We start from the raw sequence: 70,132 nt of genomic DNA, 5'->3' as shown, positions 1-70,132 counted from the left end.
TCAGCGAAGGCTTCCCAGGGCGTGCGGCGGCCACAAGTCAGGGGCTCCATCAATAGCAGCAGGGCAGGACGGGCACCTCGGGAGCCTTGAGCGACAGCAGCTGGCTGGAAAAACTGATGCCGCGCACCGGGCTCGCCTGTAAACAGGCTGGGGTGGAAATACAGAGGCTGAGCTGGAAATAAAGAGGCTGAGGTGGAAATAAAGAGGCTGAGGAGCTGCATTTGGGGATGGAGTCACGCACCCATGCGCCACGAGGGGATTCGGGTGCCCAGGTCGCTGCCCCGGCTCGGTGCAGGATGCCCGGGGGGCTCGGCAGCCACAGCAGCTGCTGCCGGCCCCGCGGCCTCGCCGCATTACAGCGGAGGCCAAGCGTGGCGCTGCGCAGGTGACCGGAATGGTTAAACATCTTCCTGCCCAGCCCTCGGCGCCCGTCTCCGCTTCTTCTCCGCCTTCCTCCGCTGTTATTTATGCTCGCGGCGCCGAGCCTCGCCTGGGGAAGGGCTCTTGGCACTGAGGATGCTCGAATCCAACCCGAACCGGCCTTTCTGCGCCTGGCTCTCCTCTGCCCTTCCACACCAGAGCACGGCGAGAGGCTGGGACAGCACCGGGAGCTCATCCCCAAGCAGGATGGAGCCCCGGTTTTGCGCCCGACTGGGAGCAGAGGGGAGAGAACTGGACCAGATGGTTCAAGCTGAGCTGCCCCAGTAATCCGGGCAGCATCGGGTACATCTGCCTGCGTGGGTGTCACCGCGCTGGCATCGCCTCCAAAGGCCCACCGAGGCACCGAGGGCACGACTCAATCTGTGCCCTGCTGGGGGTGGGCACGGGGGAACCACAGCACTTCCCCAGGGGTGTCTGCATGAGCAGATCGGGCTCTACAGCAGCAAACACCAGGAGAAAAAGCCCGGTGGCACGCAAACGGAGCCCACCAAGCGCCAAGACCACCGCCACGCCACCTTGGGCACGCGCTCGGGTCCTGCAGCCCCCTCCTCGCTCAGGCTGCTGCTCCCCTGGCGAGTCCCCGAATGGCACCTTGGCTCGGGGTAAAACTAGGTTAAAACCGACCCAGTGAAAACAAACAAAAATGTTCGCTTTCCTGCAGATTCCTCCATCTGGCGGCGTGCCGGGCCGTGCCAGCTCTGGGGTGAGCACCCAGATGTAGCCGCCCCCGGTCCCTCCGGCAGCTCCGGGGAGGCACAGAAGCAGAGCAGGGGGAGGCCACACATGGGGGGGGTCCTCGACAAGCCCTCCATCCCCTTCCAAAGGGCTGCCTGGGTTTGGGATGGAGGCACGTCTTGCTTGGGCAGCAGCACCCTGGGGCTCTCAGGATGCTTCTCCAACCCTACACAAACGCCCCCCAGCTCCGTGCTGCTCTGTGCCAAACCCGAGGAATCATTGGGATCGCTTCCCACCCGCGCCAGCACGTCCCCTCGCTGTCTGGGTATGTCCAGGGCAGCTCTGCGGGACTTATCCCAGGCATTGTCTTCAAATCCAACCCGGGCTGAGCCAGCCGTGCCAGGGTGCTGAGCAGCGGCTTTTCCGCCCCAGCTGCCCTCCGCTCGGATGCTCCGTTTCGGCCGCTTTCACTGATCCCTGGCCACGGTGCCAAAGCTGCTCGCCTTCCCCCAGCAGGCAGCTGATGGGAGCCCCCCAAAAAGGGGCTGTAGGGGTACGGAGGGGTCACACTCGACCCCCTCATGCTGTGCCCACCGAGGCCTCGTGCTGGGAGCAGACCAGGAGCCCTGGTGGCACTGCACATGGGGTGGGTACGGGCACGGCCCCACGCAGCAAAAAAAGGGGATTACGTTATCCTCCAACAGCTCCTGGGGGATGCAGAGCTCTTGGCAGCTGCCTTGGGGACAGGAGCCAGCCCCCAGCCATCCCCTCGCCCCCCTGTGCCACCGGGGGTCCCACGCAGGGCCCCACTGCTGGAGGTGTCATTTGGGGTCCCACCTCCATGCCCAGCGTCCCCCTGACACCTCCAGGATCTCTCCTGTAAGCTGGGGAAGGGCGAGCAGTGTCTGTGTCCCCAAAAACTCCCCCGAGGTGACCCATGGCCACCCCCCAGCCACAAAATGCTGCTCCCAGATGGGCAGGAGGTGGCATCTTACACGCAGAGAGCTCCTCCAGCGAGCCCTGGCCAAGCAGACCTCTCCAGAAGGATGGTGCCACCCTTCCCCATGGGGACAGCACCCCAAAGCCCCCCAAACCCTAAATACCGAGGGGTTTCTAGTGGTAGGGAACGGGCTCAGGACAAGTGGAGCGGCTCTGGTAGGGGACGAGGGACGTGAGCCCTGCCCCGTGCTGCGCCCCACGGGCCGGCTGTCCTCGTGCCACCCACGGTTGGGTGCCAAGAGCGAGGGGGCGCCGAGAAAAACAGCCCCGGGGAGCCCGGTTTTGGCACGCTGAGGCTCCCCCCCCGGGGGAGCAGAGCAGGGCGCCGCTCAAACAAAAGGCTCCCACAGCTCTGGAGAGCGGAATAACATGGGGGGGGGACACACGAGGGGGGGGCAATCCTCACGGCGCAGCCGACCACGCAAGGCAGCCCAAACACTGAGCAATGTGCCGACGGCAGCACGGCTCCGGCCAAGCCCACGACCGCCGCCAAGCAGTGCCAGCTCCGCCACGGCCCCAAAAATCCCCCCTCCTGCCCCCCAAAAACGCACGGGGAGGTGCGAGGCTGCGGCGGCTCCTCCAGCGCCTTCCAGTTTGGCTCACTGGGGCGCACTGGGGTCCCCTGGGGCTTTCCACGGCGGCTGCTGGGGAGCCCGGGGACAAATCCTGCAGCATCACCGCGCCCTCAGATGAGCAGCTCAGGACCACAACCGCCAGCACTGCCCCCCCAGCGGGGCTTTTGCTTGGCCCCACAGCCACCCCCAGCCCCAAATCCCCCAAATCCTCACAGTTTGGGTTCCTACAGGAGCCTGGGGGCCACAACCTGCAGGAAAACAGAGCCACGAACCCCCCCCCGGAGTGATGCTGCGTGTGACAGCCACCTCCCCCAAGCCATAATGGGGGGGTCTGCTGCTTGCAGGGTGCAGGAACCCCCCCGGAGACCCCCTCCCCTAAAAACCACCTCCCCAAACATAGCACCGAGCATCTCCAGACACAACCAGTGGGCTGCTGGGGCATTCAGCTCTGCTGAGCGACGGGAAAAAAAAAAATAATCCCCCAAAAAAAAAAACCCAAAGCGCAGCCATTTACGAGCCGCCCCCCCCTTTTATTTCTCCCCCCCCCAACACACAAATGATATTTGCTTTGCGGCACTTCATTAAAGGGCGCCCGGCCACGCAGCGCGGCGCGGGTAAACACCCTTTGTCTGGAGGGCTCGGGGGAGCCGCGTGCCCCCGCAGAGCAAACACGCCGGGGATTTATGGGATGCTCGGGGATTTATGGGATGCTCGGATGCCATCAGACGCCCGCGCCAGGGCTGTGCCCAGCTGTGTCCCCCCCCCCTTGCATCACCCAGACCCCCCCCCCCCAATAGGGCGAGGCAGGGTGGTGCTGAGTCTCCGAACGGGCGCTCCTTTCCCCAAAATGGGGGATTTAGGTTTTTTTTTTTTCTTTTCTTTTTTTTTTTTTTCTGGGGGTCTTCAAATCTAAGGGGGCTGCCCCACCCTGTAAGGGTGTCACCGTCACCCCCCCCCCGCGGAGGATGTCACCGTGCCCATCTCATGGGGGTGTCACCATCACCTGCCCCCCCCCATAATAAATCCCTGGACGATGTCACCAACACTCCCCCCAAATCTCAGAGATTGTCACCATCCCCCTGTCCCCCCCCCCCCCCCCCCCCCAAGGACTGTCACCATCCCCCCCCCCCCCCGAGGATGTCACCAGCACCCTGCCCACCCCACAGGGCGGTCACCAGCGCCCTCCCCCCTCCAAAACCCCGCCGATGTCACCGCCGCCCTGCCCATCCCTGGGGGGACGCCACCATCGCGCCCCCCCCAATCCCAAAAAAACGTCACCACCCCCCCCCCCGCAGGGCTGTCACCCCACAGGGGTGCCACCACCGTGTCCCCCCCACCCCATGGGGGTCTGTCCCCAAACCCCATAGGGGTCTGTCCTCCATCCCCACGGGGGTGCCACCACCGTGCCCCCCCCACCCCATAGGGGTCCGTCCCCCATTGGGGGGGGGTCTGCCCCATATCCTCATGGGGCTGTCATCACCATCCACCCCCCCCAATCCACGGGGGGGGGGGCACCACCAGCCACATCCCCACCCCATGGGGGTGCCCCCACCGTGCCCCCCCACCCCATAGATGCCTGACCCCAAAACGTGGGGGCTGCCCCCCCCATGTGGGTCTACCTCCCCCCCATGGGGGGTCTGCCCCCCCCCCAATGCCAATCTACCCCCCCTCCCCCGCTGCTCAGCCCCCCGCCATCCCCCCACGGCTCAGTGGGGAGGGGTTGGGGTGGGGGGGGGGATGACAAATTTCGGTCGTGCCCCCCCCGGGGGTGTCGTGTCCCCCCCCCCCAAAAAAGCCGGGCTCCGCCGCCCGCCGGGGCCTGTCTGGAACCTTCCGCCGCCCCAGCCCCGCCCCGGGCGGCGACGGCGGAGACCGGGGGGGGGGGGGGCACACACCGGAGGGGGGGGGGGCGGTGGGGCTCAAGGTCACGGAGCCGCCGGTGCCCCCCCCTCCCTCCTCCTCCTCCTCCTCACCCCCCCCTCCCGGGGCCGCGGCTCCCGGTTCCGTTCGCCGGGGCGGACCCCGAGGGCAGGGACCGGGGCGGGGCGGGGCGGGCGGGGCGGGGGCGGGCCCGGGGTGGGGCGGCACCTGCCGGGCCCCGCTGTGCCTGACCCACATAACGGCGGCGAGCCCGGTCCCCCCCCCCCCCCGTTAAACCCCCGTTAAACCCGGCACCCCCCCCCGTTATCCCCATCACCCCCGTTATCCCCTTTAGGATGCGGAGCGGAAGGACGGGACCCCCTGTCACCCCCTTAATCCGTTACCCCCCCATCCGTTAACCCCCCATCCTCTGTGTGCCCCCCCCACTCTTTCCGTTAACCCCCCCCCTCCCCCGGTACCGGCGGCCGCTCACCGTCCCGGGAGAGGTTCCCGTTGGCGGCACCGAGGAGGAGCAGGAGGAGGCTGAGCACGGAGGGCGGCATGGTGCTGAGCACCGTGGGGGGGGGATCGGGGGGGGCTTTACCAAGCCTAACCGGGGGGGGGTGAAGGGGTTGGGGGGGGGGAAAGGGAGCGGCGGCGACGGTGGCTCCGTTCCCGTCGCCGCTCTCCCGGTCTGGAGCCGGCGGTGCGGCAGCGGCGGGGATTAAATAGAGCGCGAGGGAGAGACCATTCGCAACGCGCCGGCGGGGGGGGGTAAAAGGGGGGGGGGGGCAGCGGCGGTGCCGCCCCCGTCTGTGCCCGGGTAAACAGTGCCCGCGCCGCCTGCCCCCCCCCCAAAAAAAAAAAAAAGCTAACAGCCCCCCCCCCACCCCGCGCTTCAGGGTGTTGTGGTGTGGTCCGCGCCGGGGGGGGGGCACATACACACCGTGGGAGAGGGGGGGGGTTGGGGGGGGGCTTGCACTGATGGGGGGGGGGTTGGTTTTTTTTTTTTTTTTTGGGGTTGGGGGGCGCTGGCATCGGTCGCTGGTGTGGATGGGGGGGGGTTATGGTGTGGGGGAGGCTTTGATCTGAGGGGGTCCGGGGGCTGGGGGGGGGGTGATGGGGGGTTGAGGGGGTCCTGGGTTGAGGGGGTCTATGGGTGGGGGGGTCCTGGGCTGCTGGGGCTGGGGCGGGGGGGGTCCTGGGGCTGGGGGGTCTCGGGCTGAGGGGTCCTGAAGCTGGGGGGGTCCTGGGCTGCAGGGGCTGGGGCTGGAGTGGTCCTGGGGCTGGGGGTCCTGGGGCTGGGGGGTCCCAGGCTGAGGGGTCCAGGGGCTGGGAGGGTCCTGGGCTGCAGGGGCTGGGGTAGGGGGTTCCTGGGGCTGGGGGGGTTCAGGGCTGAGGCATCCGGGGCTGGGGGGGTCCCAGTCCCAGTTTGAGGGGGTCATGGGTCAATAGGGGGGATGTGGGTTCCTGCCTGGGGTGGGGGGATCTGATCTGAGGGGTCCCAGTCCCAGTCCTGGTCTGAGGGGGTCCTGGTCCCAGTCTGGGGGGGTCCCTGTTAGAGGGGATCCCGGCCCTCCCGGTGCAGTGGGGTCCCCCCAGAGCTCATGGGGCCGGTCACAGCCCACGGCTGCCCCCATGGGATCCACAGCACCCAGGGCTGAGGGGTCCCCAGGGCGATGGCTCTGGGGGGGTGGCTGTGGGGCTGGTGACCCCCAAGGGGGACGTGCAGCCGTCACTGAGCTTTCCTCTGGGAATCTTGTTAAACACGTCAGCTTTGGGGTGGAGAAAGCTCTTCTGCATCCTCTTGGGGCATTTGGGGGGGACGCGGTAGAGCCCCGAGGCCGAGCAAGGGGCCGGGAGGACGGCAGCCGGGGGTGAGCCGTGCCCCATGCCCACCTCAGGACCCCAGGGCTGGGGATTTCTGCTCTGCCTCTGTGGTACCCCACTGCCGGCCCAGTGTCGGACTCGTGGCTCATTCACATTTGGGGTGAAATCCGCGTTTGTGCCACTCCGTGGCTGCCAGGCCCTAAAAGCCAGCGCTTCGCCCTTGCCATCCCGTGGCATCTCCCAGGCAACTCCTTTTATCCACCGTTACCCATCCGTGGCATCACCCCTTAGGGGATAACACCCAGTGCCAGCCCGTTTCCAGCTCCGATTCCCTCCGGCAGTCCTGGAGGAGAAATTAACCCCTTTTTTCACAGCCAGTCCAAAGGGAACTGAGTAAAACCCATGCCACCCGTCAGCATAAACCCGTCGTCACGTGCCTGCGTGCCGAGCTTCTCCACACCCCGATGCTCTCCTGCACAAACGCTGTGCAGGAGGGATGGCTCTGTTAGTCATAATCTCCGTGGGAAGGGGCTGTGGGAGGAACAGCTTTCTGGTGGTCAGAGCATCAATTTTCACCCCGCGCCTGGATGCGGTCCTGGAGGCGATGCTGCCCGCGGTGCGGCGGTGTCCAGCTGGGATTTCGGTGCTCAGGGTGCAGGGCTGTGGCCCCCCGGGGCAGATTTTGGGGCAGCGTGGGCGAGCGAGGCTGTGGGAGCCTCTCTTCAGGTCGTTAGCTGGAGCGGGGCTGCCTTTGGAAAGCAGTTTTGGCGAGCTGGGGAGCTGTGAGAGCAGCTCGTGCGAGGTCCTCCCCCAGGAGCAGAGCGAACGCAAGCACTGCTCCTCTCGGAGGCACGAGGGTGGCGAGAGGGAGGCTCCGTGGGGAGGCCGAGATGGGGCAGGGAAGCTGGGGAGGGTCTCAGGGGACCACCCTGGGACGGGTGTGGGTGGCTCCTGGCCCCAGGGGCTGCGGTCGGGGAGGCAGTTCCCTCTGGGGAGGAGGGTCTCTGGTTCTGCTGGGTCCCCGCGATGAGCTGAGCCTCAGATGCTTGTCCTGCAGGACGTGGGAGGAATGTCGTGTCCCAAAATGTCGCGTCCCACCTCCCTCAGGCTGTGGCTTCATCACAGGAGACATCTCCGTGCCCCCTCCCCGAGCCCTGCTCCTCCAGCCTGCTGCCCCCTCTCCCTGCGTCCTGGGGGGGCTGCGTAGCTGCAGGTGGGATTTTTAACCCCTTCTCTTTTTCCTGCAAGGCGGGGGCTTTGCAGAGAGCCTGGCTGCCGGCCGACGGCCGTCCCCTGCCTCTGTGGGTGCAGCACCCACGCTCTGCGCAGCGCAGGCGGCTCCCGTGGGGCGATGGCCCGTGAAGGGCAGGGTGGCTGGAGGCAGGGGGAGGGAGGGGAGGCACTCAGCGTGCAGCAGGTGCCGAGGCGACGCTCGCTGCGCGACAAATCCCCGTGATTCAGCCCCAAAGCATCTGCCACCGCCGGGGACTCGACGCTAACGAGCGGCCGAGGGGGCTGCTGTCACGCAGCCGCCTCTGCCGAGGCGCCTCGGAGCCCCCAGGAACGGGAGCTCCCCTGCACGGATTCCCTCCGGCACGCTCGGGAAGGACGGCGCTCCCCAGCTCCGCTCTGCCTGCGAGACCTCCCCGAGTCCCTGCCGGCCTAAATCTTTCTGCTTCCCCGTTGCTGATGACAACGCAGGGCTGCGAAGGTGGGTGTAAAACGCCGAGCTCCGTTGGCCTCCGGGTCTCCTTGCTCGCTGGGAGCATGCAGCCCTTGAACCTCGAGCCCTCCTGGCGCTCCCACGTGTGCCAGCAGGGATCTGGCAGCATCCTGCAGCCCCTCGTTAGGGATCTGTGCAGGGTGTGGGTCTGCAAGGCTACAGGTGCAGGGCTGTTTTTTTTTTCAGCCACGCCACTTAGGTACAGCACCCTTGGGTAGAAGCAACCAGAGCTCGCTTACCTCCTATTGACATCACTTTAAGAGCTGCCAGCCCTGATCAGCTGTGAAAGCCTTCCAGCCCCATGTCCTGGCTGCAGCTAATCTGCTACACAGGAAGAACAAACCACCCTGGCACCAATTCCCCGGCTTTCCACCCAGAACTGGCTGGAACGCAGGGCTCAAAAACTTCCCCAAATACCCTAGCAGTGCCGGTTACAATTTCACCCCCTCCCGTTTGACCTCACAGCTCGGGAAAAGATCTTCCCCTTTCGTTATCTGAATTTGGCCTTTTTGGGTGTCTCTCCTGTCTCCTGGCTTTGAGGATCAGACCAGGAGCTCCCACCTTTCCCTTGTGGTGTCTCCAGCTCTCTCTGTGGAAAGTGGGGTTGGAGGATGGAGTAGGATGGAGCCTTTTAACCGACTGAATGGGCTTGGTAATGTATTTCCCTTCAACTGATCACGTTTCCTAGCCATGTCTGCTGTTGCCCCAGCCGTAGATAATAACCCCCTGGAGGCTACAGAAGGCACCGAAATCTCCAGGGAAGGTGTGGAAGATGGAAGCAGAAGAGCCCTTTAGCAGCTCAGCGCTATCCTCATCTCCCGTAATTGCTCTCTTTAACCCCTGACAGTCTCACGGCCCCGTGTTCTCCTCCTGGCTTTTCGACGTGCTCGGCCCCGTTGTTTGTTTTTATACTTTTACTTATTTGCTCTTCAGAACCCCTTTATGCTCCTGCAATTAACCTCACACTGGTTTTTTGCGTTTGCCTCCGCTTAGTGTCACACGCCGCTGCTTGGTCCTGACTTCCCCGCGCAAAGCTGAATTGAGCAGCGCCGGGGCTGCTGTTACTCAGCATCTCAGCGATTGCTTTGTGAATTCTCTCCCGCGTGCCACTTAAAACTAAGTCAAGAATGGCCTTCCCACTTCTTCCTGCTCCTCTCCTTGCTCCAGGCATGGAGCAGCATGCTGAGCGTGGAGGTACTTTGTCTCTAAGCTGTGTCCTGCTGCGCCGTGTATTTGTATGTGGGTGGCTCGAGTCCCTTATTATCATCCGCTGTTATCGCGCCCTTGCTGGAGCCTGGTGCCATTTTGATCTTCTTCATCAAAGACGCGAGCCTGCCACTTCTCTGCAGCCGCCTGGGCAGGGAGATAGAGCCTTGCAGGGACGCGATTGCATCTGGGCGTTTGACTGTTTCTCTTTGCAGCTTTCCCTGGCCGCTCTGCAGAGCTTGCAGCCAGGTGTTTTGGTATTTCTCCGACTTGCGTAACTCCTCTTACATCAGGATCAAGGGCCAGGCGGTTCACCTGTGTTTGCATGCTGCCCAGATGTTTGTAATGCCTGTTCCAGACCGCTGCGGGCTTTCATCGAACTCAACCTGCAACCAAACTGACTTGACAGAGATCCTCGGTACAGAAATATCTTGTCCTTGATTTGCTTCTGTTAAGGCTTTGGTAGTTACTCCTGAGTCACATTGCTGTGAGTCAGATCGCAGCTCTGCTGCGTGTCAGGATCCAGAACCTGATGGCCTTGCCTGGGGATTCCGCCCAGCACTCGGGTTTCGTATATTTAGGGGCTCCTTTGAGCTGATTTTCTTCAAGGCAGGGTTTGTTCTCAGCTGGCTGAAGCCAACCCAGAGCAGCAGAGCAGGCAGGAGTGGGGAGTGCCTACCAAAACCCGAATGCAGCAGGGCTGTATGGTGGGTCCAGCCTGATGCCCACCAGCTCCTGATTGCACCGTGCTGCAGCAAGCCCTCAGCATCCCCATATTGCAGGTAACTGCTGGATCTTCCCTGTACCCAGCACCGTCCTTTGTAGCTTCTAGACCACACGCTTTCTTCAAAGCACAAAGCCTAAAAACGGCCTTCGTAGAGCTATATTGGATGTTTGTACCAGAAACCTAGCAGAAAACCCAGAAATGTCTCTGTTGTGCTGTGCAGATGACAAAATGCTTGGAGGGCAGGGCTGCTGATTTGATAAGATGGAACGGAATAAAAGCTTTAAGAGGGCCAAATGGAGCATCAGCTTCGATGAACAAACGGCGGACGGGGCTGTTCTGGAGAAACAGTGACCAGACAAAGCAGGGAGGTCACTGGAGCACCAGATGACCTTTATCTGCTTCAACTATTGAATTTCTAAGAGCATTAAGGGCTTACTTAGTCATGGTACCTAAGTGTCTCAGCGAAAAACCTGCTTTGTTAACAGGCCTTCCAGTCTGGAGGACAAAAGTAACCGGAGCAGGAGCCAGTGGCGGGCAGCTGGCAGAGGACACCTGGGATTTGGAATAAGGTGCCGGCCGCTGGAGTGACTCCCCGAGGCAGATTAACCCGCTCAGGTGATTTTTAAATTACAAATGAACTTTTTTTTTTTTTTTCTTTTCCCCAATCCATTCTCATTCAAGCAGGAGCGCAGAGAGGTGTCGCAGCTGCGCTGCACAGCCTGATGGCCAAAATCCAAATGGCCGTTTCTAATCTACTCTGTGCGGGCTCGGTGACATTTATTAGCTCCTGGCTTGCAGCACAGCTCTGAGCTGACTCCAAATCTTGGCTGGCAATTTGCTCTTCGTGGGTTGCGGAGACTGCTTTTCGAAGCACTGGTGGTACAGGTAGAGCCGAGCTTTGGGGCCTCCCTGAGATCCTGCTGAAGTCTCCGTCGTGGTTTGAAGAGGGGGTTTCAGTGGGTTTGCTTAGCCGTGGTGTAGAAAACGTTGTAAATAGTGTAGGGACTTATTCCGGAGGATTTTATTCTTGCAAAGGAATGGAATTCGCCCCAATTAATGATGTATTGAGTATAAATGCACATGATGTCAAAACAACGCATTTAAATAGCTACAAACAAAACAATACGAAGTGCCAATCAAAAAGAAAATGTTCTTAGAAAAGCTGGCATAAAGAAAATAACAGAAAAAAGACAAATGTAACAGAACTTTCTCCTTGGCAACTCTCAAACTTCAGAGCAGATTTCAAAGGCTCTGTTTCAGGGAGGTGATACCAGCTCCAGAAACCCCTCTTTTACTAGAAACTAGTTAGTCACCTGAGGATGTAGTTAGTGCAATAAATTGTTGGTTAAAAGGGTTTAATCCCTGGAACGTTGCCATTTTATATATCCAGCTTTGCAGTCCTCAGCTCTTGAAAACGAGATTTTTGTTATTATGGGGAAATGACTTGAGCAACTGGACAAAATTTGAGTCTGGGAAAGCTGCTTCTGTTTGGAAGAGAAAATGAGTTTTAGACACCATAAATGACTAATCCATGAAGCAACTAGTGAACGACCTTACAAGGGGAGAAGTAACTTTTGATTTATTCTACAGTAATACACAGAACCTGGATCAATATATCACTATCAAAGATATGCTTTTTTTTTTTTTTTTCATGCCGGCTGTAATGTACTCAAATTCAACATCCTTGTGAGGAAAAAGAGCCAAAAATGTTGACTGCAGTGAGAGAAGAATTTTGAAAAAGTCTTTAAACGACATGAAAAGACGAAGCTAGTTAAAAGGAAATTAAAAGGAACGGCTAAATGAGTAAAATCCTTGGCTCTGCCATGGAGAGTATTTAAAGCCGTGGAGTGAAGGTCTTGAGCAAACAGTCCTTGTTCTCTGCTTTTGCAGATGTACTGCATGTTCTCCAGGGGGGGCGAGCAGCAGGCTGGCAGGCGACTGGGTTGGAGAGGACATCTGGAGCAGCTGGTGGAGAAGCTTCCCGGGGGCTGCAGGAGCGCAGGGACGACCGGAGAGGGCAGGGAACGTGCTCCGTGGCACCAGGAGATGCCGAGCAGACTGGGGAGCTGATGCACAGCCAGGCTTCGGCAGCCAAGGAAGGAGCCTTGCGCAGAGCTCCAGGAGGGACTCGAGTTTCTCTGAAAGCTGGAAGCCCCTCAAAGCTGCTGAAATTGAAGTCGAAGGACAAATTCACGCCGCAAGGACACAGTGGAAGGAGGTAAATTTGTTTCAGATCCTTCTGTTTTATTTTCTTTCCCCACCGGTCTGAGCTTCCCCTGTTTCAGGAGATATTTTGTTCTCATTTGTATGCTGGCACTATATATATATATATATTTGGAAGTTAAAAGTCCTTTTACCAGGCCAGTTGTAAGGAAACCATCCAGGCAACTCTGCCCTGATGCACACATCAGGAGCAGGGAGGACACAAAACAAACAAAGCTATCATGCAGAAGGGAATGAATTCCTGACATTACTGCTTGCTGCAGTGTCATCCCAAGAAGGTTTCTGTATTTGCAACCTGCTGTGCAGAGGAAGATGGGCTCGAGCGACTCTCTGAAAGTAAGTATTGGTAGAAGAGGTTTAGGAGCAAACCAGAACATTGCCAAGGCCGAATGCAGTCACCTAAGGGTGCCGAAGGAGCATAGTGGTGAAGGTGTTCAGCTGCTAAGGGGTTTGTGCTTTATTGCCTAACCCAGCCTTGGAGGGATGGAGGGTGACAAATAGGGTGTCGATGGCTACAAGGAGTCCTGGACTGATTTAAGAACCAGAGTTAGTGTTCAAACAGCCTCAAATGGTTGGAAACAATGATGTAGAATAATTTTATTAGCTGCTTGGATGAATACAGCATGCTGGGGAAGAGTTTGATTTGGTTCTTATAGAGGGAAATCAAAGCTTGGAGGTGTATCCAGGCTCTCTGAAGGTGTAAGTGAGCTGGTGGGCCAGGGTGATGCAGTTAATACACCTGTACGTGGAGGTTCATGTGTTTTGAGCAAGTTTCCACACCAGTGACCTACAAAGAAACTAACTTTTCTAGGGGTGAAGAGGCAGGCCCACAGATTAATAAGTGTTTACAAGAGTAAAGAGTCCATTTTCACAGTGGTGGCGGGTGCCAGTGGAAGCCTACAGAGGTCTGTGCTGGTATTCATGCTGATCAGCGCATTCAGAAAGGATCCAGAAAAGACTGTGAATAGTAAGCTGGCAAAATTGTAGGGAAAAATGATTCAGGAGAGCCAAATCTAGGGCTGAATGCAAGAAATTGAAGAGGGTCCCATGATACTCATGCACAAAATGGCAGATTACATTCAATTCAAATACATGCAAAGCAGAATTCAGAGGAAACAGAGCGGTGTGTACAGGGTGTTGATAGTATCTGTTGCAGCTGGCAATAGAGCTGACTGGAGGAGGTACAGAAATTCTGGCAAGGAGGCCGAAGCTGGCTTCTCTCTAAAGAACAGCTCATGGGGTAGAGCCCAGCTTGGGATGGGGTGAATTGAAGGGAGTGTGGCAGACAGCTGTGATAAAGGGGGAGAGAGGATTATTTATTTTTTTTTGCCATTTCCCACTGCCTGAGAAGTGGGTGCATCAATGGACGCGATCCATTCATATCGCTTTCCGAATCCATCTTCATGCAGAAGGCGGAACGTGTTCAGAATGGGATCAGATGGGTTCGTGGCAAAAATCAGGGTCAAGAAAGATTGATCCAGGATGCAGACTTTCACGTTTCCAGTGCTCAGTGAGTCAGAACAGCCAGGTGTGTCCTGTCCATGGACGAGGGACCTGCATGAATTCAGCTACGTGAAGTCAGTGGTGTGAATTCAGGCACAGACATCTTGATAACTAGGGAGAACGTGGGCAGATAGAGCTAAACTGGAGCACTCCACGGGTTTCCACTGGAGCCTTGGGTGACAGAAGAGAAAAGGAAGCTCCTGGAGACACCAAGGTACACTCGGGAGCGGAGGGATGCCTTCAGTGCAGCTAGCTGGGACTTCTGTGCCTGCAGCTCCTCGAGTGTGAGAGCACAAACCCCTTCAGCAGTGCCTGAGCTCATGCCCGTGGGCTAGTGACAAAGGGGTAGGTAACAGGAACATGACATGTTTTTCCTGAATGACTGAGTCCGTGACACAAGACAAACGTCAAGCCACTGAACAGGCAAATCTGTATCTCGGCTTTGCTTTCCTGTGAAATGAGATGGTTTCTTTACATGCCAGCTCTGCTTGTTGTAACATCTTCTGCATGGTTAAAGCTGCTACATCCCCAGCAGCGTGGTTGTGCCGGGCCCTCAGCAATTTTACCAGAAAATAAGACAACAGAGCTGTCTGGGGACAAATGTTGTCAGACTTCTCTACTTTTGCGGGTCTAAATGATGAACTGCCCCGGTCCTGGTGGTGCTGGTGGCCGGGCTGCTGTCTCGCCAGAGGACAGCATTGTCCCAGTTGAGCTGCAGAGATACGGCACGGTGCTGAAGCACGCTGTAGTGCTCTGCCCTGTGGCCAAGCTGTTGACCTAAGGCTGTTCCCTGCCCAAATCTTATGCTGGAGCTCTGGGAGGAGCAGATTGTAGCAGATTACAGATTGCTAGCTGCCACTTCTGCTCCGTGGAAAATAAGTTTTGCCCTGCAAACCCCGGTGGTATCTCTTGGTCAGATTACAGACTTAACAGTTGAAAATAAATGTATTAATGCTATGCTTTTAAAGCTTCTGTAGGGCTTTTGAGTTCCTTTGCTGTGCTGCCTGGTTACAGTGTTAGCCTCAGTCACGTAGCCCAGAAGAAAGCTATCCAGAGGATTAAAATTGAGGTATATTCTAGATCTCCAAGAGCCTTGGGAAGTGGCAGAATGGATTGGCACATCCTAAATGAAGACATGAACACAAACGGGCACACTGAAAACCTGGACAAAGCAGACAATCCCTGGGGCACTGTAGGGTGAGTAATGTTGTATGAAGGAGAGCTGAAACCCAAAGGAGGCGGGGAAACTAACCAGTAAAAACCAGAGAAACCTCGTGGAAAGGATGGCTGGACCCAGCTGGGGCTATGGTAGTGGTGGGTACCTGTTCTGGGTATCTGTCACTGAGCTCCTGGCCCAAATGGCGAGCTGAAAGAATCTGAGGAACAGCCAAAGAAGAAAAGAGTAGATTTTTCTCAAATATATCAGAAACAAAGAGTGTGCCAAGGAGTTGACGGAGCCAGAACATGATCAGAGTATAAAAGGAGCAATTAGAAGAGACGATCCCATTGCAGAGAAACTGAAGCAATTATTTGCATTATTGTTGATTGTAGAAGAAAACATGGAGATTCCCATGCTGTAATTAACCTTCGTGGAGGCTCATCAGAGAATACGTCCAAAACTGAAAAGCCTGGAGCAGAGATTATGGATCCAATTGACAAAATGGACAATGATAAACCATCCGGGCTGGGTTGTCTCGCTTCAGACTTCTTAAGAAAGCCAAGAATGGGACTGCTGAATTAGAAATGGCAGGCTGTAAGAGCTCTCTCAAACATGGCTTTGCATATAAAGGCCGAAATATTGCACATTTGCAAATGTGTTCCGGAAAAGATCTGGAGAAGTATTTGTTGGCATTAGTTTGCTCTGCACTACCAAAGAATGGCGTTTGCAGGCAAATGGGTGCACATGAATCACTGGGGAAGAGGCAGCAGAGTTCTCTGAAGGGCCAGACAAGAACAATTTCTTTAATAGACTCTATTGGGATTCCCAAAGTGCCTTAGATAATGTCCTTCACCAAAGGGCTGTAAGGAAAATAAACAGCCATAGACTAAGGAAAAAAAAAATGCAGGAAAGTAGAAGTGATTGGTGGAAAGGTCAGAACCGAGGTGGGAGCAAAGAGGCAGTTTCCCTGCGTGGCCAGTGCTGGAGTCCTGCAGAGACCTTGGGTGCCAGGAGAGGCTGAACAAGTTGATGCAGGAAAGGTGAATTAGGGGCTGCAAATATTAGCACGGCTGGCTCAGGGTGATGGAAAGGTATGGGTGCGTCCATTTTAATGTGGCTAATTGCAAAATGACATCCAGCAAACCAGCCTTCATATTTCCCTAACAGGGAGCCATTGTTTGGAAGAAGACACAAAAGAAAGATCCCGAAGGATAGACGACAAATATGAGTTTGAGATGTGAGCTGGTGTCTGAGGTGAGAAGGATGTTTCCGCAAAGAAATCTTGAATAAGAGCAGAAAGGGGAAGTGTCTTTTCATTCATCCCTGTCGTATGGATGCTGCTTCCAGCTACTGTGCTCCTACCTTTAAAAAGTCTGTTTGGAAAGGACAGAGAAAACAGCCACAAGTGAAATTCAGAGGCTAGGAAGTCTGCTTTTGAGAGCAAGCTCCACGAGCTCGACGTGCTTTAAAGAGGGACCAAAAAATGATCTGATTTTCATCTGCAGTTCACTGCAAGGGCAGAAGATTTCTGATGGTCGAAGGCTGAATAATCCCAGCTAGAGACTGAGGAAGGTCAAGTGGCTGAAGCGAAGCACAGATTCAAACAAGAAAGAGAGGGCAAGATTTGAGCAGTGCAGAGGATTAACCATTGGGATGCTGTGCAGGATCCTCAGCCGTTTGAGACTTGAGGCTTGGGCCTCCTGGGCTCTGGTATCGAGGAGCACATCAGTGACTCTTGCTGGTGGTCCCAGATTGTACCCTGCTGTCATCTCAGCCCTGGCCGTCAGGAATTGCTCCTGAAGAGGACGAATTGCCAAGCTGTCTGCAGAGAAGACATTTCTTGGAGCAGAGACTCTTCTCTCTTCCCTTCATCTCGCATTTTGCCAAAATTCTGCTCTGGCCACAGATAACGTGTGTGAAATTCAAGCGCAAAGATGTTTTTTTGAGAAATGTAGGCTGTGAAATCAGGCTTATAAGTGAGCGCAAACTACACCCTTAACTGTGGAGTCCTTAGCCTGGCTTAGAAGGCTGCTAATCCCCATCTGCCATAGAGGTAAATGACCTGGGGAGGTGTGGGGTGTTCCCATTACAGCCGGGTTTTGTGCCTCCGTGTGTGGCAGTGCTGAAGTAATTTGCTTCTCCTGTAATTAATTACTCGCTCTTGTGTCTACTCCGTATGTCCTTTGTGTGAAAAATCCCCCTCGTCCTAAGCACCCCGGGGCTTACTGGAAATATTTGGGATCACCTGGAACCCTCTGCTCTCTGCATCTCACGTTAAAGAGAGGTGGGGAGAAGCAGCTAAAATGAGCAAGGGGCTGAAGCAGCTGCCTTAGGAGACGGAAGAGGCCTGAACCCCAGTTTGCAGGGGAGAAGGTGATAAGAGGGGGGAACGTGGCTGAGGTTTACAACATCATGGAGGTGGTGAATACAACAAAGGCAGAGCTGTCATTCTCCAAATCCCACAGCACTGGAACTACGTGCACTTGATGAATCTGGGAGGAGAGCCGTTTGAGGCAGATAAAAGGAAGTTCAACTTTCCACAGCGGGAAGCGAAAGTGAGGAACTTGCTGCTGGAGGAGGCAAAGGAAACGCGGTCACAGCAGGGTCAAAAAGGGATCAGAAAACTTCAGAGGCAACAGGTCCGTCAGCAGAGACCGAAGGCAGCAGGCGGGGATTTCTCCTCTAACATTCCTGGCACAACAAGCGTGGATGCTGGGGGAGAAGAAGGAGGATGCCCACGGAGCGGTCAGGCTCCTCTTCTGCCAGAGACAGAGCCCCAGGCAAGGTGAGCATCTCGGGTACAGGCAGGGCAGCTCCCAAGGCTGGAGCTGTAAGAGCCGCAGGGGCCAGCACGGTTTCTGTCACGGCACCGTTCAGCAGCTCTCACAGTGGAATAGTGAGATTTATTTGCCATGCTGTGCTTTTAACAAAACACACTGACCCCTAGATGAGGACAAACGTTGCTTTCTCATCGGAGCAGACACAGTTGGAAAGCTAGAACCAAAATATTTATCAGTGACTAAAACTTTGGATTCTTGCTTTCTGAGAGTTGATCTCAAAACTACCTTTTTTGGATGTTGATCTTCTGTGGGAAAATAAAATCATCTGGGAGAGCGGCAGCGCGTTTCAGCGCCGTGTTTCAGCGTGAGCCGCTCTGCGCCGGGGGAAAGCCGAACCCGCGCTGCCCTGAGCAACATCCTCGCTCCGGTCTTGTGGGACCTCACAGCACTGATGGGGATTTGGCCCTTCTCCAGAGCTGAAATCAGCCGTGTAGGCAGTAAGTGTGCGTGCGTGTGCATTTGAGTGGGATGTTCTCCGACTCCCACGGCTGGCTTTTCTCTCTGGATGAATACGTGCTGCAGAATTTTTGCTCGAGCGGGTTTGCCAGGCACGTCCCCGGATGGCAGACCGTTACCTGCAGCCTTACCCTGGGTGTGCCACAGCAGCCAGCGCCGCCGGAGAAGCCTTTTTAGTGAGGCTCAGTGTTTGAGATGGCTGCTCCGCTGTGCTAGCAGCAGCTCGCCGCTGCTGAGCTAATGGCCTCGTCTGGGATTTTGCTGGAATAACCCATCACTCCTCCGTGGGCATCACCAGGCTGAGAGCAAAGAGAAAGGGTACAGAGAGGAGGAAGTACATCAGGAATAGCAGCTACTTTGTAGATTTCACTGCTTTTTGATGTCTCCCTGGAAGCAGGAGTGCCTGCCCCTCCCCGCCTCTCCTTCCTCTGCTGCAGACCTGCTGTGCTCATAAGCCAGCACAACTGGGCTTGTGGTCACAAGGTGACGTGTTCAGGGAAATAACTCCAGCTGCAGAACCACTGCCTTTTTGCCATTAAGTTTCCAGCTGTGCCAGTTCCCCGGAGGGGGATGATGTCCTTGTGGCCTCTCCATTGCTGCTCACGGGGCAGTGCAGGGCCGGAGGGGTGCAGGACCAACTCTTCCACTCACAACACTGGATTTCTGCCTCCGATATTTGCCCAGCTCGAGCACCAGCCCTGAGAGCATTTGCTCACACTCTGTCTTTGTCCATATCACCACTGCTTGCTGCATCCATCCTGAGAAGGATGCTCTCCAAAGCACGTGGTGCAAATCGCCCTCTGCAGCTTGCCACCACCCAGCGAGGGCTGCAGGGGCTGGGGAGAGGAGAGGCTCTGCTGGCTCCTGGTCTGACACTGCTGAGTGCAAGAGCTTTTATTCTGTGTCTGCGTGGCCGATGGCAGCAGGTCCGGTCACCGTTAATCCCGCTGTTATCACTACTTGAACTACGTGTAACTCGCATCGCAAATCGCATCTCTTGTATCTGCGTTTGGTGTTGAACTGCAAAAATCAGGCATTGTATAACAACAAAGGGCAGCGTGCGTGTGTGTGCACGCATGTGTGAGTGCGCCTGGGCCCTCTGCAAAAACCCGAGGTGGAAATTTGATGTAGGAACCTGTCACGGGAACGTGCCCTCTGTGTGGGAGGGAGCGTGTTTGATTGCCTGCCTAGAGCGGCTGCATGGGCAGCCTTTGTTTCGGAAGTTATGTAAGGAGATTTGGAGTGCTGCTTAAGTGCTTGGCTGACTGGTTTGTCCTAGCAGAAGTGCCTGCGCTTTCTCCCGTTGCGCGAGCTCTCCGGAGACGCCTGGGAGCTCAGGATGCAGAGCTGGAGCGTGTGGGCCTGCTGCTGCCTCTGATGACGGGGAGAAGACCGGGTTCCCATCTGCGCATCGATTGCGTCCTAGCCCTGCACCGGGAGCTCCTGGAGATGGATCCTTCTGCTCGAGATCAGGTGCTCGTAGGAAAATCTGGGTGGGAAGGGACCTCGGGATGTCATCCAGCCTGTGGCTGCACCACATGCACCAGGATGCTTCCATCACTGGTCGTGCCTTTTCTCCAGACCCATCCCTGGAGCTCCCAAAGCTGAGCGCCCCTCCTCCCCAAACGATACCCGGTAACTACTTTTCTCTCCTAAACTGTCATCCCCACACTGTCCGAAATCTAGCCAGTGCTTCTGAGCACATCAAGGACAAAGGCAGAGTTATGAATCCGCTCTAGCACAGAGATAAGACTCAGTATAATTAGAAACTTTTTGTGTGAAGAAATGAATCAAAGCTCCTTCTACTCCTGGGACATTTTAACTCTTCACAGCTTCTATTATTAGGTGCAAAACTGTTTTGTTTTGTTTTGTTTTGTTTTTTTTTTTCTCAGTTTCAGGCTAGAAAAACCTGAAGTAAGAAAGAAGTCCACGCTGAACTGACCCTGTGGAGCTGCTTGACCCCATGGACAAACAAGTGCCGACGGAGCATGGGAGACATCTGGGGGCACCTCGGGGCTGTCACATGGAGCACTGGAAAATGGCTTTAAGGCTGGAAAATCCAACATGTCATTCAGCCTTGTGAGCGGGCAGGGGAAAGGGGACAGCTGGGTGTGACGGGAGCACGACCTGTGCCATAAGCAGGGAGGTGTGTGATTGCTGCGGGATGTGGCATGGAGCAGGAAGACAGAAAATTGTGCCCACGGTGCCACTTCTCTGCTCAGTCCAGTGCAAAGCCCCAATCTTCAGCTGTCTGCAACTAGAGTTAAGTTGTTCTAATTAAACTTTTCTAGGTAGGAAAAAAAAATGAAAAGGAGTGAAGAACGAAAAGATTTAGCTGTACCAAGAAAGGAAATTTGGGTTCAAACTCGTGCATTTACTGTCTTTCAATCCTGGTGAGCAGCTACAGCTCTTCCCCAGTCTGGGCCCAAAGAGGGAACCTCGGATTTCATTAGTTCCCCACTAAATATTCCTATTGTCTTTATTGTAGATGGCCAGGGGGGTTGCCTTGACCAGACAGCCTCAGGTCTCGTTTGGGCCCCACGTGGTTTTAGCTCATCAGTGCCCATTGCGTGACCTGAGCTTGAGCTCTCTGAACAAAACATGCTAAAGGGTTGATGAAGCCAGGCGTCTCTGTGTAGCAAACAACAGCCCTTTCTGTTAACCGAAGCTGGAGGAGGCTACTGGGCAACTTCCAAACTTCAGCTGGGAACCAGCAAGAAGGCAGTGTTACCAAAACATGCGGAAACGAATCCAAGCATGTGCAAGACTGAGGAGGAAGAATTCACTGCTGGGAATGGCAGACTCCTCTTGGCAGCGACTTCAGGGTGCTGATGACTTGCTGTCACCCTGTGGTGCTCGAGGAAGACCTGAGCTCTGCAGTGTGAAGCTACCAAGGACAAATTGTGCCTGACCAGCCGAGTGATTTGCCTCCTGTGAGGAGATGACAGATGAGAGCAGGGGATATTGCATACCTGGGCTTCAGCAAGGCTTTGATGTGGCCTTGATTTGTAAGATACAGATGGGATAAATGGTGGGTGGGTGTACTGCCAGCTCTTGGGGTCACAGTTGGTGGCATGGAGCTGGTGGCCAGCTTCTCGTGGCTTCCCAGCACTGGCAAGGCTGCAGCTGGCATCCTATTTTGGGCTCCCCAGTAAAAGAGAGAGATCAACACAGAGGGGAGAGTCCAGAGGAGGTCCATGAAGATGGTTGTGGGCTTAAGCATATGGGAAATGGGGAGAGGCATGAGGGGGATCAAATTGCTGTCTCCTGCTACTTCGTGGATACTCAGAGAGAGGAAGCCAAACTTTGTGCACACTGGAAAGGTGATGGACAATGGACACGATTTGGAACAAGCAAACTTCTGCTTGGTCTGAAGGAAAAAATCTTCCCTGTTGGGGGGGTGAAATACTGGGAACGAGGTCAAAGAGGCGGTGGGATCTCCATCTTCAGAGGTATTCAAAAGCACAAGGCTCTGAGTGATGTAATTCAGCTCTGCACTGATCCGTGGTTGAACGAGAGACCTCTGGGGTCCACCCCAACCAAAACATTTCTGTGATTATTGTATCAGTGCACTTCGGCGGAAGAGGACAGTAGGATGTGATACATCCCTCTTCTTTTTGAAAGCTGAGATATTGGATAAAAACCTTCCCCTGTTATGAGCACGCTGAGAGGGTTAAGACAAGAACTGAGATCTTATGGGGTACCAGAAATGAGATAACTTATCTTTGCCGGTGGCAAGCAAACGGTACTATTCACGCTCTAATTTCCTGGACAAGTTGTTTTTCTTTTGGGAACACCTGCTGCATTCAGAGCACCATGCAACGAGGGAAGGGGGTCTGGGCTTGGCAGGACCACAGCTGCGTTGGCAGTGTGAGCGCTGAATTAAGTCTGATGCTGCTGGATGCCACAGGACTGCCTTCGGAGAGACATGCCTAAGAGCAGGTTTCAGGAGGAGAATACATCTCGTGTCAGAGGGCACCACGAGAATCTGCAACCTCTGTGATATTTCTGAGACTTACTTCCCCGGGTGATGAGAGCAATAGATAAGCGCAAGAGGAAGTAAAAGATTCCCTATTCAGAACAGGGTTTGATGTGTAGTAAACAAGCCCTGAGGCTGTACACTGAATGATGAAGATATAAACCACACTGAGTGGTGCAGAAACGCGGCACAAAACAATGTAATGTGTAGCTGTCCAGAGAAGACTGGTTAATCTGCCTGGAAATAAAGACGTGGAGCACAGACAGTGCACCGCGGCGGTGTGAAATTGGTGAGCTCTGCAGGTGCTGAGCTCCTTGCAGGAGCAAATGCAGCTGGATGAGAGGCGTGCAGGGCAGGATGGGCTGATGGCACTCAGAGCAGGTTGGGTGTGAGCTCCTGGCTCAGAGAAGGGCTTGGGAACTGGGAAGGATCGGGGTCAGGAGGGTACAGAGACGTGTCGCCAGCTGAGGAGCTGTTTGGAGAACACTGCCTCTCCTTGGAAAATGCAAATCGCCCTCACTGTGCCTGCGTCCTGTCAGGTTGGATAAAGATGCTTCAGGTTCACCCAAGGCCACTGTGCGAGGTGCTCTCTGCATCTCCTCCACCCTCCCCACCACCCTTCCCCTTCTCTATCGGGGTAAACATTGGGGAGCATTAGACCCAGAACAGCCCCCCTGAGGTTCCTTTTTAGCCTGGTAAGACCCGTTAGTACACCTGAGCTGATTTACACTCATTATCTGTTCATCTTTCCTACTTGTCCCATATCAGCCCTCCCAGCACAGCTGGATTCATCCTGGGACGACGGGACTGCCTGCCTGCGTGGCACGATTCCGCTGGTACCCTGAGGTTTGTATCAGCAGACTGTCCAGGCACAGGTTATTGTTTGTATCAGCTAAATTACGCCGTGACCCAGGCCTGCTTCCTGCTGCACTGCCCAGCAGTCTTGTCTATTTACCATTTAGCTCTGAAATTGCAATAACAAGATTACTTGATAGAAAGCAAAGCTCCACCAGCTTTTCCGCTCTGGCTCTCCTCCTCCCGTTCTGCACAGAGGCCTCTCTCCCAGGAGGAGTCAGCAGTGGATTTGCTGCTAGAAATTGCTCTCGCTCTGGCTTTGCCTATATCCTTCAAAGAGAATCACTGCTAGGAAGGAAGAGCTGTTAGTTTAATCAGACTGTTTATCCCTTCAAAGTGAGCAGTTCACTTGGAATAAGTAGGAGAGCTCAGTGGGCTCAGCTGAGCACCAGCTTATCCCACCAATTTGCGCTTCCACAACCGGCTTCTCCCTTCCCCTGAAGGTGCAGAGGGAGTGGGGGGAGAGGTGAGCTTGGCCCCGGGGTTCTGAGCAGGGATTCAGCTGCTGGCGGTGCAAAACGATGCGGTTACAGAGGAGCCTGGAGCTGAAGGTGCCTGGAAGCTGTGAGAGCATTTGGGAGAAATGTTTTAATGGGCTGTGTGAGGCAAGGAGCATCCACGGGACTGACAGCAAGTGGATTTTATGCATCAGGGCTCCTGGGTCGTGGCAGGGAGGGAGCTGGCAGCTGTACCATGGAGCAGTGGTGAGGCCAGCGAGGTCTGGTGCCTCTGGTCTGAAAGTCTGGTGCTGGAGAAGGGTGGCTCCACCAGGCACGAGGGCAGGGTAAACTTAGATTTGTTTTCCTACCAAGAGATTTCCTGTTCCTGTTCTGTAACGTGGTGGCATTTCTGATGGAGCTAGGAGACTTTAAAAAAAATATTCACTCTGGTTAATTCCCAGCCTGAGAAACAAATCCTCAAATCAGGCAGGATGACAGGACACGGTGTTTTGCCCAATCTGGGGCCAAGTACAGAGAAGGCAAAATTGAATTTATTTATTTTTGCAAATGCAGTGCCTTCACATGTGGATACAGTCTTCTGTTTGAACACTGCACTGCGGGGCTTCCTTTTGCCCATAAAACAATTTGGGGAGGGGGCAATAAGGGGAAAGAAGGGACATCAAGGCAACCACAGGGTGCGAGTGTGGGTCTGGCACACCGAGCTCTATCAGCAACAGCATTGCTTCATCGTACACAGGTGGATTCCTGGTCACCCCATCCCCAATTCCTGTGTGGATCTGAGCCAAAAAACCTTTGGCGGTGATTTGGCTGCAGCTGGGTTGACCCCAGGTTTTGGGAAAAGGAAAAGGGACTGGCTTCCCAGCCCCGTCCTGCCCCGTGTGCTGCTGAGGGGTGCAGAGAGGAGCTGGTTAGAGCAGATGTGTAATAAAGCTTATATTTTCTTGAGCTGCTCTTCGATCCATACCTACGGAGTGGGGCACAGCTTTCTCTGGACGCAACCTAAAACACAGCTAAACTGGGATTTTAACTCTTAACCTGCCTCCAGTTACACCGGGCCAGTGAGCGAGGTGATTCGGTTGCAAGAGAGCAGATGGCGAGAGCAGCTAGGGACACATCCAGACAAGAGCTGCCACATGGCAGGGGAGGAAAACGTGGCCATCTGATAGCCGAGGGCAGGGCTGGGGAGGGCAGGAGGACCTCCCCGCCAGCCTCAGGGGAGGCACTCGGTCGGGCTGTCTTCCTCACCTTGTGACGAAGGCTCCCTGCGTGCCCTGCGGTGATGGAGTCAAGGCGCTGCCGTTAAATTGCTGATGCTGGCGCTTGCACAGGATCCTGTATATTAACTGCACTGTTGTTTTGTTGCAGACATGTGTGAAAAATTACCCTGCTGCTGCTACACTAATCGCAGCATGCAGCAAGTATACTTGAAAACACAGTATGCAAAGTCTGACCCTGCCAGGTAAGGATATGCTACAGTTCCCTCCTGCTTGCTTATAACTATTTAGTATCCGCATAGCAGCAGGCCCAGTGGACCCCGTTTATATGCTGGGACTTTACTGCGTTAGGTATTGCACAAAGAAACCAAAATGGTCCTTTCCCCAAAAGCTGCTCAGAGGCCGAGCGTGGGACTGGGGCTCTGGGCACCCGCAGTCCGTAACATCTTCCTCTTCGTGTCTCTTTAGATTTCACGCAATTTGCACTCTACAGATCATTAACACAAATGTGTTGATCAAATCTCTGTGACTAACTGGAAATTGAGATTTTATTCCTCCCTTCCCTCCAGTAAGAGGTAATAGACCCCATGCCCAAAGCTTATTAGGGATCCAGATTGCACCTGTATAACCCTTGGGGAGTTCCTAGTGTGAAGTATGTGTTTTGTTGATGAACTTCATCTGATTTATAAACCTGCTATTCACAAATTAACTCTCTGGCACAGGCACTTAGACTGACCTGAGAAAACCAGCACTGACAAACACCTCTCAAGCCCGTTATATTCTCACTAAATCTACTGCTCTCTGCATCGGGCAAGAGCTCCGTGTTAGGAAACATATCAGTGGCAAAATTAAAAGGGATAACAGTTTAATTGCTTACTGTATGAGATTAAAAGTACAGCAGCAACTGAAAACAGTGTGAGGTCTGAGCTGCCAGCCACGCTGGAGGCCAGGCATTTAGCCCAGTTCTTGGTGCCACCACCTTCCCTGCTCACAGTTTTGGAGGAATTACTGCAGAAAGGGGGCATCTCCCCCGGGATGGTGGGTGCTGGGTGCAGCCCCCGTTTTGGGGTTAGATTCTGGAATTGGAGAGCTTTGCCTGTGGCTGTTGGATTTGTCACTTACCTGCCAGCAACCAGAGGCTTTTGCAGAGTGCAGCAGGAGCCTGGGCAGGGGATGGTGGTGCAGTCTGGCACCTGCCCTTGCGAGCAGTGGTGCCCTTGTGTTTTCTTTGCTGTGCCTGGGCTTGTTGAGGAGCCACGACAGGGTTCCACCTGGCGATGTGATATCCCTACATCAATGTCTCTGTGTGTTAACCGCTGCCTGCAGTTTCAGGATCCTGGAGCATCATCTGGCGATGCTCCCTGGCACCTCGGCTTTCTGGAGAATAAATTTCCACAGCTGCCTGTAACTGCATTGCTGGGCGTGCCTGGAGGAGCTTCTTTCTGCCTGAGCTGACCGCTTCCTCCCTGAGGCCATCTGGGAAGCAGGAAAAAAACACGGCTGCCTGGAGTCCCTGTGCCCTGCAAAGCCAGATTCCTTAGGAGCGTGCCAAATGCCCGGCAATGTGAAGCTGAGAAAATATGTGTGCAATATCCCAGAGCTTTGAATATCTGCCCGGGAAGCAGGATACCTGCGGGCCTTTCTGCCTACAGGAGATAGGAACATCGGCCTGGCACCGCGTCCTGCCATGTGCACGCACCCGCGGGTGGCCGTGCAGCCTGTTCAGTCCCTGCCCAGGCACGGATGTCACAGAATCACAGAGTCATTTAGGTTGGAAAAGACCTCCGAGATCATGAAGTCCAACCATTATCCTGTTGTTGCACTGCTGGATAATGTGCACACATCCAAGCTGACAGCTGGAGGCAGAGGTGGGTCTCCAGGGCACCTCAAATGGCTCTGGACAGTTGCAGAAAAGACACCAACTTCACTCGAATCTCTCGCCAGACCTTTCCACCTAGAGTGCCAGGGCTTAGTTTTGTTGCCTTAATACCAATCTCTCAGTACTACCTTAGATTCATCTGCACGTGAGTCTCCCACAGACCCCGTGTTTGATCTGTCAGCACTGCAGGGATGTGTGGGGCACCCCAAGGTGTCTGGAGCTGTACTATAGAAGCCAACATTTAGGCAACTGAGCTCCTCTGGCCCTGGTAGGAAGCTGTTCCCTTGTAGATGTCTGATTTTGAGCAGAACCCCTCAATTTGCTCTCCCTGGCCTGCCTGGATGCAATCTCTGCTTCTGAATGGAGTCTGAGGTGACAGCTGAGATGCTGACGCTGGCACTGGATATATCCACGGTTAGGAGAGAAGAATCTGGTAGGTGTGATTCAGGATTGTGTCCGTTTCACTTGTTCAGATCTGTCTGACAGCCGTTTTTTTGCAGGATGCTCTGGAGACCTCCTGGTGGTGGCACATTTTCAGTGCAGGTTGAGACCTGTAGGTCGTGATGCTCGCAGCCCATTTTATAGGGGAGATGTTGATTTTACCATTTGAGTTTCGTGATCATAATGTCATGAGGTACCAAATGAAATGCTCTTCACATTTAATTGTCATTAAATTATTAATTTACCTTTATCACCCAGATTTATCATTCCATCAAGAGAACAGGTTATGCTGATGAAGTTTGTTTTCGGGGAACTCCAATAGAACGGCCAGCTATTCCCTGTCCGACTGACAGGCTTGTAATTACCCCAGTCTTCTCATTTGCCTTTCCAAATATTGGCACAGAAATACCTTTCTTCCCATCTGCTGGACCTCCTGGCTCTGTTCTCACTTCCTCACTTCCACCCGTAGATCTGCCTTGGTGATCTCTCACTAGCAGACCCAGAAGTCTGCACAGGTTTTTACCTTGGGCCAGGGCAGGAATTCCCAGTTTTCTCCAGCATTTCTTGCTGTAAGGGAGTCATGTTTCTCCCCATCCAGAAAGCTGGGGAGCTGCCCCTGGATTTGTTCTTCCTTTCCCGTGAAGCAAGATGTGACCTCCTTACAGACAGCAACGTTTGAAGGGAAATCTGGGGCACTAGGTCACCCAAAAGGGAACTTGCAATAATTTTGTGACATCTTTTGTGGTGGAGAAAACGGGTCTTTGGCCTCACAGTGACCTAATGACAGGTAAGAAACTTTCCAGCCCTCCCTCCAGGCAGAACACAGTGTCCATCTGTGCTGATGATGATCCACAGTTGGTCCACATCAGCACACTCAGTCCTTCTGGCAAGCCTGCCTCAGTTTCTCTCGGGTGCTGTGCGTGGCCACTCCTAATGCTGTGGTTTGTCCAGCTCCTGGGCCATTTTCTGTTCCTGTCATCTTGGGAAGCAAGAAACCAGAAACCCAGGCATCCAGCTGACAGCCTCAGGCCCTCTTGGATCAATGATTTCATTAATTAAATCATGTCACTTCACCACAGATATCCACAAATCGTGAGGCCACCTGAGCTAGTTCCCAATACTCTCGGTACTGCTGGTGAAGAGGACAAGGCATGTCTTAGAGGGACTCTTTCATATTATTTTTTCAGATATCTGCTCTGGCCTGAGAGCTGCCATGCCTTGGTCTCTGCTGACAGAGGTCCCTGGCACAAATCTCCACGGGATCTGAGGAGCCCCCATGAGGTGGTGACACTGCTGGTGCCTCCACTTGATGCCAGAGGAATCCCAACTTCCCAACAGGTTTCTGTTGCCGTGGAATTAGAGCAGCACAAATGGTAAGTTTAACCAACTCATTGCCCTTTGGTGTACAGGAGTTAGAATAATTGGCTTTAGATCCTCTCGAAATCTCCACTGTCTCCCTGACAGAAGGGTCACAGCATTTAAAGGCTGTGCATGCAAGCATTAGGCAGCACTGGGGAATTTGAAACCACAAATACTTTCTCCTCAGGCAAACATGATAAATGTGTATTTACATAAAAATGGAATCAGGGAAAGCTAAGGAGTGTTAAATACCAACTCTGGAGGCTCTGATATGAAGGGAAGCACAGAGTATCAGGAACAGATGGATTTGAAAGCTTGCAGAAAGACTCATCAGAGCAGTTCCAGCTGCCTGAACTCGTATATAAGGCAAAAAGGAAAAGGTGGCCAGAAAACATCACCAGCCCTACCAACAGCTGTGGTGTTGGCAGGGATTTTACCTGACATGCTTCTTCAGTGTCCTAGAAGGTATTAACAGCTATTTGACTAACGGGGTCCAGGTGATAGTGGATATTTGGATTTACAGAAGTGTGGGAAAAGCCCTGCTTTAACAGCTCTGAAGGAAATTCAGCAGTCACGGTTTGAGGGGAAAGTCCTTGCAGGGAGTAATAACATGTTAAAGGATGGGGAGCAAAGACTGGAATGAATATTTAGTTTTCACAGGGAAAGAGAATTAGGTGTGGAGTGGTGTGAAGATCTGTGCTGGAGCTGGCAGTCCTCGACATATTCACTAGAAAACGAGATAAATTGTGAGTGACAGCATTTTTCAGTGGTGCAGTTTTATTTAGGATAAGCAAATCTAAACCTGCCTGGGAAGCCCTGCACCAGCCCCAGCTTCCTTCCACAATGCCCTCGGGGTCGGCACCCCAAATTTAGCCTCACGGGGCAAAAAGCCACAGCAAGGAGATCTGCAAGGAGACACGGGTCTGTAGGAAACTGGGTCCTCATCACATCTATGGAGATTTTGCTGGTGCTCATGTTTGCTCTGGAGAAAATTTGCCAGGATCAATCTCCAGCAATAACTGCTGAGTTGGCTCCGGGTGCCTTTAAATACACCGCTACGCATCAGCTGCTGAATTAAACAAACAAACAAAAACCCTTTAAGTCTGTTGAAATGTGTGCTGAGGGTAGGACTCGGCACCTGGGGCCACTGGTGTGTGAACAGCCCCAGACCTGGCCCTGTGGTCGTAACCTCAGAGCTGATGGATGGTGCCTTTGACCAGGGAGACAGCTGGAAAGCATCTGCAGCCTTGTGGCTGCTCCTGGTTTGTTTCGAGTAAGTTCCAGGCTTTGCCAAAGGGCCTGTTTTCAAACTTTGGTGCAGAGTGCTCCTGCTGCAGTAAAGATGGAGGCTACTGGTGTGCCCAGTTTGGGGCTGGAAGCTACCAAGGGGCTGCGTCCAGGGGCAGAAACCACAGCCTTGTACCTCTGGGAGATATAGGGTGAGAGAAGGCCTCTGATGAGGCTGGATGGAGGAAAGCAAAAAACGGCTCCTTTGCTTGATTGTATTCACTGCAGAATGGGAAAAATAGTCATCACCTACCTGACCTTTCTGACCACTCGAGGAAGTCACTGCAGGCTGTTGCTGAGCTGTTTGGTGCTGGAGAGTCCCACGCTGCCCTTCAGTGTGGCTTGGAGAGCTGGTCTCTGGCCATGAGGATTTGTTTGAAAGCCTGGCCATAAATACTTGCAATTCTCCCCCTCTAGGGCAGAGGCACTTTTTTTTTTTTTTCTTTTTCCCTGCAGCATTTCATATTTAATACACCTTAAAGGCTAACAAGCATGTCAGCACCTTAATGCTGCCATGCGTTCTAGGACCAAAATTGATACATAGATACCATGAATGATACTTGGACTGCATCCCAGTCCCCCATCCTCCACCTTTTTCCCTCTGTGTTTTAGGGAATTCATTCCCAGGATCTTAAATATGAAGGATTCCTCTTCTCTGTGGTATTGCAGGAGGCACAAGAAAGTCTTTGAAATATGTTGCAGATTTAATGCTTAGGAGGCATGCTTAATTTGGTCTCCCTAAGACATCCTTCATCAGATAAATGATGAAGGGCTGCAGCAAGAAGGGACACAAATGCTTGACCAAGAGTTTGAGAAAGCTAAAAAAACACCCAAGCCAGTAAATCTTCAGAACAGCAAAACAGACAAATTTGAGCAGAAAAGTCAAGAAACCAAACAAGAGGGTCCCGTTCAGTGACATATGAATTTGCCAAAACTGCAATAAATAGACAAGCAGAGCTGAAGTGTGAAGTGTGGAGGTGTACTCCCGCTTGTAATTATAGAGAAACAAACACACTTTGTCATCCTTGTGGGAGAAAGCATCCTTATGAAATGCCTCGCATCCACCTTGTAGCTGAGATTAATACGCTGGATATTTACACGTAAATGCAACGCATCTTTGCTCAGACCATCACAATGCCATTAAATGCATTAAATGCCAGTAAATGCATTCAAAGGATTATTCAAAGGAAAATTACTAGGAGTGAATAAAAAGATGCCCTGGAAAAAGAAACCCAGGGAAAACGGAGAATGTGAGAGGCAATGGGCGCAGCCTGCTTTAAGGGAAACTTGCGCTAGAGATAAGGAAAAAAAATTCTTACCCATGGGGTTGGGGCCCAGGGAAGGACCATTCCTTACAGGTGTTTGTAGGACCCCAGTTTATAAGCTAATATATACACTCTGGCACGATGCACCCCATATTTGCAGTAACACAGTATGGTTGCCTCCCATTTGGTGTGGTGCCCACCTCTGTCTATGTTATTTTAGAGCAGTTTGTTCCCTAATCTGTAAATCCTTATGTGGGCACAGGAGCTTGCACGTGCCCTTCCTAAATTGCAGCCTTTTTTTTTTTTTTTTTTTTTTTGCAGGCCGTTTCTCCCAATTTATCAAGCTTGTTTTGAATTCTAATCCTGGCTTTTAAGTTGATCCGCCTGCAGGTTTAATAAGAAATGTCTTTATGCCATCATGAAAGTCAGGTATGAAAACAGTGAATAATGGTAGGCCTAGGCCAGATTTCCACTTGATATATTTTCCTATTTTGAGCTAAACTATCTCCCAAGTAGATTTTCCAGCTGGTTTTGCACTTGATTTAGAGAAGCTTAACTTAGATGACTTTCTCTACTTCATTTATAGGAATGTCATACAAGATGGTGTCAAAAGCTTTATGAAAATCCCTGTATATGGCATCTTCCTTGTGACATCGAGAGGATTCTTGAAGACAACTGCTGAATGCTCTGGATCTGCGGGTTCAGGAGCCCTCCATGATCAAGCCCGGCTAATCTAAAAAATAACTCGTCTAAGGACTTTCTAATCTGTTACCTCTTTCCGTCATATTGCTGAAGATTTCACACTTCTGTCGCTGGGGCTCGCGGGAGGAGCTCCCTTTTTAGTAAAGGCAGAAAAGCAAAAGGAGCGTCGTGCTTGTGACTGTCACCTCCCAGCACCAGTTCTGCGTGGTGGAGCACTGGACCACCTCTCACCTTCGCCCTCTGCTTGCTGACAGAGCAGCTCTCGGTGCCTCCCCATCCTCTGAGGCTTTATATCCTTTGGAGCCCGGACCCGCAGACATTGTCCCCAATTCCTCGTGCTTTTCTTAACCGTCCATCCCAAGTAACCTGAAGTGTTTTTTTTTCTTTTCACTTCTGCCCCATGTTTGAAACCAGTAAGTTTGTGGTTTTGAAAAGTTGATCTTTTAATTAATTTTGACTGCTGCTTCTTCATCAGAACAGTTTGCATTTGTTGCTGTTGTTTCTCTAAGTAGCCACAAGTTCCTTTTAGCAATCTGCATAGATTTGCCTTCCCTCTGCTCAACCTCACTGATTCTACCAGTTTATGAAGCAGCTGTTTTTGTCTTGTTATCCTTCCCTTTTGGCCAGAAGCAAATCTAGACAGCTTTAGCTTTTTTTGTTTGTCTGTTTTACCTTTCGGGTAAGAACTGCTCTACCAATGCAGTCATAAAATTTGCCAAGCAGTCAATGATTTACAGGATCCCTGTCAAGCAATTCTGAGTAGCTAAAATCCCTCGCTACCACCACGTACCATCTTTCAGATGATTTTGCAAACCACTCATTAAAATGGCTGTTCTGTTTTCTCTTCCTAGCTATATGCCTCTGCTCTAGCAGCACCCATTTTTCCTTCTTTAATTCTTATTCAGAGACTATTTCCTCCTGCAGTCTTATACTCAGAGAATGCACCTATGCTCTCGATATCCTCCTTTTTCTCCTTGTTCGCCCTTCCTGAACAAGCTATACAGTTGGATATTAATATTCCAGACATAAGTTATCCCAACAAGCCCCTGTTACGCCAATTAAATCAGAATTTTGCTTTGTGTGAAGAATTCGAGCTCCTCCTGTTTGTTCTGTTTCTAATGTTTGTGTATACAGATTTCTAAGACATTAAACACGTTGTCCACTATTGTCCTTGTCCTCCTATGAACTATAAATGGTTCAAAAGCCATCCTGAAATCAGTATGGTTTCCTGCTTGTCAAAAGGTTGTTTTAGAACATTACTTCTCTGGTGGTTAGAATCCTATTAATTTTCAGCCTATGTTCATGGCAAATTTATATTTATTTATTCTTGTGCCAATTTGTGCTTTGGATTAAATAGGTCTTCTCTCTCCATGGTGTTTACTTCCCTGCCGTATTTATAGCAAGCATTTCTGTGTCTCCTTAGCCTTCGCTTTGTTGCATTGAACAAACCAAGTTCTGTCATTTCTAACTGATGGACTCCTGTTTTTGAGCCGAAATCCTCAGGGATCAGCTCCTAAGCACACAGCTGGTATTTCCTCCCTTCAATTACACCGGAGTGATGTTACTCCAGACCTCAACATCAGGCAGTCCTTCTTGTGCAATAACCCTGCTCCCTTTTGTATTGATGATGCTTCAACTTCAGGCCAGCTACAAATTTGGTGGTAATTCCTGCTAGGATTGCTCAATGAAATGCTAACTCCTGGCTGGCTGCTCGTTACGTGGTCCATCGGCTACCGATAGAAATCAGCCTCAGCCTGGGGATGCCTCGTAGCAGGGAGTCCTTGGTTTGCCATGGTGCAGATGAGCTCCAGGGGGATGGGATTGTGCTCGCTGCTCTCTCTTTTGCACGGCAAATGTCCAGTTTGTGGTGGAGAGGCACGCTGCTGGAGCAAGCAGCACTGGGTGCAGGCAGGGGCCAGAGCTGTGGGCAGGAGCAGGAGCTCAGGAAGGGTTGGTTTGTTCCCGAGACAGCAGCATGAGGTGGCAAAAACAACGTGGTAATTCCAGGAAAGAATGCTTTTAAAGAAGGCAATTTGTGCTCAAACTGTAAAACTCGGCAGATGCTGAAGACGAGAAGTCTGGCTTGTCCAAACACAAGTGTTTACTGCTGTCATCTCCGGGCTGCTCCAACAACCGGGAGGAGTGTTAGAAATTAGCAGGCTGAAAACTGTGTCAGAAACAAGGCCCTCGGATGGGGCTGCTCCAGGCTGGCCCCACACTGTGCCCACCACCACAGGCGGCTCCTGGGCTGGGGGGGGATGCATGGGCTGGGGCTCTGTGCTCCGGGAATGGGGCTGGAGCACCCAGAGGCACCTTGTGTGGCACCAGGTGCTCGTATTCAGGCATTGCAGCCAGCCCCGAAGCTCTGACACCAGGCTGGGGAGGTGAATCCAGCTTGGGGTTAAGCCGCCTGTGTGTAGGTGTGCGGGGACAGGCATCTCCGTGGGTGCTGAATGTGATGTCTTGACTTTTTTACAGTCACCAGGGACTGCAAAGTGTTTCAGCTTGCTCTGGGCACCTCTTATTTGACAGGTGAATTGCTGTGGTTCAAATAAATGTGAAGGCAGAGCTGGCCAGAGCCTTGTGGTGATCTGTCTTGATCTGCTCTTACAGCCATCCTTCCAAAGAAACCAAGAGGCTTTTAAACTCAAACAAGGCAGGTTTTATTGTAATATGAACTAAAATGCTGAGCAGCGATAGCTTAAGGAGACAGATTGGATCAAATAGAAATAAAAAGGGTTTGCTTAACTCTCCCCTGCCTGCTTGCAGGAAAGAGCATTGCCTCCAGGCTGGTCTGGGGTTGTCTAAAAGATGCAGCAAACAACGTAATCTGCTTCCCCCAGTCCCCCCAGCCAGATGCCACTTTCCCAGATCCATCTTTCAGGAAGGGCAAGGAGATTGTGGGAAAGTGCAGGCTGTTCAGCTTCACCTCATGGGAGATGTTTTGGGGCACATAAAGGACAAGAAATGCCTGGGAGGATTCAGCGGGGATTTACCAGGTGTGCCCGTCTGACCCCGTCCCCTCCTGCCATGTGATGGCTGTGATGGAAAAGAGGGAGCAGTGGCTGCTGTTGGAACTGATTTTGGCAAGGCTTTTCGGCTGCCTTTGCCAACCAGCATCCCTGGGAGCACCTAGAGGAGGTCCAGCCCTACCTCAGGCCCTTCTCCGTGGCTGTTCTCAGAGCTGGAGGCCCTTTGTGAAGGCCACTTGGGTGTCCCAGCTCCAGGCAGTGAGCCCCAGCCCTTCCTTTCCTCTGTGCTCCTCTCCCTCTCCATTTAGGTGTTGCTGCATCTCCCCACGGACCTTGGTGTTTCTCTCCAGGCCACCCAGAGCACCTCACCTATGGGTGCAGCTCCCCAGAAGACCTCACCCTTGGTGAACTCGAGGTTTGGCACTGCCACCCGGAGAGCCCAGCAGCACCCCTGGGTGTCTTCTCCAGCCCGGCTTCCCCCTGGCGCCTCTGCCAGGGAGAGGATGGCTGCAAAAAGGGAAGACCTAAGGAAGAGGAGCTCCTGGAGCATGCAGAAGATGCGTGGGCTGCGGTGAGCGGAGGTGACCGAGGTGTTGCTGTGAATGCAGCTGCGCTGTGCCGGGCTGTCTGTGCAAATCCCCACGTGTCGGGAGGGAGAAGCCCCGCGGCGTTTGGCGGACGGCGAGCCAGCAGTGAAGAGGCTGCACAGTTTTCTGCCGTGTGAAGAGTTACGTAAGCTCTGAATAATAACAGAGCTGTTAAATATGACTTCTCAGGGTTGAACACCGAAAAAAAAAGAAAAAAAAAGAAAAAAAAAAAAAGCAATCATCCTGGCAGGCGCACCAGGAGCTGGGAGGGAAGCAAAGAGCTGTGAAGGAAGGATCTGGGTGACCAGAGCTCTGCCTTCCTGCCTGCGGTCAGGAGCAGAGCTGGGCTGGGAATCTGCGAGCTGCCTTTCCCCAGGAGCCAGAGCTGATGTCAGGCCTCTGGTCTGTCTCCACTCTGCTTTGCTTTGCCATCAACGTGCTGTTGGGAAAGGGAGCTCAGGACTGGTCCCATCCTGCCTTCGAAGGAGGTGAACGATGCTGTGCAAGGCACCAAAGCTGTGGTAAGCGTGGAAAAGAGGCAGGGGGAGAGGAAACCACTGCCGAGGGGACTTGTCCTCCTCCAGAGGACACAGCGAGCGGTTTTCCCTCAAATCCACAACACATAAAAGCACAGCTCCTCCCCAAGGAGAGCCTGCTAAAACCCCCAGGGGAAGGCAACTCTCGCAGAACCCAACCTTCCCTTCAGCTCGTGGAGGGCAGGCTGCGCTGCAGGAGGCATCGCTGAGGCTCCCTCCAACTCAGAGCCCAGTGCTCGGGGGGAAAACTCCGCTGTTTCCTCGCAGATGTGGCCAAATGCCCGCTTTAGTGAGTTAACCAGTGCCAAGGGATTGCCACTGGATCGCATTCACAGCAGCGTCTCTAGATGGGTTTGGTTTGGGCCAAATCGTGCTCTCCCCGACTGTTCCTGGCTGGGCACAGGGAGGTTTTGCTGGGCAGGGACTGTGCTGAGGAGCACTTTGTGTGCCGGGCTCCCTTGTGGAGCTTGAAGGGATGAGTTTGATCGCCCGGATATGGGCTGGGTGATGCCAGCCAGCAGCAGTGCCGCAGAACAGCTCCTGGACACGTTTAATTTACCAGGACAAAGAGACAGCCTGGCTGGACGAGCTGTAGAGCTGGGCTGGCGAAGGGCTGGGTGCCAGCAGTGGGAACGGCGCCTGCCGCATGGAGCAAGGTGTGCTCGGAGCCAGGGGGCTCACAGGAGAGCAACGCGTGCTCCTTGGGCACGGGTGGGCTGCTGACGATCACGGGGAGGGTTTGTGCACGAGGATTTACAAAGGGGGAAGGCTCTTGTCACGCAGTTGTGTCCCCTGAGGACGCACACCCAACGTGTCCTTGCTGTGCCGGATGGGAGCACGCAGCATGGTGCTGAGCTCAGCTCCAGTCCCAGCACATCGTGGCGATGCTCGGAGGGCGCCATCGTCTCCGAGCCACGCGGGGACAAGGAGGGGACCGATCCAGTCTGGAGACAGCCCCTGGGCTGAGTGCTGCTGGCTCCAGGGCATGGTTCTGGTGCTTGGCTGTTTCCCTGCAATGGGCTGAAACCGTGTGTGCTCCTCCCCGATGCCGGGAAGAGGATGGTGCCTTTGCAGCTGTTTGTTCTTGGGAACTGACAGTCCCAGGAAAGCTGCCAAATCTCCGGCTGATGGATGAGCCCCTCTCAGAGCCTGAAAACCTTTCAGCCAAACAGAGCGGAGCTCTTTAGGGAGCTGCGTGTGGGGATAACTCAGAGTGAGGGGACAGAACCGAGAATGGGAGCATTATAAAGGGTGGTGACAAAAATGCCTTTCCCCATGGTGGAAGTCCCCAGAACTCTGCTGGGAAGAGAGGACAAGGAAACTGGGATCGGTGACCTGAGGCCAGGAGGATGTGAGAGGCATTAAGACACAGTGATGATGCGAGCTTCTGGGATGATGAGAAAACAACATGTCTTAGGAACAGGGGATTTCCAGCGACACTGAAATGAGCAAATTTGGAACGAAGAGAATTAAATGATTTCTGTCACAGCTGCGGAGCTGGGAAGCTGCTGGCCACAGCGTGCCGTTAGCCTAAGGTGTCTTGGGAGCTCCAGCACGCCCTTCCCAGCTGAAAGTTGCCTTCAAGGGAAGTCAGAGCACCCCAGGCTCTCTGTGGGTTGACTTTTTGTGGATGCTGTGCTTACACGGAGAGCAACATGAAATGGTGAAATCGGATTGCAAAATTGCTGGCCAAGATTCCCAAACACAGGCAGCCGACCTCTGCTTCGTGCTGCTCGCACGTGGACCTCCCGTGGTCCTCGGGGATGTTTTCTGAGCATCAGCAGGGAAAGCAGCCCAGCCTCTCAATTCAGCTGATGCTCAGCCTGATTCAGAGCATGACCAAGGCCCAGTTCCTGGTGATCCTGGGTCCTTCGGTGACTGCCTTCACCTTGTCCATCTCATTTACACCTGAGGCCAAGGTCTCTGCTGAGGGAAGCGGCTTTTCCCTAGGCATCTTTCACTCCGAACACCAGAGCTGGATGCACCTCAGGTCAGCCCCCTTTTCTTGGCTGTACTCAGAGGATGGCAGCAGTGTGTAAATCGGTTTGTCCTTCTCTGTGACAGGCGTGGGCTTCTGCCTGATCCCTCCTCTTCTGGTCTCGTGGGAAGCTCAGGGAGGACCACTTATCACCATTTCTTGTGTCTTTCTGTAGGCTGCTGGCCCTGGAACCTATTGGTGGCACCACAAGGGACAGCCTCCACCAAAGGCTGGAAGGGACACGCGTAAAGCCAAGTGGAGATAAACTCATCTGAACAGGAACCTTTTTTTGCTCACATTCTGACGTTTGTGCATGTCCGCAGCACCCTGCACGCCCTGGCTGGAGGCACTCGAGCACTGATGAGCTCCTTCCCGAGAACCATTTCCAACTCCTGGCTCGGGGCCACCAATAACAGCCTTCTGCATCCGGGAATTGCTCCTGGCTCTCGGTCCTCCCAACGACAGGGAACCGTCGCTGTCCAGCACCGTGCACATCCAGAGACGGGAGGTACAGCCTGCACGAGCCCGTAAAAACATGCCGAGGTGTCCAGCACAAGGCACGGGGGCTCGTCCAAGGCTGCAGATGAAGGAGAAGGGTCATTTTCAAAGCTCCAGGCACCGACGTGAAATATTTTGGTGTCAGTGGGGTGTATCCTGCTGCCAGGTGGTGGAAATGGGCAAGCCGTGGTGTGCCTGTGTAGGGGATGAGGGACCCTGGCAGAGCCCAAACCTCTCGGTGCAGTCGGTGCTTTTGGGCCAAGGGAAGGGGCTGCCAAATTGTGCTTCTCTGCAGGGAGGGGAGCAGCGTCCTGCAGATGTTTGGCCCTGGGCTGGATCTGCCCATGCCCCTCAGGCCATCGCAAGCTGCTTAGTTGGGCCGATGCTCCCTTCCTCGCTCTGCTATGTAGCACCCGGAGCAGCTCTGGGAAATTAAAGCCTTATCTTTTGGTGGCAAGTCCTGGCTGGATGTACTCATTTCCATCCTCCCGCGATGATTCTGGACTCAGGCGATGTTCCTGCAGGGGAGCCAGGGGCGATTCCCTCCAGGATCTCACGGAGGGGACCCCTGGGTCTGCTCGGAGCCCCCGTGGAGCCAGCGTGAAGTCTCTCGGGTGGCCGTGGCCGGGCTGATGTCTGCTCGCTCTGCTCCCGGGGAGCAGCAGCCGGGGAACAGCAGGGGAGGGGGCCGAGCAAGCTGTTGCTCGACGCGAGTACAGGGGCCAGAAGCGGAGCAGGCAGGCAGGGGGTGGCTGGAACAGGCGGACGGAAACCAGAGCGCAGCACCGGGTGGTGGGTGGGCTGGCAGGGACCCAGGGCTCGGGGAGCCTCCGTGCTGGGGCTTCACCCGGGCTCGATGCATCCCCAGGGAGCAAATCGCGCCCCGCTTGCCTGGGCTGCGCTTGTGTGCAGCCTGGGTGCTCTTGGGGATTATAATTGTGCTAATGAAATGGCCAGAAAGAGCAAGAAATACGTCTGTTCCCTGTCATTTGTGCCCTGGTGGCCTCGGAGCTGGTGTCCGCGGAGGCAGGATGTGCCAGCTGGGGAGCGGGGACGGGACGGGGCTAACACCCCGAGAGGTCCCTGGGCTGGGGACATATGGCCGGTGTGGGATCGGGGCCATGTCCCTTCCAGAGAGGAGCCTGACTCATGCAAGCAGCCGGCTCTGCTGCCAATCTGGTCAGCAAACACGTGTAGGTGTGCACGTGCTGCAGCCCAGCAGGGCCAGCACAGCGCCCTGAGCACAGCCCAGCTCCTGCACGCCCCTGGCCAGGGCTGGGGGGCAGCTCGTGGGGCTGCCCCTGCTCCTGGGGAGCTCCTCTCAGCTTCCAAGCAACCCCCAAACCTGTCCACGTGTTCCTGCCTCCCTGCGCTGTGCTGAGACGTGGGGCATCTCAGAGGAGGCTGCTCAGGTTTGGGCACCTTTCTGGAGACATCTAAAGGGTGTCCACAACCCTGGGGCTGAGCAGGAGAAGCAGACGTGGGAGCAGACACGGGTTTTGCCTTGCAAGGTACGAAAGCAAAGTGATCGTAGGGACAAGGACGGGGTGGCAGCAAGGAGCCAGGCTCATGGGGACGTAAAACTTCCTCCTGCTCCCCAGCAGGACTCCAAATCCCCTCGGTCCCCGGGGCTGGTGGGCCACGGACCACGGCCTGGGTACCTCTGCCCTGGTGTTTCTGGTCCTTGTTTACGCGCTTCCCTACTTAACGAATAGTTCTGCAGCTAATTACTGATGGCACTATTTATAGCAGCCTAGCCCTCCCTAATAGGTCTGCTTGCTGCTCCCTGCCGGCGCACCGCTTTGATATAAATAGAGAGCCAGGGAGGTTGGAAAGCTGGAAGATGGGAATGTGCAATGGGAAATACGGGGGATGGGGGTCCCAGGCACAAGCCCCCGTGCCCTGCTGCCCTCCGCTTTGCTGCAGCATCTTGTGCAGCCTCACCCACGCCTGCTACAGGAGCAGGAGCGGTGCTGGGGAGGCTGTGCCTCACCACAGGACTAAATCCCTGCAGAGATGATCTGCTCGGGGACCCCAGCCTGGCCAGGAGAGGAGCCTGGACCATCAGCAGCAGTGCAAACAAGGGATGTGCGTGGGGAAGAGACCCGAGAGGGATGGAGGGGAGTGTGGGTGGGATGCAGAAATCATGAGCTGAGCCCCACGTGTTGCTGCACGCCTGGGTGATCCCAGCCCCGAGGGAGCTCTAGAGCAGCATGGACTGAGGCTGAGGATGGGGACAAGGGCGAGTGCTCCTGCAGCCGCTCTGCACTGCTCTGGAGCTTAAAGCAGCAGCGTTTCCTTGCACAGCCTCTGCTCGGCCAGCGCCTGGCTCCCAGCCCCTGCGCATCCCATCTGATTGCAGACTGGAACCCAGGGCCGTGCTCCAGCTTTGGTTTCCCAAGATCTCTTGGTTTTGTAAACAGCCCGAAGGAAATGTTTGACTTAACATGGGGGGTTAGGTGAGGACGCTCGGGATGTTACCAGCCTGCGTGGAGTCAGATCGCAGCTGGACGAATTAATGGATGGAACATGCATCAAGGGCCATTAAACCTGAAGATACCGTCTTGGGCTTGGGAAATCCCCAAGCCACAGGTCAATGGGGGCTGGGAAAGCAAGCCAAGGAGCTTACCCTGCTCTTCCACCCTCCCTCTACTTCCTGCTGTTAAAAATGGGGATAGATAGACCAGAAATGGCTGAGTTTGTCTCCATTCCCCTGGCTGCTGCAAGCTGACCCCCGTGCACAGCACCGGCACCCTTACACCCCGCTCTGCTGGGTGTGGGCAACCCAAATCACCGGCCCTGTCTGCAAACGGGAAAGGGTAGGGTGACTCAAGTGATGTACTTTCAGCTATTCCAGCATGTTCCTCATTGCCACGCTTAAAGAGCTGGAGTAGCAGATTTGTTTCATCCCTGAAGGAGAGGCTTGTGTCTGAAGTTGTCCCCGTGGATGGGGAGCATATGATGCTCTATCAGTAATGACAATGACGTGTTCCCATAGCGAACTGCAAACTTCGCTGTTCCACGGAACCGTCTGCAGGAGAAGGAGCTACAGAGCAGTTCGGGGGGCTGGCTCGTTAGTGGCAGAAGATTAAATGGTGAATGTACTCGGAGCATTTGGTGCCGCTTCCTGAACGACAGACACATCGCTAGCGTAAGCTGGGTGGGCTCGCAGCGCCGCCAGCCCCGGCTGAGCCCCATGCATGGAGCAGGAGCAGCACAGGGATGAAGCTTGATGTGGATCAGGAGGCACAGGACGGCATCAGGAGGTGATTCCCTGCATGGGGGGAGAGCCCTGGAAATGCTCCTCACCCAAGCAGCTCGCTGCTGCCTTTGTTAGCCACAGGTTAACCAGGTTTGCTCAGGTCGCAGTTTCCAGCTTGCCCTGAGTGCGCAGGCAGAGGCTTTCTGAGCGATGCTGCCACGAGTCAAGAAGCTGAAAGATGAGTGCTGCTGGTCTGGGGGCAGCCAGGGCTGGCCATCCGTCTGTCCAAATGATGACTACAAGTGTCTCTCCACCACTAAACTGGCAGAGCTTTCGGAATTGACTCTAGGGCTTTTTTTGCTCATGTTGCTGAAGATTGGGCTGGGCAGAGCCTGGGGAAAGGCACCGCTCTTCACGTTGCTCTGGGCTCCCAGCACAGGCTCTGCACCCACCAGATCGTTCAGGAGCCCTGCCGGTGCCACCCACCTGCCTCCGATTATCCTGCATGCCTCTCGGGTCCCATATCCCCTGTGCCAAACTTTTAAAAGCTCTGCAAAGACAGGGTGATGCTCGCAGGCTGCCCATTCCCCATTCTTTTACCTCCAGACCTTGGGCATCCCCCATGGTCGGGGGCTGCTTGGCACCAAACTGTGCAGCCCCTTAGGGGCTGGGGTGGCCACGCAGCTGGTTCTGATTGCAGGGAGAATGGCTCAGTGGGCTGAAAGAGCTGCAGGAAGCCCTTTGGGTAGGCAGCTTTCCCCAACCCTGCACCTGTGGGAGCTGTGTTTAAGCTCCAGCCCTTGCCCAAAGGGGGGCTGGAAGTGAGCAGGAAAGCAGAGGGGAGAGAAATGGGGTTGGAGTGAGCATGGCAGGGAATGGGGTGCATTCCCCCCCTTTTCTGGTGCTCCCCTTGATGAAGAGGGATGCTGCAGCAGGTAGCTGGGAGCTCACAGCATCCCTCCCTTCCCCTGGCTGCTACCCAGTCCCTGCTCCTCCATCATCTCTGATTCCCCTGCCTGGCTGCAGGCGATCTGCAGTATTTCTGCTGGATGTGTGCAGGGCCGGAGGCTGGGCTCGTGCCAGCAGCCTCGCCCTGCTCAGACCAGGCAGCATCGAGGCTCTGCACCGTCATTTCAGCCAGGGCCTTGCGTGGCTGGTGACTCAGTTGGCAGCGGAGCCGCGGCGGTGCCGGGCAAAGCTGGAGGGACGAGGGTGAGCGCAGCTCTGCCGGCTCGGGGAGCGGTGCCAGGGTGGGATGGGTTTGCAGGAGCCCCCCGGAGAGCTCTGCAATTTGTCCTGCGGCGATAAAGCGAGGCGCCTTGGCTTCGTGTCCAGCACGGGTGGAGGATAACGCCTGGCTTTGTGCAGCTCCTCTTGGCCCGACATCTCGCCGCTCGCTGCAGTGCTCGCAGTGCGGCTGCAGGAAGGGGGGGGAACAGCACCAGGCTGCCCCAAGGCAGGGGGTATCAGCCTCTACACCCTCATCTCCTGGGATAAGCAGTGATCCAGGGCTCTTGCTAGGGGCTGGGACAGAGCCTGCTCCGTGCCCCCCACACCTCAGGCTTCAGCGTAGCTCTGAGTGGTGTTTTTTTACCAGTGGGATCTCATTTTGGGGTGAGAAAGGCTGGGATGAGCTCACCCTCCTCCTCCATCCTCCTGTTGAGCAATGTTTCAAGTACTGCTTTGCTTTTGCACAGCTGCACGCGGAGCAGCTCAGGGCAGAGCCTTGTCCTGGCTCCAGGCTCCTGCCCACGCCGTCCCGGTTAGATTTGCTGGAATCTCAGAAATAGCTCTGGATTCGAGCCCCAGCTTGGTTTGGGGACAAGCCTTGGGTTCCCCCGACCTCATGCCCTGCACTGTCTCCATCCAGCCCTGCTTTAACTCACCCATAGTAGGAGGGATGATGCTGGAGCCTCCAGGGACAGAAGGGGAGAGGTGGGGACAGCAGTGGAGAAGCAGCGGTGCATGGTACAGGGCCATGGTGGCACCCAGGGGTGGTAACCCCACTGCCACCCAGCACCGGCCTCCTCGGACGGGAAACGGAGCAGGTTTGCATGATGAGCATTATCAAATCATCCCAGCCTAAAATTAGCCCTTAATGCAGGAAGGGGAAGGGCCTCGCAACGTGGAGCTGAATCAATAAGAGCGCTCCTCCGCCTCCCCGTACCTCCCTGCGGCTGTCCCCAGCAGCAGGAGTGACACACCGTGCCCGCGCTCCCCTCTGCCTAAGCGATGTCGGTATTTGGCCGCTGATGTTGAAGCTGAAATCAATACTTCTCAGGATTTATGGTCTGTCATATGCCAGAGAAAAGAATGCCATTCCTCTGTCCAGAGACAGACGGAATGACTCGATGGCGAAGGAGAGCGGAGAAAATGTACTGCTGGGCACTGCTGGCACAGAGCAGCAGCGAGCGGAGCGATGAAGCTCTTAGTGGTGTCTGATGGCCCAGGATATATCTCTGTCCTTCAGCAAAATGCCCAGTCTTGGGTGTTTTGGTGTTTTTTTTTTTTTCCTTCAAGAGAGGAAGGAGCAGGTGAAAGACCACCCCATTTCCCAGCACGCGTACAGCAGCACCCCCCAATATTCATAACAGGGTCACAGACACACAGGGTAAGCACTTCTTAACCTAGGACCCAGCTCCTTTTTGAAGGATGCACCCACGGGAGGCTCTAGGAGGAAGGTTTAAGGAGAGGAGGCCGGCCTGTGCTTGACACCAAAACCCCTTGAAACCCCTTGGCCAGCTTCGCCTTCAGCAGCGGGGTCTTGCTGTGGCTCCTGGGCCCCTGCCTTGCAGAGGGAGCTCCGGGCGCTGCAGGAATAATCTGTCTCCCTCTTTCACTCTCAGCTGGCCTGGCGTTGCTCGGCGCGTTCGTGAATCCTCATCAAAGATTTATGACCCTCTTTAGAAGTGCTCTCCTTAAGCAACTCCTATTAACAGAAGAGGTAAAGCCCTTCAAGGAGCGGCTGCTTTCTCCTATAACCAGCAGAGGAATTACTGCTGGAAACTGCGGAGGAAAGGGTTTTATGAGCAGTCCGGTGGCTGTCTGAGACTACCACCGGCTTTGCCCTCTGCCAGCACCAGGTCTTCAGGGCAGGGGAGTCATGCCAGAGCCTTGCACTGCAGGAGGCAGCTGAAAAAAAATCTTAAATGGTGCTTAATAAATAGAGGATGCTGGTCGGGAGGAGCTCCTGGTCCAAAATCAGCAACTCAGCCCCAGCTGAGTCCCTCTTCGGTGGGGTTATCAGGGCCGGGAGGTGCAATTCCTCCCCAGGACTGAGCCTGGAGCCAGCAAAGGGATGGGAGGCTGGAGGAGCGCCAGGCCTGCTCCACGGTGCCCTTGCATGCCCTGCAGCCACCAGTAACAGCCCGAGGTTTGCTGTTTGGGATGAAAAGCGACATGTGCCGAAGGGGGTTCTCACCTCAGGCCTGCTCGGTTTCCTCCCTGCAGCAGGTTCGTGGGACTGGACCCCAGCCAGGATGCCCTGCAGGCGGACACGAGGCTCCCTGCTCTCCCTTATTGAGGCAGGAGAGGCTGGGTCTGGGTCAGTGCCGGGGGCTGGCGAGCTGCCTGGGGACCCTCTGCTGTGCCTGGGAACGTGCCGTGTCCGTCCCCATCTGCATGTGCCCTGCGCAAGCACCTCTGATTTAGTCCCTTCCAATTAATTCCTGTACCAGGCGTGTGTAAGTGCGCGGTCTGTGCTATTTAAATGGTGGGAAGACGGAAAGTCTCTTTGAATATTTACATTAGAGACGATGAAATTTAATCAGCAATATTAACAAGTGAGGAACCCTGCTGAGATTGCCAGTGAATAAAAAGGTTTTGACAGAGAGAACGAATAACCTGACAGTAGCTGCGAGAGAACCTGGAGTAAAATCGCTTCAAAGGCAGTTAGTCCAAAGGGATGTGGCAGAGAGCTTTCCTTTTACAGCTCCCTTCAACTAAAGAGCCCGGGGACTAGCGGTGGCTGTTTTTACCATCCTGCCTCCCCAGGAGGAAGCGTGTGTGTGGAGATATGCGCTGAGTGCTGGGGGTGTGGAGAACCCATCCCCGGGATGCTGCTGGGTCTTGCTGGGCGTCGTGCTTGGGTCCCAGCATCACAAAGGTTGGGATGTTCAGGGCTGTGCCGTGTGTCACCGCTGCTTGCTGCCGTGTCTGCCCATCTCTGCAAGCTCTGAGTGCTTTGGGCGTGCATGGGAGATTGGTACGTGCAGTTTTCCATGAGCCATGTGGAGGATGGAGAACGTGCATGGCTCGAGTGTTGTGCAGCTGGGCGTTATACGTAGAATTTTTCGCTGTGAGTTTAGCAGTCGCTGTCATAAAGGCTGGCCAAATTCTGGGGAAAAGGAGAGCGGGGAGCAGCAGAGGACGAAAGAGTGGTGAAAGAGTGGATGAATGGTGAAAGAGTGGATGAATTTGTGGCCACATGCCTGAGTAACATGGGGACATGGCAAACATCAGTGGGCTGGGGGTGTCCATCACAGCCATGGTTTCAACCCAGCACACGTGTGAGCTGTGTCCCCAGGTCGACGTGGAGCTACCTTTCCGAGGTGCTTTCCAAGGCTGTCTGCAGGAAGCCCTCAAGGCTACAAGTCAGCTGATGAAGGCTGGCATGCTGGAGATGCAGACATCTCCCAGCTCATCCCGGAGCTGCCTCCTGGATGGAAGATCCCCCTGTGTGCAATTACTAGGACAGGTCCCAAATAGCCCCTGACATCTCCATTTAGTCAGGGAATTGCATCCCATGCAGTGGTGCATCCTTGGTCCTGAGACCAAGCAGAAATCGTCATCTTAGGTCAGTTTTCTGGCAGGATACAACCCAAGCCTCGGTGTCCCCTGGACTCAGTGACAGGTATGGGGAAGAATTGCCCCCCTTCGGTGATGCTCAGCCCATTCTCCACATCTCCATAAAATGTTTCTGCCTCAGCAGAAGAGCACGTTTGCCAGAATTTTCACAGCATTAACACCACGATGATTATGTTTTTACCCTTGTGCAGGATATGCACTCGCTCTGTGTCAGGAGCTGGATCTCAGAGTATCTGAGCAGCCACAGCATAACCCAGGAATATGAAATTGGCTTCTTCTCCAAGAAGTGAACCATAAGCTTCACCTTTACCCTGGAGAGGCTCATTAACAAATATGTAAAAGAACAAAAATTGGGCAGAATGCTTGTCTGCATCATAGACTTTTAAATAGCCTTTAACTCAATCTACTACTCAGAGCTGAACATTAAATGGCTACAAATGGAACTGGTGGGAAAACACGACCTCATTAAATCCGTGCACCATCCATCTCGGGCTGGATGAAAACAAACCGCATGCAGATAGGACTTCAAGAAAAAAAAAAAAGAAAGAAGGAATAACAGAGAGATGCAGTCTCAGCCCAGCAAAGGTCATCATCTCCGGTACATCAATTACTCCCCATCCCTACTGGAGCAGCCTGACTCAACCACATGGGATTCCTGGGTCAGCCTGGAAAAAACAAAAATGATGATATTTTAGAAAGAGCCCCAAACCAACCAAAACAGTAAATTTTTTATTACAGAGGCAGAGAGATTAAACATATCCTAAATTATACATACATGGGGCTCATTACAAACACATCAGGGAGCTTTGGGCTGGCTATAAAAACATTACAAGGGAAAGCTTTGCACGTTTGTATGCAGTAAAGAAACCACTGGGTAGATAAAAATCCCAGTAAAACTGTTGCTAAAACTACTCAGAGGTAGGACTCTGCTTTTCCTATTCGGGACTGAGGGCTAACGGCCAACTTTAGCAGCAGCCAGACCGACTGAGTGAAAACCCCAGAGAAACATTCCTGCCTCAGCCCCTGAGAAGTCCCCCTCCGGGCTCAGCGATGAAAACCACGGGAAGAAAAAGCACGGGAGTTCACGTCCTCCATCCCTCCTCCTGTCAAATTCAGCCAGCAAAGCAAACAGCCCTGCATAAAGAGATGGAAGATCTCTGATACACTAAATGCAAATAAACAGGGCGCTGGCAGAAGCAGACTCGCGGTGCCGCGACACCGAGCTGTCTCAGCTAGCTGCCTGGATCGGGCCAGCAGGCACTGAGTCACCGCGACTTGCAGAGCTGAAGCAGATCACCAAGTACACGATTGGATCAGATTTAACGCGAAGATGCATCTTTCTTACACTCTTTTTCTGTAATCTGCTGCAATTTCATGTCTGGGTGCTCCCGTAGCAAGAGGTGAATTCCTCCAGGCAGCCATTACTTGTTGCATCCCAAGCAGTGCACGTAATTTGTGCCTGGATATAACCGAGGAGGGGGAATGCAGGTGAGACAATCAGACCCTAGGAAGGGCTGAAGGTACTGAAAGCCTGATAAAGGCATCAGTAAGCAAATCCCGAACAGCACAGAGCTGTTTTCAGCAGCCGTAGAGGGAATCTCTGCAGAAAGAAATAATTACCAGCTCTGGGCCAGGAGGATGGAGGTAGGAGAGCTTCGTGGCATGGAGCAGCCTCCTGCCGAGCCAGCGAGGATGCTGCAGAGGTTCACCCGCGAACCTTTGCTGGGCGAAGGTCATAAGTGCTTTGACACTGGCTTGTGTGGTTGGCTGCTTTTATTTTGGCAGTGCCGTGCCAGTAACTAAGCCAAATAAAGTGCATCTCTGCGCTCTCGTGTTACCGTTACAGGAAGAAGTTTCTTCATGACTCATTCCCATTTTATTCCTCTGACTGCTCGCAAAAAAAAAAATGCAGCAAATACGTGCAGAGAGGTGAAGGCTCTTGCATTTTGCATTGGAGGCGGGATTCATCTCGCTAAGTGTAGACAACTTAAATGTAGCTGCCTTAAATTTCCTTCAGAATCCAGAGAGCTCTGCAGAGACGTTCAGTTTGCGGGTGAGGAAACCTATAATCACCCGCCCAGCTGAGGATGTCGCCGTGTGCGCCGGGTGTCTGAACACCCTCACGCAGTCAATGGAGACGTTGTCGATGCAGCTGCTGGAAAGTGATTCAGCCCAGCAAGCGTCTGCTTTAGCCTGGCCTGGTTTCCATCCACTGGTCAAGATTCAGGGACGAGAGTTTCATTACTCGAGGCATTTGGAGCCATTTGAAATAATCCAGGTGCCCAGGACGTCCTTCCAGGAGACCTTCTGGACAAGCTGCCTTCTCGTGCACCCTTGGCCCTGCCTCAGCTGTGCAGATCCCTAAGTGGAAGGCTTTGATCTGCAGCAGATCCCCACCCCTTGTTGGTATTGCAAAAAGCTCTTAGGATGGATTTATTCGTGGTGATGGTGATGCCTGGGGCTCAGCTGCTCGTGCTGAGGCTTTTGGTGCTGAGATGCTCTGGCTTCCAGCGATTGCAGCGCAGTGCATCTCCCGCAGTACATCAGCACTTTGAGCAAAAGCCCTACTGGGCTTTTAATATCCTCAGGGGATATTTATGCCTGGCCCCGGCACTGTGTGTCCTGCCAAAATCTCAACCAGCAGAGCAAAAACCACAGCAACTCCTGCCTCATTAGCTTCTATCTGGTTCTGTGGGGTCCACCAGAAACCGCATTTGGAGCATGTAGACTCATGGTGCTGTAACAGCATCTGCGGCCAGTTTGTCCAAAATGAAAAAAAAAAAAAAAAAAAAAAAAAAAAAGGGAAGAAAAACTACTTCAAAATTCATTCTCCAAACTGGTGGAGCGTGCTGCACCCTGGGACACCCGAGCTTGAAATAATGTGAATGATAAGGGCTGGTTCCTCTTGGTCAATGAGCACTGCCACCACGCTGCTTTCCCATCCAGAAAGTTTCTTTCTTCTTTTCTCTCTTCTCAGTGATTTCACTTGCCACTTGCCAGAGGCAGGATTAGTGCAAGCTGCATGCTGCCCTCATCCACAGGGCCGGTAACTCTCCTCGTAAACCCCAGCACTAATGAAGCACTAATTCCTCCTCACATGACTCACTTTTTGGATGCTGCTTCTTTTCTTTTCCGAAGCTGCTTTCTAAAGGACTTGGCCGAGTGCAGAAATTCCCCCAAAACCTGCCGTCTGACCCCATTCAGCTCACAGACAGGAGCGGACGCGGGGCTGACGTGAGCGCGCATTGCCCGGGGTGTGCACTGGTTGCCATGCCCTCGGCACGGTGCCTGGCCCCCGGCTTCACCGCGTTAGCAATCCGGGTCAGTTGTAAAGCAAATGCTGATTCTGCCGCCCTATAAAACATCTGAGCATCTATCTGCACGGGCATGTGCCTGGGAGCGATCCTGCTGCACAGCACATCCCGTGCTCCGTGTCTTTTTTTTTCTCTGATGTGTTAAACGTCGTCCCGTGGAGCCTTCGGCTGCAGACACCGCTCGGCTGCTCCCCTCCCTGCTTTCCATCAGGTCCTGCAAGAGCACCGAGAACAGACGCCAAGGTGCACACCGTTAGCAAGGGATCATGCATGGACAGCCGAGGTTTTTGACTCTTTAGGACTCTTTCTGAGATCAGGCACTTTGTGACAGGTGGTTTTGTAGTGGACCGACACGTACATGGGTATGGATGCCCTGCCACGAGCTCCTGCTCTCATGGTGCAGCAGCAGGAGGGGTCGGAGGTGCTTGCACTGGCCTCTGTAGGCTCTGGCTCTCACTGCAAACCTTCCTGCACAGGCTTCTTCCCAGCCTGACTTGTCACTAATACATCATAAATTATGCCCGGGGCTTTAGAAGACATTTTCCATAGGGAACATCTCTGTCCCTGGGAGCCTAGCCTGGCTGGCCAAACCAGGCTGTTTGGCCTCAAAAATGTATCAGGGGCTGCCCGGGATCTCTTTGATTTTGTCGCCTTTGGAAGCCTCTGCTGTGGGTGACGAGCTGACACCTGACAGCTCTGTGAAGCGAGCATCTGTCTGGAGGAATTAGGAGAGATTACTTTTTTATTATTATTTATTTCTACCAGAAATAACAGGAATACGAGCGCTGGCACAGCCTCGCTCACACATGGAAACAGTTAACCTGGCAATCCCGGCGGAGGCAAGCCAGGCATTGTAATAGGTATTCCTGTTCTGCATTTAAAAAGCAGCAGGAAGATGTTTCTCGATAACGGAGATAATGGAACACTTTCTCCTCCTCGATACGGAAGGAAGATGTGAAGTGGCGATTGCTGAAGATGAACTCCTCCAAGGCCCCAGCCGGGACGGCTTAAACCCAGCGCCAGTCAGAGCCTCGGCTGGGGACTTCTCCCAACAATTAACGCTGAATGGCTTTAAAGACGTGTCCCAGGCCATCTGCATTCCCGCACACCTCCAGTCCTCGCCTGCCTCGCGCTCGTCAGCCGTTAGCAGTCTCTCTGGTGTATAGATGTGATTACATTTCTGTAACTAATTTGGCAGAATGTGTTCAAACTCTCAGCCGGCTGCAGCGCCGGGAGCGCGCGGTCCCGCGGTCACGTAGCAGCAGATGGCACCGATTCGCGGTGACACGGGGACCCCCCGCTCTGGTTTCAGCCCCGGGCAGCCTGAGCAGTTTTCCTTCTGGATGGTGGCACGGGGCCAGGCGTCCAGACGAGCAGAGGGTGCGAGGTTCACATCCCTGCTGACACCAGCCCTCGCCCCGTTCCACACTGCTGCCGGGGAGAGATGCCGAGTCCCACCCGGCAGGAAAAAGGCAGAAAAAGCCCCCGTGAGACACGAGAGGATGCAGAGGGATCCTCGTGACTTTGTCTGGCCTCTTTTTACTGGATCTGTTCCTCGGTGGCCTCTGCCTAGCACTGCCCAAACAACGCGGTAGAGCTGGGTCCTCGCAGGAATGTTGGGTGCCCACGGGTGTTTCTTTGCTGTGGGCATCAGCACACAGGATGAGATTTTTAATTGGAAATGAGTCTGGCGGGAGCCCCCCAGGCTGCACCACGCACGGGGCAAGCTCAACTGGTCCATGAGGATGGGGAAGGAGCTCGGTGTGGGATTGGGACTGAAACTCTGCCTGGTAGAGATGATGCCCTGAGTTTATTCTCACTTGCAGCTCTAGTTGTGCTGCCGGTATACCCGTGTCTGGCCATGCACCTTGCTGGTCTTCATCTTCTGGCTTCTTGGGCTGACCTGGGCTGGGCTGGTGGTCCCTGGGCTGCTGTGACCCTGGAAACCTGCTCCAGGTCTGCTCTGATCTGCAATCCTCACCCATGGGGACAAGTTTGGCTGTCCCCCCCATGTGTGGGCGCAGCCTCTGCAGGCAGAACTCGGGGGCAAATCCTTTGTGGGTGGGTGCGAGATGGGTGGGTGGGCACGCAAGCAGTGCGTGGGGGGAGACGGGGGCGTGGAGCCCGCGCGCTTCCCTCCTGCAGCAGGTTTTCCTGGCCGAGCTCTGCACGAATGTCCCTTAGCAACCGAAGCGGTGCCTGAAGCGTGCTCGTGTTCCCGTTTCTCCTCCAGGAGAGGTTTATTTTGGGGAGAGCAGCTCCAGGAACCAGGTGACCACGAAAATCCCCGGTGCGTGTGGGTGAGGTGTGCAGGGCTGGGCACAACCCGGGGGACCTAAAGCATGCGGGGGACTTCGTGGCACAGCAGCTGTGTCGGGGCCAAGGAACATTTGTGCTCGAAAGACCTTGCTCCAGCAGCGTGTCCCATGCCAGCAGCCTCCCAGCAACTTGTCTGTTAGGATTGTTCCTCTACAGGCAACACTCAGTCATCCATCAGCCACGGCTTTTTTCAAGCCCCCGTGGTTTTAGTGCCTGGGGCAGGAGCCTGTTTGCCTAAACGATGTGAATCCTCTGTGTTATGGATGATCTTTGAGCTTTCTATGCCTGGGTGCTTAGTAAAGTAACAGAAAACCAAAAAAAAAAAAAGAGTCTGCCTAGCTATTTGAGACCAGTGAAACCCCGTGATTTGAAAAACACAGAATCCCCCAGCCCCAAAGTATTTTAGAAAATATAAACGGCTTTAGCATTATCATCTCAACCTCTGAGAATACAGTCAGCGCAGCGCAGAAATGAACAATTGCCACGATTCCTTGTGAAGAAATCCCAGGGCTGCTGTACCGTTGTCACCTCTGTGATGCCGCGCGCCGTTAACATCCCCCCGGCAGCGCGAGCGGCGCCGACGCCGTGGCTTCTGCTGTAGCCGGGGGGGAAACAACCTGCAGAAGTCCCCCGGGTTGGCTCCCGGCCCCTTGCACTTTCAAAGCAGTGCCGAGGTCAGGTTGGGGTCCTCTGAAATTCCCGGGAGAGATTTTCAGCTGCTCCAAGGGAGGAAAAGGCTTTGGATCAGGCTCATCTGGTGCACCTGCAGGGATTTTAATTCTAAAATTATCCATTTCACTAATTGATGGATGTCCCACTCTTTGTTGAGTGTACAGCAGAGAGCACGCGGGGGCTCGAGAGCCCCCTTTGGCCACTTCCTCACCATTTATTTATCCCAGGGGACTCCCCGGCCACTGAAACCCGTGGGGGTTCCTTGGTGCTTGGCTGGAGCTGCCCTGGGGTGCTCAGCCCCTCCGAGGTTGTTTGTGTTTTCCACCAAGCTGCCATTTGGGATGAAATGCATGTCTCTGGACGGGGTTTTCTTTCCCTGGTTTTAGTTCTAGGGGTTGAGGAAATACAGCAAAGAGCTCTCAGGCTCCTCCCCAGGCCATGAGACTGTTGCGTTTTATATACAGTGTTTTTCTGAATCAAATTGTACACTCATCATAAAATGGACCTTGCTGTTTGATGTATGTTGAAAAGTGCCACGTACGTTTATTGTGCTGTATAAATAAAATATAATAATGCTGAGACTCAAGGACTCCCATGGAGTCATTCAGAAGAGAGGCAGAGGGCCAGTGAATGAATTTGGACAAGATTCAGAAAAGGGAAAGAGATTTTATTATTATTTTTTTAAACAGAAAAATGCAAGAAAGAGAGGATTACCTGCCACAGAAACAGGTCCTGAGCTGCCGAAAGACTGGGCTAAGCACTACCACCAGATCTTGTGGCTGATGAATGGGAAGACGTATGCTGTGGATGGGATTTTTCTGCTTAAAAATCTGTCTGCATGGCTGGCCCAGGGCTGCTCTTGGAGCTGAAAGTGTGGCTTTTGTTCCGGGGGCCATGGCTCCTGCAGTCCTCCCTCTCGGACCTGCTCTTTGCTGTGTTTTTTAAGGTTCTGGGAGCCCAGCTCAGCTTTGCGAGCTGGCTTCTGTGCTCCTTGTTAACATCTTCATTAACAGCCCGGTGATGGGCTGGAGTGCTCCCCCTGCAAGTCTGCACAGGGTGGAAAACCGAGTGGTCGGGGGAGCAACCCCAGGCACTGCTACGTGCAGGCTCAGTAGGACTTTCCCTGTGTTTAAATACCTGATGGGAAGCAAAATGAGACAGGCTCTTCTCCATGGTACCCAGTGAGAGGCAACAGGCACAGCCCCAAATCCAGGCAACTCACATTTAAACATAAGAACAAAAGAAATAACATGCAGCTGACTGAGCACTGTGAAGGTTTCGGTGCTACTGTAGGGACTGGAGCAGAAATATCCCGGGTCGGAGACACCAAGAGGGAGGACGGGAGGCAATGAGCAGATGGCAGCTCTGACCCGTGCGTGGGGAGCACACGAAGGCCGGAGGTGAGGAATTGTGGGCAGCAAGCCAGGAAGGAGGTGGCCGGCAGCAACACATTTTTGGAATAAAGCTCCCAGCGACCCTGCTACGGCAGGGCAAACTGTCGAAGTTGAGCTATTAAGAGCCTGGATTTCAATGGAACACGGCACTTTTTTGGGTGCTTGGTGGCCAACAGCAGTGCTGTCTGCTGGGGATTTGCATTTTGGGCACCAGGCTTTTGTGTGTGGGCCCTGGCTGCCCTCTCACTTCACACGAGCCCGTTTCTCCTCCTCAGGTGCAGTAACAGTGAAATCTATGCCGACGGGGCATGTTAATGCAAAACTTCCCTGCCTGTTTGCACCTTTTCCTGGAGAGAATCCAAGGCTGCTGCAAACACAAAGGGATTCATCACTCTCCAGCTGTCTGCAGACAGCAAACCAAGAGCAATGTTTGACAGTGAGGAATAATTACCTTGCCAGCTTTGCTTTATCCACATTTCAAATTCAGAAGGGAGATAAAGCCACGGTACCAGTGGCTCAGGCAAGGAGCCCATCAAGAAGAGCATCCAGCACAGCTGGGAGCTCCCTCATCCCCACAGAGACGCGCGGTGGAGCCCGGCTGGGGGGATGAGAGGTGCTGCAGGTGCCGTCTCCCAATGTGTCCCCTACCTGAGTTCCTTCTTCCCCAATCCATTCCTCTCTGGTGGCTGGTTTTGCTTACAAATGCCCCCGTGATGCTTGGGATGCCCGACCAAAGCCTGGCATCTGGAATCCTGCCCAGCCTGAGCAATGGCATCCCAGCGTGAAGTCGGTGCCAATTTGTTTCTCTTATCCTTCCCTCCCCCCCTCTTTAATTAAGCTAGCTGGAACAAGAAGGGCTCCCTGACCCTTATGGGGTTAAATGAGCCAGTCTCCACGGCAACCCGCTTCTGAGCAGGGCTAACATCTCTCCTCCAAACCCTCCGACATCCCTCTCCTCCGATCCCCCTTTCCAGGCACACACTGGGTCCCCCGGTGTTTTCCTTGCAGGGGGGAGAATCCCATTTAAAACTTTGAGCAGAACCAGTCCAGCTGTTTCCAGGTGTCACAGCAGACCAGTAGGATTCGTCTCTGAACGATGTGCCTTGGAGTTTAGATCTGAAAGAGCTCAGCCAGAGGAAACATGGGCAGATGCTATGAAATGGGAAAGTGCCACCAGAATCACAGGCACGCAAAGTGCCTGGAGATGCTGAGGCAGGAGGGGACAGAGGACGATATACCTGATTAAAGTGTAATTAGATTCGAGCCTCATGCTTGTGCAAGAAGTCCCCTTATGCCTCCCTTGGTTGGTATCCACCAGCGAAGCCTTTTCTTGCACAAAGAAGTCCTTGGGCTTTCTCCCTCTGCGATGTAAGGTCCAGGGCAGATTTTTCTTCTGGTGACCGCTCAGTTCAAATGCTGGTGGCTGGTGAGGTTTCCAAGTACTGAGATGGGAGCTCCTTCCTTTATGTTTCCAAAATAAAACAAACAAAAAGCGAAAAAATGTCATATTAGAGGAACAGCTTCCAGGCACCATTGCCTCCCTAGGATTTAGCATAAATATGAAAGAAGGTAATGAAAGGGAAAGGTTGGGAAGTTACTTGACTGTGTGCTCTATTTATGTACCTAGCAAAGAATATGAATGGAGGAATATTTAATATAACAGGCAGAGATGTACTAAGACTCAAGGATGAAAGATTTAAAGCAATTTCAGGCTCAAAATATGATTCAAACATTTAACAAGGAGGGGAATCTATCAGGAGAACATATCCTAAAGGAAGCAATAGATTTGCTATCTTTTTACATCTTTAAATTACATTTGGGAGCAGAGCTCATTTAACATTCGTTTAAGCTATTTTAGATGCCTCCTTTCGGATGACATGACCTGCACCCGTTACCTCCACTGGCTGTAAAGGGAGCTTTGGGTGCCTGGGTGAAATGCAGGTGGCTGTATTTTAAGCATCTATAAACAGTCAATTGACTCCCTCCCTAGGGTCTCTCTCTAAAATAGCTGCTTCAGATGAACCATGATAAACGCCTGATTTAGGAGTGACTTGGGAAGATTTTCTAAGCCTGGATTATATAGGCAACCCCAGAACGGGGATGAAAATTGTTTGGCTCTAAAATTACAAATTTAGGGGCAAAATGAAGTGTGCACGCCCAGCCGCAGCTTCAGCACAGGCACAGACATCTGAATGCTTTCTCCAGGTTGCATTCTGCTTCCCAGGTGAGCCAATCTGCGATGAAATGTGTCAATAGGCTTGAGCAGGTACATCTTGCTTTTCCTATTAAAGAGAATGCCAGAGAGGGCTTTTGCAAGCTGGCTACATGTGAATTGTTTGATGAGCTCTGCTTTCACAATATATTGTGGGAAAATACATGGCAGTGCAGAAAAACATTAGCCACAGGCAGAAGGGAGGTGCGTGTTTGCTCTCACCTTGCTCTGAGCAGAGATTTGGTGTGACTATCCTCCTTTCTGAGCAGCTTGGAGCTGTGCCAGGGCCCCAAGGGCACCGAGCAGCCTTACTGACCACAACCGACCTCACCTAGGGGTTCCCCAAACCTTCCCCAGTGCCCGTTTTGGGGCTTGGCCTGGGACAGGTCCATCGCCTCCACCCTGCCCGTCAGTCTGGGCTCTGGGTGGATCCCTGCATCTGCACCCTGGCATCCCCTACGTGGCAGAAGCTTTTAAAAAAACCTCTCGTCTGGCAATGGAATATGTCCAGCAAGTATCTAAATTGCTAAAGACTTCATTCGAAAGAGTGCAAGTCCTGAAAGAACAGAACAACACTGCAAGTTGATAAAGGGATAAATGGGCTTTTATGTTGGGGTGTTGCTGAAAAGTTGTGTGTGATGGGGTACATAAAAAGCACGATAGCAGGCTGTGAGGACGTGTGAGGACATTTAAAGTCATTGTTGTGGGGTCAGCGAGGTCAGGAAGGCAATCTCTACATTAGCTCATACCATATTTTGTGCATAAATTGTGGCGCGGTGTCTCTGTTCCAGGACACGGTGGCCTTATGTCATTATTTTCCCAGAATAAAGAAGGGGGACTCACTTCCCCATCTAAGCCAGCAGCCATAAGGCTGCTCCTGTTTTATTTAGCCAGGATGGATGAAGCCATCGTGCAAGGTTTAGGGCAGGAAAGGTCCACAATAAATCCGGTCTCATCTGCACCACGTGGGAGAACTCCACAAAGGGTGCACGCTCCGGGGCTCATCTCCGATGGCAGCACTTGCTGTAGCATGGCAGTCCTTCGACATCCTCCCCGTGTTCTCTTTTTCTTGCTGAAATTTCTGTCTTGCATGATAAAAGCGTTAGTGGGATTTGATGAACTTGCGTAAGGCGCTTGCCTGGGCATCACCTGATTGAAGAACTGGAGCACCAGCAGCGCTACTGGAAGCCCGGTGAATTGTCAGGTCTCAGTGTAATTATAAGTGAGGCATCATCGTGAGATGAATCCGTTTCTCGTGGAGCATCTCAGGGATATCTCTGGCTCTGAGCTCTCATGCTCCAGCCTTCCAAAAAAAAAAAAAAAAAAAAAGCCTTGTGCCTTTTCCCCATGTCCCACCTTTGTGCTTAAGCACAGGCATGGCCTGGCTCCTGCTCCAACACTTGCATCTTCCACTTGTTGGGGGTCTGTGGTGGTGACCATCCCCATAATGCTGAAGGAGGAGAGCTAGGGAAAGGTAAGGGACCCCCTTTGCTCAGCTTTCCTTTTCCTCTGTGTAGGAAAAGGTTGGGACACATCCAATGGGGTGAGAATTTGGGGGCAGATCTTGGGGGCAGGAGGGTGTCAGGATGTGGGGTGGCAGCTCCTCGTTTGCAGAAGGGGAGCATGGTCAGAAGTGGGGGCTGGAGAGGTGGCAAAAAGAGAGGGGAAGAAGCACGAGGAGCAGGGAGACTGCAGAAGAGACCAGTACAAAATGGGTCAATGCATCCTCCCAGGAAAGAATTGCTTTTATGGGAGATTTCAGACCTGGAAAAATCCTTACCTTGGGGAAGGAAAAATCCTTCCCCAGCCCACCTGAGGGGTTCCCATCCTCTGCTGCTGCCCGGGCCCAGCTGTAGTGCTTGGGCAGGCTCATGATCCAGGTGGGAGTTTGAAGGAGCACAGGGGCGTGAAAAGAGGTGAAAACGAGCAGAAAAGAGTTGAAGAAATATCAGGAGAAGAAAGTGCTGATGATGGAATGAAGCAAGAAATTGAGATTTGGACACTGCAGCTGCAGAGAGGATGCTGTCGATACAGCTCTGACCCAACCGCTGCAGTCAGAAATCAGCTCGAGAAAAGAAGATGGAGAAGAGCATTGGGGCCAGCAAAGGTCAGCATTTCTCAGCTTGGTATTTGCATGTGTTACTTCTGGCTGGAAGTAACGGCTGTGCAAACACGAGATTCCCCTTGTGCAAACTGTCGAGACAGATTGAGCAAAGGCTTCATCTTTCTCTCCTCCTCCCCGCACCCCACAGGAGATGGGTCGCACAGAAAGGGGCCCTGCCTGGCCGTCTCCTCCACCTCCCAGCCCCTGTGGTTTCACACCAGTTCATTATTCTCGTGCGCTGGAGCTTTGTGCTGGCCTCCCATGGGGGCATGGTGATGGCAGCACCCTCCTGGTGTCCTGTGCGTGCGTCCCTCCAGTTTCCCCAGCCCAGGTGGCCGTGCAATGTCAGTGCAGAGCTGGTGGCCTTCAAAAAGCACCTGCGAGGTCTCCGCCTGCTGCAGGGTTTGAAAACAGGGAAATTGCCACCCTGCCCCTCTCCCCACCAGAGGCTGGGCTCCTTCCTTCTCCTTTTCCAGGCACAGCCCGTCATGGGAAACACTTCCCCTGCTGTCCAGAGCTGGGGAAGCTGCCCCAGTAAATCCCCCCTTGAGACATCCCTCCATTTTCATATTGCTCATATTGTTATTTCAATTTATTATTGCAGAGCAGGATAATGAGAAGCCCCTGGTCACTGTCTCTGAATATCTTGCTGGTGTCTTGCAGCTGAGCTTTTTCTCCCTTTCCTGAGGGAGACCCCATATTTCTTATATTTCCGTTAATCTTCGTGGAGCAGCTGCAGTTTGTGTCACGGCTCTTTACAAAGGAGCAGAGCCGATGCCACTGCACTTACCCCTGGCAGGTTAACCTTGTTACAGACATCCAGAAGACCTTGTAAAAATGGTGTTGCCTTTGGCTGGATCTTGTTCCTTTAGTTTGCTTGTGAGGATGCCATGTGGGGCAGTGGCAGAGCCCTCACTAAGGCGGTGATTTATCACGGCGGTGTCTCCCTCTCTATCTATTTCTTGTCAGAGGAGAAATTAGAGCGGGAGATTTGGCCCACGTGTCCGGAGGGCACACGATGCTGTTGGAGGGAGTTACACACAAGTCAGAAACTGCTCTAAAAGACATTTCTCTCCAAGCACGGGGCCTGCTCCCTGGTGTTTATCAGCCTGCCTGCTCTCCGGTAAGCACAGAGCTGAGCTTCTGTCCCATCCCAACGTGAGAGGGTGATTTTCCTGGGGTCCCTGGGATTTTTTCCTTGCCTTGGGCCTCTTCTAAGGCACGCTACGTTGCAGCTTGTGGTACTGGACCAGGACACTTGCCATCCTCTTAGCAGGATGCCCAGTCCCACAGGTGCTTGGTGTCAAGAGTTGCTGTAGGCAGGCACCCAAAATGAGGTCCTTTGAATATGCTAAGTACAATGCATCGTTAGTCGTGTTGTTACCTATTGTTAGTTCTCTCAAAAGCCATTACCAAGGCTTCAACCTGAGGCTTAAACAGCTCCTAATTACGCTAAAGCTCTGGCTGATGATTGAGTTAGGCTTATCTTTGCAGAGACAACTTGCAGGTGTTGTGTACACAGCTCAGGGTGCTGGAGCGTGCAGGAGGAGCAGCTTTCTCTCTCCACTTCCAGTCATCCAGGGAAGAGGCATCTCCATCTGTGCAAGTGCCCTGCACATCTGTGACGGACGAGAGATGTGGGGGGCAATGAGCCCCACTGCTCTGAGGTGAGGTGAGATGGAGTGAAGGGGTCCCGTGTGTGCCAGATGTGCACATCTGTGTACTGGGCCTGGGTGGGATGGCGTTCACTTCTCCTACAGTGCTGTGCTCTGCACTTGTAGCTTGAACAGCATTGGTACTACTCTGAAATCCAAGGTGAAGCCCTGGATAAAGGTCTCTGGCACGCCTCTCTTGGCAGAAACCATGTGCATGGGGCAGGGGTTGTTTGGAGAAGGGGCTCACTGGGTCCTGGGGAGGGTGGGTGAGGCACCTGCACCCCTGTGGCTGCAGCCTGGGTCTGCACACATCTCACCACCCCTCTGCACCTCTCCCAGTCACCTCGATCCTGAGGCAGGCACTGCCTAGTGGTGATTTCTGCTCCTGAATGCTCATCTGTCTCCCCAATATTAGCATTAGTAGTATTATTATTGTAGTTGCATGAGGAGCCCTGAAGTGCCTAACGCTCTCCATAGGGTGCACAAAGCCTTCACGGCTGTGTTCCCATGCAGGCTGCTGGCTCACATCGAGCCTTTCATCCACCAGAACCCCCAATCTGAATCCCACTGCCCTGTCCTCACCTGCTCCTCATCACCCCCCACCCTACCCCTCTCCCATATCCTCTCCAAGTGCTATACGCAGCGTAGCACGTGGCGCGTCCTGACCAAACCTGTCCCACCATGAGGTTTGTGTGCTGCCAGGGGAGGACCCAAGCTTTCCACATATGAATTCTTATTGCTCCAGGTAGAGAGGCAGACCCTTGCTTGCTCAGCACGGTCCTACCCCTGGGCAGACGGATGGCTCCCCTAAGCTGCCACGCTGGTGCTGGAAGCTCGATGCCCGGAGCTCGAGCGCCTGCCAGAGCCGCCCGCGGTGCAGCAGCACAGCAGAGGGCTGCAAGGGACAAGTGCAACCGCGAGATCTGGTGAGAACCCAAGAAACAGAGAAAGACAAAGGACTTGGACCCGTCTGCTAACATGAAGTCATCTTATCACCTGATTGCAAAGCCAGAGAGCTGGGAGAGCATTTGAATGGCTGCTGCTGCTGCCGCAGTGATAAATTAGATCACTTTGAGAGCACTTTAGAGCTGGACGGAAAATTCAGTGGCTCTTCTGCCAATTTTATCCTGTAAGTGGAATTAGTGCTTGCTTTAGCTGCACTCTCCAGCCACGAGCAAGTGTCCCCCATGCACCGCCTACGGAGGATTTTGCTCCTGGGACCTGAATTCATCTGAACCAGCAGAAAGTGGGCAGAGGAGACCTCCAAGGAGAGCAGGATGGGAGCAGGAACCTGCCTGGGTCTCCATACCTCAGAAAACTTGTAGCTGGGTCTTCAAAGCAAGGTTTGAGCCCACCTGTGAGGATGTGGCTTGCGTGGCAAGACTGGGAAAAGGGGACACAGGAGGGGACACAGAGCCCCTCAGATAAATGTGGCCAGGGGTTGGGTGTGCGAGTCTAACCATTGCTACCTTGGGGATGAGCTCTCCATTGCAAGATGCAAGAACAGAAGTCCCCAGACGGACTATGAAATGCAAGGGAAATTGTTTTATGAAGTAACCTGACATGCAAAGCCTGCCACCCATGTTGCCAGCACGTCGGTGTGGACACCCGATGGTCAGGTGGAGGAATTGGCTGAATGCAACGTTTGCAGGGGTCAATAAAGTTTCTGGAGTTGTGTAATACCCTTGGAAATATTCAGGTGTTTGGTGGCTACTGAAACTAGACATCAGCTCTCAGTCTGTTCAAATCAACCCTTTTTCTCCTTTGAAATGCTTCACAAAGCCGGCCTGGCCCAAGGGCAGTGGTCCTTTTGGGTGGAGGTTGGAGAAGAGCTGAGTGGGTGAACAAAGGGTGGAGAAGAGTGGTGGCCCCTTTTTGGGGCAGACTTTTCCTATCTAGCACATGGGGAAGCTTTCAGGAAGGGTGACTCCTGCTTGCCCCCAGGATTGCAAGGTCCATGAGCAGGATGATAAGGGACAAGGACACGGTGGTAGGACAGCTTCGGGCAGCTGCAGCCCATGGAAATGAAGTGGGTTTGACTGATCCTGGTGTCTCGAGGTCGGTGGCATTTAGCCAGGACATTTCCCAGACACAGTAGGGGCAGGATCTGGTCCCCTCTGTCAGAGGACCGGGTGTGCAGTCCCCTGTGTTAGCCCACGAAGCCACCCCCCTGTGGATGCTAACACAACGTGGAGGCTGATCCAGGACTTTGCTAAAATCCTCTGCTTAATTTATAGCCTAAATATATTCATCAGCTCATCTGGTTCTGCTCTGAAACATTTTTCACATTTGATATTTGAAGAATCCTGTGTATGAGGCACCTGCTTAACTTCAGGCAGTGTAAGAAGCACCAATACATTTGATAATTAAATGTTTGCTGCCACCTAATTGTCCCTTATTACACATATTCTTTGAGCCGAAAGCCTGTCTACTGGCAGTCTCCCCGGAGTGCTGAGCTTCAAAGAGCGCTGCAGAAGAGTTTCTTTTCTTAAAGCACAGTATATATTTAAAATGGAGCCATCTCCAAATCTGTCAGGAAACAGATAAAGAAATTGAGAGAATAGCAGACCCAGCGGGCTAATTATAAGCAGTCAAATATAGAAAAAAAGCAGATTGCAGCAAGCTGATAAAATGACAACAGCAATAACAGCGAAAGAGCCAGCACTTACCTACGAACACCAGAGCACTCAGCTGAGCATGGTCTCAGCTCTAATCACAATTTCCATCTGCAGATCTGAAAACCCGGCCTCTTTCTGCTGGCAGGACGACGTGGTTCTGTATCCAGAGATCAGCTGCAGGCATCAGCTTGACTTCAGCCTGACACCAGAGGAGATCTGGCCTCACCAAGGCGTTTCCAACCACCTCCGTGCCTCAGGCTGGCTTTTCCCTGGATTTGCAAGTCCTGCCCTGGGCTCTGCTCTGTTCCGAGCGCTGTTCCCAGTAGGGCTGGATGCAAGCCGCCCGCCTTTGCTGCCGCTCAGCTCTCTGTATCACCCGCTTGCAGAGATCCCAGGAGGGCTGCGGAGAGCTGGAGGAACTCTGCGTGCTGGCAGCGCTACAGCCACCGGCTGGGCTCGTGCTTCTCCATCAGACGTAGTGAGCAAACTGTTGCATTTACACAGGCTATCAGCAAGGGAAGCACTGTTTTCTCAGCTATAAATACAAATACATTCAAGGCAGTCAAGATTCTTTTTAAGCAGGAGCAGCTGATGTGTGCAAGCAGCTCTATTTTCAGCTGCACCAACCCAGGAAATTTTTTTTAGCACTTTTAGTTGAACTTTGTTGTTGTCGTGTTTCCTCCTTAGTTTTTATCCTGGCCTGAGAAGATGAAGTTTATGCGCAAATATGGGGTGTGACTGGGGAAGCTCCTTGCAGGGGGTAAAAAAAACCCTGGTTATGGGATCCGTGGGATAACTGTGGGGCTGTTCCCAAGACTCCACAGGAAGGATAGGAGCAGTCAGCAATCCTGCAACACGTTGCTCCAGGGAATTGGCCATGTTTGCTTGAGTTTCAGCATCTAAGCCTCGGAGGTCAGTGTCTGAGCAGGGCTGGGGGATGGAGAGCAAGGGGCACCTCCTGAAGGGGAGCCAGCTCTGGCCAGGACAGCTGGCCACAGCTCTGTGGCTCGTTCCTGCTTCTTGCCACTGGCTCCAAAGGGCCCACAAAGCGATGAGCTCATTGGAGACACCTACTTTGCAGCCGGCTAAATTTGGGTGGATGACTCTCACCAGTAGGCTTGACAACCTGGTGATGAGGGCTCCGCAGAGCTTCTTCATTCCTACAGGAGGGGGGGGGGGGTGCAAGAGGCTTTGAGGCTCTGAAATTGGCTCTGTGCAGAGTGGGAATCACAAAGGACCTGAGGGGGGGCCCAAGGATGCGGTGGGATCAGCACATCTGAGTTAGGAAGTTAAAAGTGCTTGGGGCCAGTCTAGGGTAGGGAGGCAAAACTGAAACCATGTGGGTTGTGTGCACACCATTAAACTCGCTTCAGAGTAGGATGCCCACAGTCAGAGCCTCTCGGGAACGGTCCCTCAGCCTGCCTGGAAATCACCGGGGAGAGATCGTTTGCATGCCGTGCCATGTCACGGGCAAAAACATGCTGGAAAGTGCTGAAATAACATAGTGCTGAGGATGACAGGGTCACTGTGCCCAGGAACATCTGATACTGCTTAATTTCCCAGTGGAGATGGAAGCACAAGGCTGCACTTAAGGTAGGGGACTGGTATTTGCCTGGCTGGGAGCTGGGAAGATGGTCAGTGGGGGGATGTGGGGCTCCTCAAAAACACACAGGTATGGGATCAGGGGGCAGGGACAGCAAGGGACAAGGTTTTGTGGCAATGAAGCTGACAGATCTGTGGTCTTCTGGAGTCAGGAGCCAGAGCTGTGGCTGTGTGGGCTGGCAGACGTAGAGCAGAATGTGAGATTTGGGAGTCCTGGGCTCTGTCATTGTGAGAAGGGGGACCCGTAAAACCAGGATTACTCTGTAGGATTAGTCCAGTTAGGATTAGTCTTTCTGATATGTAATAAGAAATGATGTGATGGCAACACCTGCCCCCTATCGACAGCCGTGTAGTGCCTGAGCTGAAATGACAGATTGAAGATGGCAGATAGCAAGATAGAGGGATCCTTAAAGGAAGGTGCTTACAAGGCAGCCGTGGAGGATTGAGCTCTGGACTGGGAGCACCTAGGTTTCAGGATTACAGGTGCCTCTCCCAAAAAACAGGCATTTCCCACGGTTGCCAGCCCCAAGTCCCTGTGCAGGACATGCCACGGTTCCTCCAGGAGGTGTCCATCTCTTTTCTCAGAACGCCAAGAGATGGCCTCAGGTTATGCCGGGGGGGGTTTAGCTTGGGTATCAGGAAGAATTTCTCCATGGAGATGATGGTTAAGCATTGCAATGGGCTGTGCAGGGAGGTCCCCAGCCCTGGAGAGATTTCAGGGACAGGTGGAGGTGGCTCCAAGGGATATGGTTTAGTGATGGGGCTCAGTAGGTCAGGTTGATGGGTGGACTTGGTGATCTTGAAGGTCTTTTCCAACCTAGATGATCCTGTGATGGTATAAAACAGAGGGTGGCACGCAGCTGGGTGCCACCCTCTGTTTTATTATCATTTATTTATTTATTTTTAAGAGCAACAAAAATTGATTCTGGCTGAAATGTCTCACAGCAAAACATCCCCAAATGGAGACCTCACGCTCCTCTTCCTACCTGCTTTCCTTTCCTTCAAAAGGAGCACTTTGCTGCCCTCTCCTGTCCAAAAGGCAGGCTGGAAACGCTCCGGCTTGCTGGTAAATAAGCTTTCAGGTCACCGGAGGGAGAGGAAAAAAAAAAAATCATTTTTTTCACCTTTGCCTCGATGCATCCCTCTTGTGAGCATCCCCGGGCTGGCTGGGCTGACATCCTCAGCCTGCCTGGAGCTGTGGCTCACCACGAAGAACAAATGTCGCAGTGGTAGCAGGCAGCTGGAGCTCAGAGCACTCGGCGAAGTCGCCTTTGGGAGGAAAATCCAGCTTTCCTGCAGCTCCGGCGAGTGCTGCGATAAAGCTGTCCCTGTGACGCCTGCCCCCGCTGTGCTCCAAGGAGGAGGCTGAAGCATCATATTGATTGGAGAAAAGGCCAGATAAAGGCTTTATCTGGGATGTCTCAGTCTGAGAAAAGGAATTGAAGCATGTTTCTGTCTGGACATCCCGCTCCGGTCTTCAGGGGCTGCCTGCCTGGATCCCCAGCCAGCTCGTGCTGTTATCGGCCCTGCCTTGCTATCACGTTCCTTGGGTGACAATCTCTTCCAGCCACTGGAGAACAAGAAAGCAGCCGCTTATCAGCTCAAACCTGTCACGTCACACCTCTATTGAAGGGACTTTCCATCGTTTTGGTGATTCCTGTAGCACGGGATGCTGCAGTGCCGCATCCTGAGGATATTCAACCTGTGCTGAGAGCTGAGTGGCGCGCGGAGACCGATACGCTCCAAAAGGTCTTTAGGAAAAACAGCCACATTTTTCTGGGCACTGACAGACCCTCCTGCACTCATGACGTGGAGTCTGGTGTCAGAAGGAGAAACTCCAGGTAAATGTGGATAAATACAGGAAAATGACCCAATGTCAGAGGCAACCCACCTCTCCCCAGCACTGGAGATGAGCTGGGTGACAGCAGAGACGTCAGGTGTTGAATACGAGACCATGCAGTCTGGTCACACCTATAAAACAAGCCAGTGGATTTTACAGAGTTATTAATAAGCCCAACAACTGTCTTTTGTTAATGCTTTCTCCAGAAAGGCACCGTGTGCCTCTATCAGGAGATGAAGACTGCCTTGCTTCCCTGGTAATTTATCCTAATAGATAATCATCTTCACCATAGGTTGTCTGAGCCACATTTCTGACTCCACTTTCTCTGTCTTCATCTTCCAGCCAGTGGTTCCTGCTATGTTTTCGCATATTAGAATAAAGAGCCTCTTGGTACCTCTTATTTTCTTCCTGTGAAGGTACTTACACACTGTAATCAAAGTCACTGCACAATCTTCAGGCTTTGCCTCTCAATGTCAGGCATTTTCCCAGGCCTTAAAAATACCACGGCTCTATCCCGCACCTTCTGATTTTTCTTTCTCCCTTTGCAAATACGTACCTTGTGATTTGTGAGCCACAGGCTATGACCCCTGAAATACGTCTTTGTGCCCTGCATCTGCCATAAAGGCAATGCAGGGTGAGGCTTCTACCTGTGGTATCTCCTCCAGTCCTACCATGAGGTCCACCAAGCACCTCCCTTCCAGTTCACCCCCAGCCAGGGAAAGTTAGACTTGATTCTCAGCACCATCTGTTGCTCTACCAATAGCTAATAATACCCTGGCCTGCCCTCGTCTTTATTTTTCTAATAAAGCTAAAGAAAGGCTCTGTTCCCACAGGAATTCTGCATCAGGCTACGACCTGCTCCGGTTCTCCACCACGTTGTATGCTCATCACAAGTCAATGGCTCCATTACCATGCAGTGCAGGGCCAGAGGAAGCAGATTACCAGAATAAGTCTGTGTTCATGGAGTTTGAATTTAGCTTTGTCTTACAGGTGAATTGTCTTTATGCCACTGTCAGGTTCTGTGCTTGAATCTTCTCCGGGTCCTGTCCTCCTAGGCACTGCCAAGCATGCTGTACGTGTGGGTGTTTCTATGGTTTCTTCCCATCCAACAAGCTTATCCACAGCAGATGCTGGTGAGCATCTTTCAGTGATAGACACAGAAAAGAAAATCCCTCTGCTAGCCCCAGGGTGACTGTGCTTGTTACATCCATGCCAACAGACGATCACTGCAGGCTTCCACCAGTGGAAGACGCCGAGGTGGTGGGTGAGAAGGTGGCACAAGCTCCTCTCGCTACACGAACTGATGCTGCAGGATAGTTGAGACATTAAACTTCTGTCTGATACCTTTCAAAACCACCAGAAAAGATGAATTTTCATATGTCAAGTTGCCAGGAAACTCCATCATAATGCTAATGGGCTGGGATGTAGCTTGTTGGCATCTGCCATCAGGACAAAATTACATTTCATTCCAACTCCAAAATAGAAATAAATTATTGAATGCTTCTACCTACTTTATGGCATTATTTAGACTCATGGAAGAATTTCTGTGAGTTAGAATTTAGAATCTTCAAACTCTTTGCTGTAAGATACCATGGCAGTTTTCAGCTTTTTGCAACTTTATTGTATTTTGAATTTGTTCCTCTTTTTTTCCCCCTATTTTTAAGCAGCAATTTATATTTCTGCTTGCTGACTCTGAAGCAGAGTGGTACCTTAACTATGGAATAATGGTAGTTTTTTTGGCTATACTAGGAAGTGGCTGCATGGGGGAACATTTAAGTTAGGTTTAGCACATTAATACTTTCTGCTTGCAGCAGTGCAGTCAGCTTGTCTGAGTTCCTGGAAAAAGATTCAAGCTTGAAGAAACAGGATCTAACTTCTTAGTAAATATCTGTAAATTGCTATCATTTTGTTGTGTTGAAATACTGGGAGCAGTTTAGGCCAGAAAAAAGATTTTTTCCCACATAAGAAATGCTTAAAAAAAAGCACACAACCCTTGAGTCTTTTCCAAGAGAGGCAATGGAGAAAGAGGAGATCCTTTTGCTTTTAAAAAATAAAAATAGAAACTTTGTTTTTCTGTTTTATCTCAGATCTCTTAAAAATGACCGTGATAAGCTATCTTGTCTTTGGCTTTTTGAAATCTGTTCTTACATCTATTGTTTTTGTTGTTGTTGTTGTTGTTTTTTGGAGGGGGGAGGGGGGTGTCTGTTAAAGCTCACGTGCTGGCAGGGATAAAGCACCCTTGTCCCTCAGTTGTTTCTCATTTAAGCACCAGCCCCTCCTGGGGTCCCGGGGAGCCTCTGTTTCTGGGTTTTGGGGCAGGTGAGCTCCTTCCCTGCCCTTTCTGTGGATCAGAGGCACTTCTGCACCGAGGGAGGAGTGGAGCTGCCTGCTTTCCCCACGTCCCTTTCAGATGCCTTGTGCAGCCATCAGCATGGGGTGGAGGAAGCCTTTGGTGAAATCTCCAGCTGCCCAGGATTTCACGATGCCGGTGGACGCGTGATTTGCCCTAACACACTCATTTCGGAAACCTCTGTGTGACAATTTCTTTCTGGACAACAGCTGTCGCAGGCGTCAGCCACACACGTGGCTGTCCTACACCCTGCGGAGGCCAGAACCAGACTCCATCCTGCCACAGGAGCTTCTCCTGGCAGGGAAGTCCTCCCCACACCAGCAGCCGGACTGGCAAAAGGTGCACGGCTTTACCAGGGACGTTAATGAGCTACTTGAAAAACGTCCCTGCGGGTCGAGTGAGTTCTCCATCATCTGGAGACAAGACTTGGCTGTCGTTCAGGAAGCGCTCTGAGTTCCTTCAGATGACTGAGTGCATCGTAAGAGTCTCCGAAGGAAGTCCTGCAGCCTGCGTTGCCGTCAGGCTTTATCCTTTTAATCCATTCTGACCGAAGACGTCTGTCTCCAAGAGATGGAAAGGTCAAAGCTGGGCTGGAGATTTAATATGATCACTTCAATCTCCTCCGAGACCTCTGTGTCTTCTGTGCTGCCCCAGACCCACAGCGGGCTGCTGGCAGCGCTGTCCCCATGGGAGGCAGGAGCTGGCGAGTGGCCCTGGATCCCAGCAGCCGGTCACACAGCAAGAAGCATCCATCGGCATCATCAGGAGCTCCGGGAGGAAGGCCAGAAAAAGGAAGGACTCTGCAGAGCTGTGTATAATTAAATGTTGGGCCTCTTGGTGGAAATATGTTTCCTGGTTTCTCTTTCTTTCCTGAAGCTGTTTCACTTTCTGTCCGCCAAACTCGTCTCAGTCAAAGTCCTTTCTTTTCCTCTCTTCATTTCCATCCTCCCAGAAATGTCTTATTTCCACGGCTTTACTCTCCTGAGTTAATATTGGCATTGAAATGTCATATTCTGACTTCAAATCAGTATCTAGCTGAGCAGCTAAAGAAAATCATGTTTGCCCCAGGGAGACGTTGATTCGGGATTCCTGCAGATTCAGACGTTCTGGCTTTAGGTTCTCCTGAGCCACCACCGGGACCATTTCCTTGCAAATATAATAATCAGAGAAACACTATAAAGAACCATGAATGAACTGCCAAGTGCCACATGAGGCCTGGTGCACAGCTACGCGTGTAACCAAGGAACTTTAGAAGCAAGGCTTTAAACTAAGAAAGGGTAGGTTTGGATTACATACGAGGAAGGAATTCTTTACTCTGAGGGTGGTGAGGCACTGGAAGAGGACACTCAGAGAAGCTGTGGATGCCCCATCCCTGGTAGTGCCCAAGGCCAGCCTGGGGCCACGTCCTTGCCCATGGCAGGGGGATGAAATTAGATGGGCTTTGAGGTCCCTTCTGACCTGCCCTTTCATTCTATGGTTCTACAATTCCATATTGGTGGCAGGATTTCAGAGGTCTGGGACCCTGATATAGCCAGGGGTCCTGAACTAAGGTGATGTTGTTCCTCACCTCTTGGTTGCCTTGAAATTTAGGTCATTCTTTGAGGCAGAAATTGTTCCTCAGTCTGCGCATGTTGGAAAATTCACATACTACATCACAGACTCGAATAGGGTGACAGGAACAAAATTGTGCATTTTCCTGTCTTTGGGCTTAGATGAGAAGGCTGAAGAAAATCATCTGCCTTGGCTCTCGCTCCCTCTTTTGTTCCAGGAGTTATAAGACAGGAGGTAGGTTTTGTTTTAAGGGATGTATCTGC

At 53.1% G+C, this 70,132-nt stretch overlaps 1 protein-coding gene and 1 long non-coding RNA gene across 9 annotated transcripts in view; both read right to left on the bottom strand.

Annotated features, from left to right (window-relative positions):
* The window catches only part of CADM3 (cell adhesion molecule 3), a 19,552-nt gene extending 14,421 nt beyond the window's left edge, over positions 1-5,131 (bottom strand). For all 8 annotated transcript variants that reach the window (XM_082780897.1, XM_082780898.1, XM_082780899.1 and 5 more), the window contains exon 1: positions 5,044-5,131. In XM_082780897.1, coding sequence (XP_082637023.1) covers positions 5,044-5,113 — 70 coding nt within the window. In that variant the 5' untranslated portion in view covers positions 5,114-5,131. The remainder of the gene's footprint in view (positions 1-5,043) is intronic.
* A 41,231-nt stretch (positions 5,132-46,362) lies between these two features.
* LOC309888560 lies at positions 46,363-47,929 on the bottom strand. The gene is made up of 3 exons (XR_014319157.1): positions 47,859-47,929; positions 47,584-47,697; positions 46,363-46,903 (listed from the first exon to the last, which is right to left on the bottom strand). It is a non-coding gene; the product is annotated as an uncharacterized lncRNA (long non-coding RNA).
* Positions 47,930-70,132: the final 22,203 nt, after the last annotated feature.

Source organism: Aythya marila, assembly GCF_965140915.1.
Source record: "Aythya marila genome assembly, chromosome: 29".
In the NCBI taxonomy this organism is placed as follows: domain Eukaryota; kingdom Metazoa; phylum Chordata; class Aves; order Anseriformes; family Anatidae; genus Aythya; species Aythya marila.
This window is presented reverse-complemented; position numbering and strand designations above follow the sequence as displayed.